This window comes from Hordeum vulgare, chromosome 6H (genome assembly GCF_904849725.1).
Source record: "Hordeum vulgare subsp. vulgare chromosome 6H, MorexV3_pseudomolecules_assembly, whole genome shotgun sequence".
NCBI classification, from domain to species: Eukaryota; Viridiplantae; Streptophyta; class Magnoliopsida; order Poales; family Poaceae; genus Hordeum; species Hordeum vulgare.
The window spans coordinates 553,400,121-553,472,209 of record NC_058523.1 but is presented as its reverse complement, the minus strand read 5'-3'; the positions used below and the strand labels follow the sequence as shown (position 1 = coordinate 553,472,209).

General features: G+C 45.6%; 2 protein-coding genes and 1 pseudogene across 2 annotated transcripts; all 3 read right to left on the bottom strand.

The window, feature by feature from the left end:
* Positions 1-38,314: 38,314 nt before the first annotated feature.
* LOC123403454 lies at positions 38,315-43,944 on the bottom strand (annotated as a pseudogene).
* An 8,672-nt stretch (positions 43,945-52,616) lies between these two features.
* Positions 52,617-56,504, bottom strand: LOC123406100 (polyamine oxidase 1-like). The gene is made up of 6 exons (XM_045099589.1): positions 56,414-56,504; positions 55,550-55,808; positions 55,325-55,471; positions 52,967-53,780; positions 52,802-52,883; positions 52,617-52,693 (listed from the first exon to the last, which is right to left on the bottom strand). Exons 1-6 carry the CDS (start codon positions 56,502-56,504, stop codon positions 52,617-52,619), a joined length of 1,470 nt encoding a protein of 489 aa, XP_044955524.1.
* An 11,358-nt stretch (positions 56,505-67,862) lies between these two features.
* On the bottom strand, positions 67,863-68,291 carry LOC123405869 (putative ripening-related protein 6). The gene has a single exon (XM_045099395.1). The coding sequence runs from the start codon at positions 68,289-68,291 to the stop codon at positions 67,863-67,865; it is 429 nt and encodes a 142-aa protein (XP_044955330.1).
* Between the last annotated feature and the right edge of the window lie 3,798 nt (positions 68,292-72,089).

Genomic DNA, 72,089 nt, shown 5'->3' with positions numbered 1-72,089 from the left:
TAGATTACTACACCCACTTGTCTTGATCTTTCCCTCGATCATCTTGATTTTATTGTTTGTTGTGCCACATTAATTATATTGAACTTGGATTGCAACACTCGATCCTTTTTTGGAGATACGAGATCCAATAACATGCGTGGTCTTAACGAGGCAAGGAAATGCTACGAGGGGAGAATCCCTATTTTGTCTGCAGGCTCTTTGATGTGCCACACGAGGGCGGCATGCACTTCACGTTTGTGATTACGTACCTTGCTTTGTCTCCAGGCTGCAACACGAGCCTACATAATACCCTCCAACCAACAGCCTTGAGAGAAAGCAAACCACGCTCGGAGGGCAACGGCAAGCTAATTAAGCTAGCTTATAAACTCAAGCAAGAAGAGGCTCTTATCGCTGAATCAAACATGGCGAGCACTAGCAAGGCGGTGGTAATCCTTGGCATCCTTGTTTTCCTGCAGGTGTCCGGCGCGGCCGGGCTGGCCATTGACGTCCCGGCTGTGATGTCGTTGAACGGGTTCCAGCAAGGAGAAGAGGGCGGGCCAGCGGCGTGCGACGGCCAGTACCATAGCGACTTCCTCTTCCTCGTGTCGTTGACCACGGCGTGGTATGAGAACGGCCTCAGGTGCGGGAAGATGATCAACATCAAGAGCTCAGTCGGGATATCCCAGCAGGCTATGGTCGTGGATGAGTGCGGCACCGGGAACGGCTGCCGCGACGATGAGATCAGCACGTCTGTCGTCGTGTGGGAGGCACTTCAGCTCGATACCAGCCTCGGCGAGGTGTCCGTAACTTGGTCGGATGTACTCTGAGATATGGTGCTGGTCTATTGTCGAGATCGATCATTCACGGCGAATCGAGCCATCTGGTTTCAACTTCAATAATTTGCATGCGTATATGCATGGTGTGTGTGGGTAGTCTACTTTATGTAAGCGCAAATCAGTGTGAAGCTCGTAATGGTACTATAAACTTCCTTATATAAGTATGTGTAAGACCATCTTATCTGTTATAATGTGCTTCCTTGCATAAGTCTGATCTGTATGTATTTTTTTTCTTCTTCAAATTACTCCAAATTTGATACTTTTCCTTTTTTTTTTCTATAAAGCTTCAATCACTAGTAGAAAACAGACTTTACGTTTGGATTATTAGTTCCGGTTTGCTTCTGAACCGGGACTAATGTGACCATTAGTCCCGGTTCGTGAGAAAAGCTTTTAGTCCCGGTTTATTAGTAATCTCTAGTCCTGATTGGTGTTACCAACCCGGACTAAACGGTGATAGCAGGGTTGCGTTAGACTGCGGCCCATGTGAAGGTCATTATTCCCGGTTGGTAATACAAAGCAGGACTAGAGATTTTCACCTCATTTGCTATTTTCATGCATTAAATATATTTTTTAGCTAAACGACCTTGATATTGAAAAACGCTACAAATGAACTCTGAAAAGGCTGAAAACATGGAATTGGTATCATCATTTCATCAACATGGAATGTGCTAAAAAGTTGGGATGGATACGACAAAAACAGGATACACTTCGTGTACAAATTGGACAATCCCTTTCGAAGTATCAGGGTTCCGGACGAATACTCATCTCTTACAAAGATAATTCATTTTTTTAATCTTATTTTAACTCCAGACTTTTTGTGCCCTCAATAGCATTATTCAAAGCCACCTAATAAATTCAACCTTTTCTCACCTCATTTGTTATTTTCCATACATTTAATGATTTTTAGCTAAATGACCCTGAAATTGAAAAGCACTACAAATGAACTCTGAAAGGCTGAAACTTGGCATGGTATCATCATTTCACCTACATGACATGTGCTAAAAATTTGGGAGGGTTACGGCAAAAACAGGATGCACTTCTTGTACAAACAGGACAATCCCTTTCGAAGTATCACGGTTCCGGACGAATACTCATCTCTTACAAAGGCATTTTATTTTTTAATCTTATTTTAACTCCCGAGTTTTTGTGCCCTCAATATGCATCATTCAAATCCACCTCATAAATTTTGAACCCTTTCTCACCTCATTTGCTATTTTTCATGCATTTAATGATTTTTTAGCTAAATGATCCTGAAATTGAAAAGCGCTACAACTGAACTCTAAAAAGGTTGAAACTTGGCATGATATCATCATTTCACCCATATGGCATGTGCTACAAATTTGAGAGGGTTACAGCAAAAACAGGATGCACTTTCTGTACAAACTGGACAATCCCTTTCGAAGTACTCCCTCCGTTTCGGTTTATAAGTCATTTTACAAAAACCAAATAATCCCAAAATATTAAGGCACGATGAATTAACTTTTACCTCGTTTCTTGTATTTTGACTTGAGTAATAGAATCAACCAATAAGAGACGTGTGGCGTGTATGCTTTTAATGATTTGAGACTAACTAGCACAACATGCAGTGGTCAATTCATTGCATGCAATGGTATTAATTAGCAAGTTAACCTTAATTTCTCTCGTTTTCCTCTCCGTTTTGGTTGCGGTGCACAACCTAAGATGACTTATAAACCGAGACGGAGGGAGTATCAAGGTTCCGGACGAATACTCATCTCTTACCAAGGCATTTCATTTTTTTAATAACCTAAAAATTATAAATTTAATATAATAATAATACACACTAATATTAAACATTAGAAAAAAGAATGACTAAAACATCAATTTTTAAAGTAAAATTATTCACAAACTAGTGATTCACACAAATTTGAAAAATTCAAATTTAAAATATGGAAATTTGAAAATTACTAGCACAAATTGAAATTTTGTAGTTTTTTTACCTAAACCAAAAAGATTCATTCAAAATCTATAAATAGTCTAATAGTTATTGCAAATTTAAAAACATAAACAAAAACAATAAAAAGTAAAAAATAGAAAATAGGAAATAATAAAAAATAGTTATTTCAAAATTAAAATTACTATCCTATTTATGAAAAACAAAAACAATAAAAAATAGAAAATAGGCCTTTAGTCCCAGCTGGAGTCACCAACCAGGACTAAAGGTCCCTTCCAGCTCGGAATTTGGGTCGCCGAAAATAGACCTTTAGTTCCGGTTGGTGGCTACAACCGGGACTAAAGGTCCGTGCCAGTGGGCCAGGCACCCCATATTTAGTTCCGGTTGGAGCCACCAACCGAGATTAAAGACCCTTTAGTGCCAGTTTGTAGCTCCAACCAGGACTAAAGGTCCCTAAATATAAAATCCCCGCCCGTTTCGACCCCAAATTTTCCCATTCGATCGATCTACCCGACGTCGACTCCCCCTGCCTCGTCGCCGCCAGACTACCGGAGTTGCCGCCGCCCCCGAAACCGTCCACGTCGTGGCCGCCCCCAACGTCGGCCGCCACAGCCTCCTCCACGAGCCCATCGTACACGCCAACGAGCCGCTGCTGCAACCCGGCCTCCTCCCACGGTAAGTTCCGCCGGCCTCCTTCCCCCTTTCTTTATTCGCCCACACCCTCGCGGAGCCTCAACGAGTCGGTGCCATGGCCGTCGGCCTTCCCGAGCGCGGCGACGCCATGTTCACCGGCCTCCTTTCCCCCTCCTCTGTTCATATATTAATTTAGACAAAAAATTCCTTTCGGATTAGAAAACTACAATGTGTTTAGCTATCTGCTCCTAATTGCTCATTCGTGATTCTCATGTTCCATGTTTAATTTTTAGGTGATTTTGTAATTATTAATTCATGAAGTTTGATAAATATGTTGCTATTATAGTCCTCTATCATTAGGTTTCTAGTGCTCATTTGTACAAAAAAGTGGAAAATAGATTAGATATACATTGTTACTTATTTGTCTAACTAATAAGATTACGTAAAAGAGTAAAAGACTAATTGTTACATTGTTACATTGTGTCATGTTTAATTCTTCACTCATTTCAAGTTCATTAAATAGTAGGAATTTAAATAGTTGTAGAATTGGTTCTCGACGACGACGATGTGTGGCCCACATCCTCGCCACTCACCCCCCCTCCAAGTCTGCCGCGTCAGCTCACTCCACCCCACCACCCGACACAGAGCGCAACACTTGTCCGCCACCGTGTCAGTTGACTCCATCCCACCCCGACATGGAGCCCAGCGCGAGTCTGCCACCCGTCAGCCGACTCCACCCCGCCACCCGAGACGAAGCCCATGGAGAGTACGCGGTCATTTCATTTTCTGATGAAGAACCAGAGTCCAAAGGGGAAGAGAGCGCTAGGGAAGAAACCCTCCCCTCGTGCCAAAAAGAAGTCGGCTTACGAGAAGAGCACGAAGGAAAGAGACGCCCAAGTGGCGGAGGAATTGAAGGCCCATTTTGGACCAACCCCCCCCCTCCCCCCCCCCCCCACCGAAGATAGTACCTCTAGAAACCGTACAGCTAAACCGCCTCCGCCAGAAAGAAAATCAGACTATGAGCGCTCTATTTGCAAGTCATATCAAAAAGGCCTAACGATCTATCCTAAAAAAGCAAGAAAACCATTCCCCAGCTAGGAGAACAGTCAATGCAATCGATCCAGTCGCTCAATGTGGGTACCAGGTTGTAATAGATCCCACTGTTGCTAAAGAGATGGTTGAAAATATGTCTATAGAGGCGGGTGTCACTTTTAAACAACTCCTAGCGACAAGGAAATGCTGACGGTGGGAGGGGAGAAACTAACATGGACATTTGACCCCGGGCAAACTCTCGTCGGGCCTGAGATTGTCAAGGATCCACCAACGCAAATGTACATATTGCATACATTTGAGAGAGAGAGAGAGAGAGAGAGAGAGAGAGGGAGAGAGAGAGAGAAGAGAGAGAGAGAGGGAGGGAGAGAGAGAGATGAATCGATGGTCGATAGAACTTGTGAGAATAGTGTCGTGGGTATAAGCCTGACAGTAGATGTGTAGGGTACGAAAAGGATGGGCAGAGTCCCAGCTACGGCGAGGTTGTATGAGTTCAGGCCCCTCTACGGTGGAGGTAATAGCCCTACGTCTCAGTGCTCTGTGAGCCTGTTGTCGAGTGGAATATGGAATACAATGATTTGCTAACCCCTGCACCAGCGGGGGAGGCTGGCTTATATAGAGTGCGCTGCCCCCCACAACGGTTCCGATACAGGGGTGGAGTAGTGGCGATTGAATGCGCGCGTTACAGGTAATTTACGTCCTAAATGCTAATAAATGCACCGGGAAACGTACGACCGTTTTCCTCCACGGGGGTTACGATGTTCCGAGTGGCATCCAATCGGTTAGTTGGATGTTCTCCGAATGCTAGTCTCCGACTGGACGGTCGAGGACCTGTTACCGACTGGACGATGGGGACTCCTTAATTCAGTCAGAACTGACTAAGGGCCTTGTCCCATATGAGGGGTAGTCCTTGGGTAGGACTTACAGGGCAGGCCTATGACCCTACCCTAGGACTATAACTCCATCATTAGTCCCCGAATGGATTGTGGTTGGAACGACGAAGCGATGCTTGAAGTTTGGATCCGACTGGAACGGATGTGACTTTGGCGTTGCTTGCCTCGATCCATTTTATCTTCTTTGGACAACGATCCGAGTGGAAATCTTTGTGGAACAAACTGTCGGAAACCGAGTGCTTCCAGGGTATCTCTTGACGTGACCAGTCAACTGACAGCGGCGGATTTTCCGGGACCCTCAAATTTCGGTTTCCGTGCGCTCAGCGGGGATGACGCCAACGTGCTCGAGTAGCACCTGACGCCTCGATTCTCGCGCCTTCAACTTCTCCACTGATATCGCCGCGGTCGGTCGGGGGATAAGGTTTCGGGGCCACCTGCGAGCGACCCAGTCGGAACCTTACTTAAATCCCAACGGCAAGGGTTTTTCGTTACGCCCGCCGGATCTTTTGCTTTTGCTTCGTCCTCCTCGCCGCCTCTAGCGTACCTAACCTCTCCACTCCTCCTTCCCCTCCGCGGATTCGCAGCTTCCGCCATGACCAAGGGTCAGACCAGCAAGATGGAGGCGAGGAAGAAGAAGAGGAAGGCGGCGGCTCCTGCTCAGCGGCGGCAACGGCCGTTGCCGGCGGGGTGGATCCAAGGCGAATTCCTCCTCTCCACGGTGACGGAGGGGGATCTGGTGCAGCTGGTGGAGGACGGGATGATCGTGCACAAGTCTTGGAGGCTGCCGGCGGAGAATGAGGTCGAGCCAGCACCCCGGGAGGGGGAGCACGTCCTGCTGCTCAGCCATGTCTATCGAGGTTTCTCTCTGCCCCCGCATCCTTTCTTCAAGGGCATTATGAACCACTTCGGGGCACAGCTTCACCATTTTCCCCCGAATGCTATTGCCCATCTCTCTACTTTCATAGTTATGTGTGAGTGCTTCATCGGCTGCCCTCCCCATTGGGGGTTGTTCAAACATATATTCTCTGCTAGATCTCAAACTATCAAACGACTCAGCCAGTCGGATGATAAAACGCATCTTCTCCAACTCTGCGGGGGCTTAGGTTTCCAAAAAAAGAGTCGGAGTAGTTATCCTGCTCTTCAGCTGAGTGAGTCGGTTAGGAACTGGCAGTCGACGTGGTTCTACTGCCAAGACGTTGCCTGCCCGAATGCCTCGACGGGGTTGCCTCCTTTTAGCTTAGATCGTCCCGCTCCACCTAAGCAGCTCGCGCTCACGAAGGCGGAGAAGATCGACATCCAGCCCCCGGTCGACGCACTCGTAGACGTCGTCAGGAGGGGAGTCACTGGCATGGATTTGCTGGAGACTTTCCTTGGTCGTCGCATACAACCAATGCAGGCTCGCGACCACGCCATGTGGCACTATGCGGGGCCCGAAGACTCCACTCGGACCAACGTCTTGAGCGTGACCGAGGAGAAGGTGGCGTCGTGGGTGCTCCAGATCACAGGCGCCTGTGAGAACCCCAGAGGGTCTCGGCGAGTGAGGGCTTTCAGTGTGGACAATCCTCCTCCGAACCAGGTGAGTACCATTTGTCGAGTGCACGTATCTGTTTTAGTTTTATCGCTTTCTTGAATCTCTGCCTGTCGTTCGATGTCGCCGACTGTATTTCACGCAGAAGTGGACCAACTGGTGTTCTCCTGTCTCGAACGGGAACCCGGACGAGGAGGAGGAAGAAGGCAGCCAGGAGGGCAGTGTGGAGAGCGGCGAGTATGTCTCCGACAGTGGGGAGACGGAAGAGGAGTCTGGTGAAGAAGAGGAGGATGACGAAGAGTAGGACTCGCCGCCTCCGCTGCCAGAGCACCGGACCAAGCGCCGACATGAACCTGCGATTCCCTCGGCCCCTCCGGCATCCTCGAGTGCTCCGCCTGCTGCTCCTATGGTTCCGAGTGCCTGGGGCACCAAGAGGGCCAGGGACGCTGCTGTCGAGCCCGTGGGTCAGCCTTCCAAGGTGGCCAAACCGAGTGGGTCTAAACCTCGGAAGGCTTTGCCGCGGATAAGGGATGTCGTTCCTGTCACCTCGACGTAAGTTCTCTGTTCCTCCAACTTCTTATGATATTTGGTTGAACTCCTGTTTGAAGGTCAAATGAATTTCACTCGACAGGGTTGCCACCTCTTCCACCTCTCCGGCGCGCCAGGAGGATGATCCCATGGACGCGGACAACGTCGTCTCGTCCCAGCCAGGTGCGTTGTAGTGACTCCGAGAGTGTTATACTATTGCGACGCGAATTCTATCTTAAGTCTTGCCTCTTTCTTTTTCTGAGATCTCGTGCCGTTCGGTCTATCAGGGGCGATTTGCATGGACGAGGGCGACCAGGGGAGACCTGAGCAAGCCGCGGAGCTTGTTCTTGAGGCAGCCCCGCCAGTCACTGCTCTCGTCGCAGACGTGCTGCCGACTGAGGCGATGCCGCCGACTGAAACGGCGCTGGTGGCTGATGAACCTACTGGAGCGGGTCTTGGGATGCCCCAGGAATTTCCAACGATGCCAGGCTCGTCGAATGTCGAGTTCAACATCCAGCGTCTCCCGGAGGAGCAACTGGGAGCGGCCAAGGGGGGCCATGGTGCAGGCGGAGCTGATGGCGGGAGAAGCCAAGAAGGCATACGACTCCATCGCATCCCTGTACCAGTGGAGTTTGGAGCTGCGGAAAGATATCCGAGTAAATGGGCTAGTAAGTATTTACTTTTCTCTTGTAACCCACTGGGTGTTCTCGGATATCGGATGATGTTTGCAATGGGTTCACTCTAAGTGAACCCAGTGGGTGTAGTCCCCGAGACTTGTGTCGAGTGCTTGCACCGGCAGTTGTCTTTATACATATTATCTTTGCCTTGGTCAGATCTGGAAATAATATGGTCGACTCTGATAATACTTAGGCGATTCTGGATCGCAGCTAAGTCCCCGAGTGTGACGTTAAGTGCACACTCGGAGAAAGTTAATACTTAGGCGATTTTGGATCACAGCTAAGTTTTTTTTTTGAGACCGGAGTCTGCGACCGCGGAAGAACTTTAAACCTGCAAAAAACTCAATCTGCTTTATATTATTTCGCCAATACTTGTTCTTTACATTGCTTCAGTCGACGGTCACGTGTAGAAGCGCTTCAGGAGATCTCCGTTCCATGCTCGCGGCTCGTCTGTCTCCCTGTCGACGTTGTAGAGTGTGTATGCTCCATTGTTCAGCACCTTGGAGATGATGAAGGGTCCTTCCCAGGCAGGAGCCAACTTGTGGGGTCTTTGCTGATCCACTCGGAGCACCAGGTCGCCTTCTTGGAACGTGCGACTCCTGAGGTGGCGTGCATGAAAGCGCCGCAGATCTTGTTGATAAATGGTTGAGCGAGTCAGTGCCATCTCGCGCTCCTCCTCTAGAAGGTCCACTCCATCTTGCCTTGCTTGTTCTGCTTCAGCTTCGGAGAAGAGTTTGACTCGTGGAGCATTGTGAAGCAAGTCACTCGGAAGGACCGGTTCTGCTCCATAAACGAGGAAGATGTTGGGGAACGTCGCATGGGAAACAAAAAATTTCCTACGCGCACGAAGACCTATCATGGTGATGTCCATCTACGAGAGGGGATGAGTGATCTACATACCCTTGTAGACCGTACAGCAGAAGCGTTAGACAAGGGGGAGGACTCTCCCCCCCAAACCGAGTTGGACTAGGTTTGGTGGGAGGGAGTCCTCCTCCCTTCCCACCTCCTCCCTCTTTTTTTCCCTTTTCCTTTGATTTCTTATCCTTGGCGCATAGGCCCCTTTGGGGCTGTCCCACCAGCCCACTAAGGGCTGGTGTGTCTCCCCAAAGCCTATGGACTTCCCCGGGGTGGGTTGCCCCCCCCCCCCCCGGTGAACTCCCGGAACCCATTCGTCATTCCCGGTAACTCCGAAAACCTTCCGGTAATCAAACGAGGTCATCCTATATATCAATCTTCGTTTCCGGACCATTCCGGAAACCCTCGTGACGTCCGTGATCTCATCCGGGACTCCGAACAACATTCGGTAACCAACCATATAACTCAAATACGCATAAAACAACGTCGAACCTTAAGTGTGCAGACCCTGCGGGTTCGAGAACTATGTAGACATGACCCGAGAGACTCCTCGGTCAATATCCAATAGCGGGACCTGGATGCCCATATTGGATCCTACATATTCTACGAAGATTTTATCGTTTGAACCTCAGTGCCAAGGATTCGTATAATCCCGTATGTCATTCCCTTTGTCCTTCGGTATGTTACTTGCCCGAGATTCGATCGTCAGTATGTTACTTGTCTTTACTCGTTCCGTAATACAAGATCCCGCAACTTACACTAAGTTACATTGCTTGCAAGGCTTGTGTGTGATGTTGCATTACCGAGTGGGCCCGGAGATACCTCTCCGTCACACGGAGTGACAAATCCCAGTCTTGGTCCATACTAACTCAACTAACCCCTTCGGAGATACCTGTAGAGCATCTTTATAGTCACCCAGTTACGTTGCGACGTTTGATACACACAAAGCATTCCTCTGGTGTCAGTAAGTTATATGATCTCATGGTCATAGGAATAAATACTTGACACGCAGAAAACAGTAGCAACAAAATGACACGATCAACATGCTACGTCTATTAGTTTGGGCCTAGTCCATCACCTGATTCTTCCAATGACGTGATCCAGTTATCAAACAATAACACCTTGTTCATAATCAGAAGACACTGACTATCATTGATCAACTGGCTAGCCAACTAGAGGCATGCTAGGGACGGTGTTTTGTCTATGTATCCACACATGTAAATGAGTCTTCATTCAATACAATTATAGCATGGATAATAAACTATTATCTTGATACAGGAATTATAATAATAACTATACATTTATTATTGCCTCTAGGGCATAATTCCAACAGAAGAACGGTGATCGCCCTGTAGATCTGTTCGGGGTTGTGCGGAGACCCCAAAGCACTGAAGGTAACTCGGTGACCCATGCGCCAGCGGCATGTCCTACCTCTCGCAGGAGTCGGGGCTTCAAACCTGTCAGAATAAGTCCATTCGTCCGCTCTGCTTGTCCATTGGATTGAGGATGTGCCACGGAAGCAAAATCCACTCGGATACCTTGGCTTGCACAGAAACCTTTGAATCTGTCCGAGTCGAAGTTTGTTCCATTGTCCGTGATTATGCTCTGAGGCACACCGAATCTGGAGATGATGTCCGTGACAAACTTGATGGTTGTTAGGGCGTCGAGCTTCTTGATGGGCTTGGCTTCAATCCATTTTGTGAACTTGTCGACTGCCACCAACAGATGTGTGTATCCTCCTTGGCCTGTCTTGAATGGACCGACTGTATCTAATCCCCATACTGCAAACGGCCACACAAGAGGGATTGTCTTCAACACAGATGTCGGCTTGTGGGACTTGTTGGAGTAGAACTGGCAGCCTTCACATCGGTCAACCATATCTTTAGCCATCTCGTTTGCCTGCAGCCAGAAGAAACCAGCCCTGAATGCCTTGGCGACGATTGCTCTCGAAGAGGCGTGATGACCGCAGGTCCCAGAGTGAATATCCTCCAGGATCAGCCGCCCCTTCTCTGGGGAGATGCATCGTTGAAGAACGCCTGAAACGTTTTCCTTGTACAATTGGCCATCAATGACAGTGAATGACTTCGACCTGCGGACTATCTGCCTGGCCTGGACTTCGTCTTCTGGTAGTTCCTGCCTCAGGATATATGCAATGATCGGCACAGTCCAATCGGGGATGACAGCAAGAATCTCCATGACCAGATCAACCACAGCAGGTACATCGACTTCAGTCGGATCTGTTGAACTCTTCGGTTGTACTGGTTCCTCTGTAAAAGGATCTTCTTTGACTGAGGGAAGGTGGAGGTGCTCGAGGCAGACGTCACTCGGGACTGGTCTCCGAGTGGATCCGAGTTTTGCCAACTCATCAACTGCTTGGTTCTTCAGTCTCGGAACATGATGAAGTTCTAGACCTTCAAACTTCTTCTCAAGCTTCCGCACTGCATTGCAGTATGTGGTCATGGTGGGGTTCCTGACGTCCCACTCTTTCATCACTTGATTGACCACCAAATCCGAATCGCCGTAGACCATCAGGCGACGGATGCCGAGTGAGATGGCCATGCGCAACCCGTAGACGAGAGCTTCATACTCTGCCTCGTTGTTGGAGGAATCGAAGTGTATCTGCAGCACGTACTTGAGTTTGTCGTCCTTTGGCGATATGATCACAACTCCAGTGCCGGAGCCATTCAACTTCTTGGACCCATCGAAGAACATTGTCCAATGGGCCGAGTAGATGTGGGTCGGTTGCTGTTGTTCTACCCATTCTGCTATGAAGTCAGCTAGAGCTTGAGACTTAATAGCTTTCTTGGCCTCGAACTTGATATCGCAGTACAGCATCTCCATCGCCCACTTCGCCACTCGGCCTGACGCGTCTCGATTGTGGAGAATTTCCGACAACGGAGCATCAGAAACGACACATACCGAGTGGTCTTGGAAATAATGGGCCACCTTCTTCGCAGTCGTGTAGATCTCGTAGATAAGTTTTTGATAGTGGGGATACCTCTGCTTGGAAGGAGTCAGGACTTCGGAGACGTAGTACACTGGCCGCTGAACTTTGTATGCTTTGCCTTCTTCTTCTCGTTCGACTGTAAGAACAGTACTGACGACTTGATTTGTAGCCGCGATATACAGAAGAAGGGGTTCTTTACTGAGCGGAGCAGTAAGAACCGGCTGGGTGGAAAGTAGGACTTTGAGGTCGTCGAATGCGACTTGGGCTTCGTCTGTCCACTCGAAAGTATCTGATTTCTTCAAGAGTCGGTACAGAGGAAGTGCTTTCTCGCCGAGTCGACTGATGAACCTGCTCTAAGCCGCTAGGCAACCTGTGAGCCGTTGAACATCGTGTATTCTGACCGGCCTCTCCATTCGGACGATGGTCCCGATCTTTTCGGGGTTGACATCGATCCCTCGTTCAGAAATGAAGAAACCGAGTAACTTTCCGCTGGGAACACCGAATGAACATTTGGCAGGATTGAGCTTGATATCGTACCTACGGAGGTTGGCGAATGTTTCTGCCAAGTCAGTCAGCAGGTCGGAACCTTTGCGTGACTTGACTACGATATCATCCATATACGCCTCCACATTCTGACCGATCTGGTCAAGGAGACATTTTTGGATCATGCGCATAAAGGTAGCTCCTGCATTCTTCAAACCAAATGGCATAGTGATGTAGCAGAAGCACCCGAATGGGGTGATGAAGGCTGTTTTTAACTCAACGGGACCATACAGATGGATCTGATGATAGCCCGAATAGGCATCGAGAAATGACAGACGCTCGCAACCCGCAGTCGAATCGACAATTTGATCTATGCGGGGGAGCGGAAAATGGTCTTTCGGGCAGACCTTATTGAGATGCTTGAAGTCGATGCACATTCGGAGCGACTTATCCTTCTTGGGCACCATGACAACATTGGCGAGCCACTCGGAGTGGTGAACCTCGCGAATGAAGTTGGTTGCCAGCAGCTTGGCCACCTCTTCCCCGATTGCCTTCCTCTTGTGCGCGGCGGACCGGCGCAGGCGCTCTTGGACGGGCCGAGCGGCGGGATCCACATGCAGTGGGTGCTCAGCCAACTCCCTGGGTACACCTGGCATGTCAGAGGGTTTCCATGCGAAGATGTCCCAGTTCTCACGGAGGAATTGGGTGAGCTCGGCTTCCTATTTAGGATCGAGGGTGGTGGAGATGTTCGTCGGGGCAGCAGTGGCGTCCGTCGGGTGGATGCTGACCTTCTTCATCTCTCCCGCCGACTGGAAAGAAGACTCTGAAGCTGGCTTCTTCGAGCGCATCAGGTCGGCGGGGTCGACTATTTTCTTGTACTCGTCGAGCTCGAGGACGGCCATCTGCTGATCGGCGATTCTTGATCCCTGCTGCAGACACTCTTCAGCTCGCTGTCGATTGCCCGTGATGGTGATCACGCCTTTCGGACCTGGCATCTTCAGCTTCAGGTATACGTAACATGGACGGGCCATGAAACGCGCATACACTGGGCGGCCCAGAATTGCGTGGTAAGCGCTCTGGAAGTCCACCACTTCGAACGTCATCTTTTCCTTGCGAAAGTTCTTGTCGGAGCTGAAAACGACGTCCAACGCGATGTGACCGAGTGACTTGGCCTTCCGTCCAGGGACGACTCCATGGAACTGCATGCTGCTCTCGCTGAGTTTGGACATCGGAATGCCCATCCCCTTGAGAGTGTCGGCGTACATGATGTTCAAGCCGCTGCCGCCGTCCATGAGGACTTTGCGCAGTCGGACTCCTTCCACCACCGGGTCGACGACCAGAGCCTGTCTCCCTGGGGTGGGTACGTGTGCTGGATGATCCGACTGGTCAAAGGTGATCGCACTCTGAGACCATTTGAGGAACTTGGGGTTGGTAGGAGTGGCCATGTTCACCTCTCTGTTCACCAGCTTCAGTCGACTCTTGCTCTCAACGTCAGCAAAAATCATGAGAGTTGCATGGACTTGGGGGAATGGATCCTCCTTATCCTCCTCATCCTGTTCGTTGTCCTTTTCACTCGGTTGCCCTTCGCCGAACCCCTGGATCAGGAGGCGACACTGTCGAGTGGTATGCTTTGGATATATGGGGTTGCCTTCTTCGTCCATCTTCATGTGAACCGGACAAGGCTAGTCCAGGATGGGATTATTGAACTGCTTCTTCTTGGGGGAAACTGCGCCTTTCCTTTGCCCTTGAACTTGGCATTGGGCACGGCTGCAGCTTCTACCTGCGGAGCGGACGGAGCTTTCTGCTTCTGTTTCCGAGTGTTACTCCCGTCTCCATCATCGACCGTCTTGTGCTTGCCGCTTCGGATGCGGTCCTCTTCTTCGCCATTTGCATAGTGAGCCGCTATCTCCATCATCTTGCTCATGGAGATGTCACCTGTTCGGCCGAACTTTAGGTACATATCTCTGTACCGCACGCCTGCCTTGAAGGTGCAGACTGCTTGATGTTCGGTGACGTTCTCCACCGTGTGGTAGAGGGTTGTCCAGTGCTGAATGAAGTCGCGCAGGGGCTCATTCTGCTTCTGGACGCAGTGCTGGAGCTCCACGAGGCCAGCAGGGCGCTTGCACGTCCCTTCGAAGGTCCTCATGAACACTCGGGCCAGATCTGCCCAGCTCTAGATGCTTGAGGGGGCCAACTGGTTCAGCCACGCTCGCGCCGAGCCGTCGAGCATCAGAGGAAGGTGCTTCATGGCGACATGGTCGTCTCCTCCTCCGATCTGGACTGCTACTCGGTAATCATCCAGCCACGTTTCTGGCTTGGACTCCCCTGTAAACTTGTTAATTCCCGTCACCAATCGGAAGTTGGGAGGGATGTCAGCCGAACGGATGGCTCGACTGAAACACTCGGGACCAGAAACCATGGTTCTGCTTCCACTTGGACGGTCAATATCGTGACCATCGCGGTGGGCTCGGCCCCTGTCGACCCTCCGCTGGGCGATATGCCCTCTTGCGTCGGGCCTTGGGTCGTAAGTGCCGCCGACTGAACGCCGATCATCATGATGTCGGGGCCCGTAGGGCCCACCCCGCAGAGGGGTGCGTGAACGGCGACGATCTTCGGGATTTATAGAACGACTGCCTCCTCTGTGTCGCTGATGAGAACCAGGGCTATGAACTGACCGATGTGTATTCACATGAACAGAACTATTGTAGATCCTGTTGTACGACTAGGAGACTGCCGAATTTTGCTGCTGCGCCGTGTGTAACAGGGCGCGGATTTGTTCGATTCCCCTGCCAGCCTCTGAGTCAGTCGGCTGAAGGGAATCGGCTATCTTGGCAGCCGCGGCCAAGTTGAGGAGAGGTGTGCGGAACAGCTCCACGTTGCTTCGTCGAGTGTGTCGACTGGCAGAACGGCGAGGCGGACGACGTGCGCCGGATGTTTCGCCGATCTCGTGCTCGTTCCGGCCAGCTTGACGGGGATCTTCATGGGAATTGGCCATGTGTACTTCTGCTGCAGGCCCGCGACCCGCGTACTCGGAAGGAAACTCAGTCGGAACCGAGCCCGAGCGATGGGACGGCGGGGCGACCACAACTGACTCTAGAACCGCCACTTGTGAAGACGCGTTCTGGCGCGCCTGGGCGTGTCGCACCCAACGCTGCAGCCGCGGACGGCGAGACCTCTTGTTGCGGCGCGTGACGGCGGTGTAGGTCGACACCGGAGCCGACTGCTGGAGAAGAAGAATGCCGCGGGCGCCAGCACGAAAGTGCGTAGCCCCGCGACGGGGAAGCGCCTCTACATCGAGAGGAGCATTCCGAAGCCACGCCGAATCGTCGACGATGAAGGAGAGAGCGCCGAAGAAGACCTGATGACCCATGCTCGAATCTCCACCGGACGACATGACGAAAGGAAGTAGTCGCAAACTCGGCGGAAGTCGCTTAGACGCCGGCCCCACGGTGGGCGCCAACTGTCTTGGGTATAAGCCTGACAGTAGATGTGTAGGGTACGAAAAGGATGGGCAGAGTCCCAGCTACGACGAGGTTGTATGAGTTCAGGCCCCTCTACGGTGGAGGTAATAGCCCTACGTCTCAGTGCTCTGGGAGCTTGTTGTCGAGTGGAATATGGAATACAATGATTTGCTAACCCCTGCACCAGCGGGGGAGGGTGGCTTATATGGAGTGCGCTGCCCCCCACAACGGTTCCGATATAGGGGTGGAGTAGTGGCGATTGAATGCGTGCGTTACAGGTAACGTACATCCTAAATGCTAATAAATGCACCGGGAAACGTATGATCGTTTCCCTCCAGGGGGGTTACGATGTTCCGAGTGGCATCCAGTCGGTTAGTTGGATGTTCTCCGAATGCTAGTCTCCGACTTGACGGTCGAGGACCTGTTACCGACTGGACGATGGGGACTCCTTAATTCAGTCGGAACTGACTAAGGGCCTTGTCCCTTATGAGGGGTAGTCCTTGGGTAGGATTTACAGGGCAGGCCTATGACCCTACCCTAGGACTATAACCCCATCAAATATTAATTCTACCTTTAGCTTCTCGTTGGGTTTGACACTCGTACTTATCGAAAAGGACTACAAACGATCCCTACACTTGTGGGTTATCAAGATACCCCAAAAAGGCCCTTCAAAGGATTACTATCCATAGTAACAAGAAACAATAAATTTCAACATGTACCAAAAATGTTTCCTTACCAAAGGTGCTTGACTCCGTCGCAACATCGTCAGGAAATAGTCTTGCTGACCGACAAGTACAGGGGACTAATCGTAGTCCTTTCGATAAGTAAGAGTGTCGAACCCAATGAGGAACGGAAGGAAATGATAAGCAGTTTTCAGCAAGGTATTATCTGCAAATGTTGTAAGTAACGATGATAGATAGTATTTTAGCAAGATAATTCATAACAAGTGACAAGTTATAATACTATCAAGTGTGCTCCAAGATAGCTCAATCATTTTGTAGCAAAGGACATGCCTTAAAGTACTCTTATATGAAGCAAACCGCTCCCGAGGACACATGGGAATTTCCGTATAATCATGTTCATCATGTTGAGTTGATTCACGTTTGTTACTTTGATAATTTGATATGTGGGTGGACCGGTGCTTAGGTGATGTTCTTACTTGAACAAGCATCCTACTTATGATTACCCCGTCTCTCAGCATCCGCAACTACGAAAGAACAATTAGGATAAATCTAACGATAGCATGAAATATGTGGATCCAAATCAACCCCTTATGAAATAACACATAAAGTAGGGTTTAAGCTTCTGTCACTCTGGCAACCTAGCATCTATTTATTACTCCACAATGCTTTTCCTTAGACCCATAACATCATGAAGTGTTGTGTAGTCGATGTTCAGACGACACCATTAAAAGAAGCAACAACATACATATCATCGAAATATCGAACGAATACCAATTTTACATGATTACTTATAACAAGACTTCTCCCATGTCCTCGTGAACAAAAGTAACTACTCAAAAATCATCACCATGTTCAAGATCACAGGTCTAATAGTTACGAATAAGAATCTGAAAATATTAGCTTCCACCAAGTAAACCAACTAGCGTCAACTACAAGATATAACCAAGACCACTAGTAACCCACATGTACCAATCTAAAGTTTTGAGGGAAAAATTGAATACAAGAGATGAACTAGGGTTTGAGATGAGATGGTGCTGGTGAAGATGTTGATCAAGATTGGTCCTCCCACGAAGGAGGAAGCGTTGGTGACGAAGATGGCTTCGATTTCCCCCTCCTAGAGGGATGTTTCCCCGACGGAATTGCTCTGCCGGAGAGCAAAAGGACCTTTGCCCAGGTTTCGGCCTCGAGAAAGTGGCGATTCGTGCCAAAATTATCTTCTTATTTTTTAGATCAAAACCCATCTTATAGCAGAAGAGGGAGGCCAAGGCACGTGGGAGGTGGTCCCAAGCCACTAGGGCACACCTAGGGGGTGGGTGCGTCCTGTTGTCTTGCCACCAATAGGTGCCCCCCTCTGTTATATTTTGCTCCATAAATTCACGTATATTCCGCAAAAAAATCTCGTAAAGTTTCAGGTCATTTGGAGTCTAGTGAATTTTCAGCCATTTCTTAGTTTTCGGGTCCAGAATTCTAGTTTCTCGCCATTTTCGTCTTTGTGATGTACCTTGTAAATTGAGAGAGAAAATACATAAGAATTGTATCATAAAATGAAATAATGACAAGGAACAATATAAATATCAATAGGAAATCGTGATGCAAAATGGATGTATCAACGACTTTTACTTTATTTAGTGCAAGAATGGCCTAGGTTCAGTCAACTTTAGCACACTAACAACTTCGAGTTGGTTTCATCCGTCACAATCCTAATCTGTTGCTATCATATTATCTCAAAAGAATGGCAAATAATCGAGTTCACTTTTCTTGTAACTTCTAGAGTTCAGGATTTTTTTTATCATGCACTTTTACATACTTATTATCATTTAGGTACAAACATATTAGCGCCATGCCATATGCAAATCAATTCACAAACCAATTGCAATTCCAACTCTCCAACATTTATAGTGAACTAAGAAGATTTTCAAGTGTTTTTACTTCGTCCATGTTCTAAAATATATAAGTGAAGCTATAGAGAAATTCTAAAAACATGTAGCCATGCATATACTCCAGTGTTTTTTCACGATGTTATCCATTGTAAGCAGTATTTATGGTGGCACAATGATGGTAGGTTATGTTGTGGTTTTGGTAAGATTTTGGGGGGCTTAGTTGTAGCAACAATCTTCCATTTGTTTATGGTCATTTGTATGTTTGTAGGTCTAGTTGTCGCCTTACATGGTTGTGGTTGTCTTTTTATGCCCGTGAGTTCAACTTTCTTTTAGCGGTCTAGGATTTTTGGCTGGTCAAAGATTTTTCGAAATCATTAATTGAAGAATATACTTTTAAAACATCATGGGCACCACTAGCGATCAGACTACTGATCCTAGCATCTTATCAGACCACTCCGTCACCGTTAGATGTGAGCATGTGTGAGTGGTGGATGAAGCAACGCTGCATGCTGCCCATCCCAGTTTGGACTTTCCAAAACTGAAACTAATTAATGTGGAGTTTCCAAAACAAATCCAATTGACGTATATTGTGGTTTGATTGCTTCCGAAAATCACTCTTGGATGCTGAACTTTTGGAAACTGATTTTGTATTTGAAGGAAACAAATTAATTACCTTAGCGCACTAGGCTTTCAAGGTTCTGTAGTATGCTTCGTCACGAACGGCATTTTGCTTCCAATGTATCCTCCATTGCTTCTGAAGCAACAAAAATTTACATCGATGTAAAGCATTGTGACTGAAGTTTGCTTCCATTTGATAGATATGTGTGTCGGTGGTCTCTATTACATGCTTCAACTTTTAGTGTGTTATGCTTCCTATTATCAATAAATGTGCTTCTGTTCCGAAACAACACATGTATTACACTTCCCTTAAAGAACATGTATTACGATTCAACCTTGAATACGTTATGTCTCCTAATACCTAAATATATGCTTCCTTCTATCCATACAGATGTTAGGTACATTACTCGATGGTATCTGATGGATGCATGCATTGGCCATCCCGCAAAGTAGTAGCTTCAAGTGTTGTCTTGATCATGCGCATCTAGATGTGTTAGAGGAGCACATTGATCACCTTGAAAAGAAATATCTTCATGAATAGCTTGCACCCACGACAAAATGCTCAATGATGGGACACCATGACCGCTTTGACGAGGCCGCCGGCGCTGCTGTTCACCACGATGGGATGGATATGGTGGGCTAGGCACCAGGCAGACTGGGAGCTTCTTCTTCCATAGCTGCTACCTTGGGCTCTAAAACATATGCAAAATTCAAATTTAGAATCACTTGTGATATTTCATGGAAACATCAATGAGAAACAATGAAGGGTTGAGAGTACGGATGATGGAGGTGCACTACTCCCGCCGTCGAGTGAATTGGAGAAGCATATACCTGAATTTTCAACAACTGAGGAAAACAAACTGAACTGGAGAAGCATATACCTGAATTTTCAACAACTGAGGAAAACAAACTGAACTGGAGAAGCATATACATGAATTTTACCAAGCATTGTTCTATGAGGCAAATAAATAATGGTCTGAAAAAGCACATGTACCATGTTTACGAAGCATGTACACGAGTATATTGAAAGCATCAATTTTAAGCATCATAACATTACAAAGTACAATGCATAAACACTAGGGATCGACTCTCTAATGCATGGCGTACTTGCGGTGTTGCCTGGGTCGCATCGGTGGAAAGAAAGATGGGGTAGGGAGGAGCAGGGGAGCGGATCTGGGCGGTGAGGTAAGCCCACTACTCGACGACGAAGGAAGAAAGATGTTGCTGGTGTGCAGCAAAATCGGAGAGATCAGGTGGCCGGTGTGGTTGACGGTGAGCTCGGTGGAGTTTCCTGCGAGGCGAGAGGAGAAGGGGGCTGGAATGTGAGGTGGCTGGGATAATCGACGGCGAGGTGAGATGGTGCAGGAGGTGAGCGCGCGGCGAGGTCGAAGCGGATGGGCCGGCGATTGGCGGCGAGGTCGGGGTAGGCAGTGCGGTTGGCGACGAGATCGGGAAGGTTTCCTGCTACGCGAGTAATTAGGGAGAGGATTACGCTCGGATGGTGCAGTGGTTAGCTCCTTGTGGACATGATTTTTTTTTCATATCAAGCAAAATTGGGACGGTGGGATTTAAAGGGAATCAATGAGAGTCGACAGGTCTGACTGTTGGCTTGTAGCAGACTACAGATATAAAGTGTTTGCCAAACATCATTCCTATCCTTTCAGGTTACGACAAGTGACGAATTTCATGTGTGTCATTTGTCACAACCTAGGATTTTTTTATTTTTTCGTAGATTCGTATATTTAAAATGTTTTATCTCATAAATCGTTCGTTGTTTAAATCTCGAACAGTTTTTATCGTTCGGTTTCTTACGTAGAGATCTTCAAAGCTAGATCCTATATTGATTGGTTTTGACGAAAAAAAAATTCACGAAAAAAACTGCACCTCTTGCATAGGAAAAATGTGTTTTTTCATGTTTTTTCCTTTTCGGAAGGTACCTCGTGCCTCTCGAGAAGGTAAAATCGTTCCTCTCGGTAAAGAAAAACCATGAAAAAAATAAAAACATGTTTTTTCTTTTTTCGAGAGGCACGGTTGTGCCCCAGCGCAGGCAAAACCGTGCCTCTCGTGAAAAAAAAAAGAAAAAACGCGTTTTTTCTCCTTACGAAGGCAAAATCGTGACTCTAACAAAAAAACCCAGAAAAAACATTATTTTTTCTGTTTTCGACAAACACGATCGTACTTCTCACGAAAGCAAAACCGTGGCTTAAAGAAACAAAAAACACGTTTTTTTTCCGTCTCCTGCTAGAAGACAAGGCACAAGCGAATCCCAATCCCAAACCCTAACCTCGATCATCGATCTTCGATCTGCCTCGCCCACCCCGGCTAACCATGGCGCTACGCAGCCTGGCCGCGAAGACTCGGGTCCCCGCCGCCGCCAGGCTCCTGTTGGCCCCTCGCGTTTCGCCGTCGTCCGGCTCTCGGGCCCTCCCTTTCTCCTCCTCTAGTAAGGTATGCTCCTTCTCCCCTGCACCTCCGCTCTCGCTCAGGTAAATCAATCACTCGCTGTGTGCTCGGTCACGTATGCGTGCAAATTGACGAAATAGACCGATAATATTTTTGATTTCCTCGGCTCCGGATCTAGACGGACCCTTGGCCGTGACCAAAATTAAAGCTTCGCCCTTGTCATATTCAAGTCTTGCTGCCTTGTTGTTACTTGCTTGGCTGAGCAATTTACAAATTCTATTACGTTACGTAGATCCCAAAGGCACGCCCTTGCTGTGGGGCCGCTTACTTGCATTGCTAGCTAATGAATTTTGAATATAAATTTAATCCTTTTTAATGATTTTGCACTATGAAATCATTTAATTGGGTTTATCGTCGACTGCACTTCTGCTTCGGTACACCAACCCTAAACACAAGGACGGCCCAGATTAATCGATATCTCTTCATAATAGAGGGCAGGATGGTCATATTCACGTATACGCTGTATTTTTTTCATACGCACACATCCTCCCTATTTTTTGAACACGCTTTCTTTATTTTTTAATTTTTCATACGCACACATCCTCTCTATTTTTTGAACACGCTTTCTTTATTTTTTAAACCATCAAAAAATAACGTGAGAAGCAAAATTCAAACCATGAACCTCACGTGCTACAATTGTTTTTTATTCTAATAAACAACTCCAGGAATGCAGTATTTTCTGTTTCGTTTTCTTTTTCTCTTTATTTTTTCCTTTTCCTTTTTTTTGATTTCCTTTTCCTTTCTAAATGTGTTAGCTTTTTAAACCTCACATCATTTGTTTTTTTAAATGATATTTTTTCTAATCTCATTGTTTATTTATGAAAAGAGTTTACGCGTGTATTAATAAAATGTTTATCATACATTCTAAAAAAATCACCGTATATTAAGAAAATGTATAATGTATTTTTTAAGTCTTCATGCATAGTTAAATTCAGCATAGCGTTTGTCACAAAAGTGTTAAATGTGTATTTAAATATTGTTCAACGTATATGGAAATAAAATGTTCAATGTGTTTTTTAATATTGCTCTGCATGTATTACAAAAATGTTCAATGTGTTTTAGATACTGTTTAATGTATATTACTGGAATTTTATTGTATATTAAGAAATATTCTTTCTATATAAAAAAATTAGAATATTTAAGAATTTCAAAACTGTGTACACTTTTTTCAATTTACAAAAAATGTTCATGTTTAAAAGGTTTTTTCAATTTCATACTTTGTTCACGATTTTCAAAGATTATTCGCATTCTTTCTTAAAATGTGTACAGTTTTTTCAGCAAATGTCAAAGCATTTGGAAAAAACATATCCTTCGATGTACTTAGTATTTTGATTATATTGATTCAACTTGTCCACAAACTGTTGTTAGCTCAGCTGGTGATAAGCTGTGGAACCTATCGGGAGGTCTGTAGTTCGACTCCCCTTAGGGCTTGTTTGGTTCCCCCGTCTATCAGCCTATTTGCAAGAAGAAAGGGATGCTGTGAACTGTAGGTGTCTTGTAATCTCCCATTGCAGTTGATACTTGCTACATGCTTCTTACCTTCTTTGCACTTGTTCATCTGCATTAGTGGTCTTGCCCTTTTGAAACGCAATGCTTTCATGGTTGCCATGCTTTCACTGTTACAAATTGTGCATAGATGCACATGCAAGTTGTTTGGTGACTATCCTTGTTGGAAGTATTTTAAAGGGATGTGGCTGTTATAGATAATTCTAACCTGACAACATTTTGTATTGTCACGGAAACTTCCCATTTTCCCTCTGCACGAGATTGACGGGATGTTATAGACCATTTAAAATTGAAAACCATTTGTATTGACATGAAAATGTTCATCATTTTTACCTTGCATGAGGTTGGCGCTCACAATTTGTAAACTACCGGCATGACTTTCTCATATTTTAGTTATTCATGGATTTGCACGAGAGACACGTAGGTATTTGTTCTGACTTAAAAGCGTTAATCAGAGGATTGACTACTTGGTTTTGGGATGATCGCAAAGTTTTGTAAGCTCTGAAATTAGGGTACTAGCAGTCAGGAATGCTCGGCAAACATGTTTACTCATCATCTGTAGTGATTTCAAGAGCTTATAGTGCTACAAACTCTCTTGTCTCCTGATATTTTGGTTCCCCTGTATCCTTACAGGACATGTAAGGGTAACAAGGCTAACTGGCTAAGTCTTGCACCGAATATTACCTTCTCAGCTTATTTTACTTTGTTGTTAAATTGTAGAGCGCTAGAGACCGGTACCTGCTTCAGCGAGAACGTTATGACAGTGTGACAAGAGAGTTAAAAAGCTTCAGGTATAAGTTTCAACAACTTCCATTTTAGTATTACAGCTCAAAAGATTGAATATGATGTAATGCCTCAATTCCTTTTATTCTTTTTGGCAGCCGTGGGGTTGTGTGTGTGGACTGAAAGGCTAGCTAAGCTGCTTAATGTGGTTTACGTGCTGAGTATGCCTTTTATCGCTGGCCCTTTGGTCTTAAAAGGGATTGCCATTCGGAGAATGTGAGGGTAGCAGCCATCCACTGCTTCGTTTATTACTGCTGTTGCATGTGAACTCGTAGTTTAGCACTCTCTTTGTGGTAACTGCCTGCTTGCAAGAGCAGATAATCATATGGGAGAAATGTCTTGTTGCATCTGTGTCTTGACCCGTATTGCGTCGCGGATAAGCTGGTGATTATGGCTTTATGTATATTTGTGCAAGCGTACTTGTTTGCTGTAATGGTTTGTTGCACTTGGTTGCCGTTAACTTATGTTTGTCTCTCTGGGTCTACCGTTTCTTGGTGGTGTTGGGTTACTCTAGGTGCCCTTTGTTCAAGGGCCTGATTTATGTACACTGGACTGCTATGTGCAGCGCCAACTTTGCTGTGTGCAGAGCTAAGCTATTAGCGAAATCATATGGCTTAAGTTTACAAGCAAACTACTACCTCTGTTTCTAAATCTTAAGACATTTTGTCAGTTTAAATTGAACTGCCAAAACGTCTTATATTTAGGAACAGAGTGTGTACCAAAGTACGGAGTATACCATTTCCTTTTCATTACATTTCCTTGGAAGTGGCATATGACTTCTTTTTTCTTGAATTTGTTAGAAATTTACAGTTTTATCTTCACAATGTCGTATAGTGTTTCCTTGCGAAATCATGCTTTGTTACTCGAGTGAGTCTATTGATTTCCCGGACCACCGGCTTGCTGTCACATGCAGTAACGGGCTTCGTCATGCCTATGTCCTGAGCCAAAGTGGTCAGTGTCCTTCCCTCCTCTGCAGACCGCCTCCGTCGAGTGCATTTGCAATACTGCCACCTGCAATATTGAGTTTGAAGAAGAGTGAAATGCTCCCGTGTTTTTGTAATTGCATTTTGGAAAGTGCAAGTTAGGATCATTGTGGCTGATAAGATGTCATATCTACAATTCTACATTGAGTTTGTGTTGTGGCGCCGTACAACGTTTCAACTATTTCAATCTGCATCCGCTTGCAGTAGGTCAGCTAGTGTCGGCATTTTTTAGATGGGGTTCAATTGTCAGCTTGCGAGCTTGTAATTTGCAGTAGGAAGAATCAATCAATCGCGCAGCGCCACTCTGTGCAAGGCAGGCATCATATGACTGAATGAATGCATAAAAGTTTTTCTGTTTGGTTGCTAGGGTAGATCACCAAATTCTGAAGCATCCACTAGGTGCAAAAGCTATACGCACCAACTCTGACGTTATGACTATTTCGAACCATTATATTTGGACTTGTACATAAAATTGAGTGATTGATATGTACGTCCACATCATCAAGCGCATACATGTTCAGGTCCTGCGTGCCTTTAGACCAACACTAACAGACTCCGCAAAAACTCGTCCCTTCAAAAGTAAAGTTTCCTCTAAACTAGATTTGTGGTATGACGGCGCATCGGACGATTCTTTAGACCTACTCTAACAGACTGCAAAAACTCGTCCTTTAAAAAGTAAAGTTCCCTCTAAACCAGATTTTTGGTATGACGGCGCATCGGACAAAAATCGTCAACTGTCAAATGTGAAGCCCACTCGGCGGTAGGTAAATTTACAGCAAGGTCCCTGTGAAATAATATAAGACCTCTTACAAGAAAAATATATAACTCCCTCTGTATCATAATATTTGTTGTTGGGAAGAACCAACAACAAATATTATGGTAGAGAGGAAGTAGATTGCAACTGGGTCTTGCTTGTGCCCGAGGCGGGGCGGATCCTTGCTCATGCCCGAAACTGAGCTCTTGATGCTGCTGTTTGATGCTCCCCCCTCCCCAGCAAAGCACATAAACGGCTACCTAAGGGCGTGAAGCTGGAGCGCTAAGCGAGAGCGGCAGTGCCAGGGATGGAGCCAGCATGCAAGCATAAAGGGGGCAAGTTTGTTTATGGAGGGGGCAAAGTTCATATAAAGTAAAAAAAATTAACCACAATAACCACTATCATAATAGAAAAATCAATTTGTCCTCCTCCATGCGCGCGTCCGGTGCTCTGTTACGGCGGGATGGCCCAAGCTCGAGGAGGATAGGGAACTGTCAAAGATCGATAGAGGAAAAACTACATAAATAGTCAAGACGGGTTGAAACATACAACTTTTTCCCACAAAAAAGAATTACGCCATGGACTGATATACGATAGTTGTTCGGGATTTTTTTTGTTGTCTCAATATTGCATATTAACAGTTATTTTATGGGATAGACATATTTACGGTATTGCTAGAGTTGCTCTTAGCAGGAGCAGGAGCTGGCGGCAACGAGTCCAGCCTCCTGGTCTTGTTCTCCACGTCCAGGAACCACCACCGGCAATCACGCCGGGATAGGCAGTGGCTATCCCCGTCAGGAATGAACTTCTCCTGAGATCCGTCCTGCTATAAACAAGTGTGGAACAGCAAATTCAGTAGGTAGCATAGCAGACAAAATTCAAAATTCCGCAACAACACAAATTGATTCCATTCATATTTCTGCACAGAAATATGCACAACCGAGTAAAGATCACATCCAATTCAAATATTCAAGGTTGACAAGATCATAATCTAATGTAATATATTGAGATGTTCGCAAAATGGCGTTCAAATCATGGTTCCCAACTACTTACAAAGAACAAGAGCTGATCCATTTATCCCGTCCAAATGACAAATGAAGCTGAACAGTCAGAAAATACATTCCTAAATGATCCTCCTTAGTTGGAGTACCACCGTGGTCTTCAGCATGAGAAGAAGCTGCCAAACAGAGCATGAGCATGCTCTTAGGCTTGGGAAGATCCATCCACCTAAAAGGAAAAAAAATGTGATTATTAAGTACTTCCAATGTTCAAACATATTTTAACTAACAACAAACAAAGGAATAACTGTGATATATAGAAAACATAAAAAAAGATGAACATGCTGTTGGCCCAGACCGTGTCGTCGAGTACTTTCCGACGACACGCGACGACCGACGACGAACGACGATGACGAACGAAGCTCGCTGACGAACTCAACGAGATACTTTACGCTGAGATGCGTTGTATGTAGCTAGCCTAATTCCTTCAAGGCACGTCCTACACCAAGCTAGCTAGCTCGATCTTGTTGATCGATTCTTGCCGCCGGCCGGGACTACACCAACGCACACATATGAATCGCTAGACGAGATTGATAGCCACAGGTACGTATCGTACCTGGTGTTTTGCTTTATTGCTTTGGTCTTGATCTGAGATTACAGGGGACTAGATGCATGTATAAATAGTAGCTGTCCTATCTAGCAGCTAGCCGACTCGGCAAAGAATCCAAGTCCGTGCCGGACTGGTTTTTGCCTAATCGTGATTATTCCTAACAATCACCCCCTAAGCACGATGTCCTCACTTTACAGCTTGGACGCCGATCCTTCCCCGCAAATCCGTGAACTTCTGTCGTCCCAAAGATTTGGTCAGGATATCTGCAAGCTGATCATCGGTGCAAACGTAGTTGACTTTAATCTTGCCTTCTTCCACGCACTGCCGTATGTAGTGATACCTCGTATCAATGTGTTTGCTCCTGTCATGATGCACTGGATTCTTACATAGAGCAATCGCAGACTTGTTGTCAACATAGAGCACCATTCTTTTCGGTTCCTTGTGTGTGAGGTCACCGAGTAGCCTTTCTAAAAACACACCTTGATACGCCGCGGTTGCAGCTGCAATATACTCCGCTTCACAGGATGATAATGCGACCACCTTCTGTTTTTGTGATAGCCAACTCACTATGCTCCCGCCCAAGAAATATGCCACTCCCGAGGTACTTTTACGGTCATCCACATCTCCTGCCAGGTCACTATCACTATAGCCAAGTAGCTCCACCAACTCCTTCTTCTTCCCTCTCAAATAGACACAACCGAAGTTTGTTGTCCCTTTGATGTATCTGAGTATATGTTTCACAGCTGCCCAATGTTCCTTCGTGGGTGCTTCCATGAAGCGACTCACTATGCCAACGGAATAGGCCAAGTCTGGTCGTGTATTCACAAGATACCTTAGGCTTCCGACCACACTCCTATACTCCGTTGCATCAACCACGGGTGCTTTGCTTCTCTTGCTAAGTTTAAGACGAGGCTCCATCGGAACAAAAGTTGGTTTGCAGTCCTCCATGCCACAACTTTCAAGAATCTTCTTTGCATATGCCTCCTGGCATAGTGTGATCCCCTCAGGCTTTTGTTGTACCTCAATCCCGAGATAGTAACTCAAGAGCCCTAGATCACTCATCTTGAATAGCTCCTTCATTTGTAGCTTGAATCTAGCAATCTCCTCCTCATCTGCTCCGGTTATCAAAAGATCGTCGACATAGATGCTCACTAAGAGACGATCGTTGCCTTTGCCTCGCTTATACATAGCATGCTCGAGTGGACTTTTCTCAAAACCAAGAGAAACCAGTGTACGGTCAAGCTTGTTGTTCCATGCCCGAGGAGCTTGACATAGCCCGTACAATGCCTTGTGTAGTTTCAACACCTTGTGTTCCTCTCCTTCTTTGATGTACCCCGGTGGTTGCTTGACATAAACTTCTTCTTCCAACTCCCCGTTCAAAAACGCGGATTTTTCATCCATGTGATGTAGCCTCCAAGATTCTTGAGCCGCAAGAGCTATAACTAGCCTCACCGATTCCATCCTTGTAACTGGAGCAAACACTTCTTCGAAATCCACACCTTGCTCTTGCACGTATCCCTTAGCTACGAGCCTTGCTTTGTATTTCACAAGATTTCCATCGGCATCCTTTTTGACCTTGTACACCCACTTGAGCCCTATAATTTTATGGCCGCTGGGAGGATCCACGAGCTCCCATGTTTTGTTGTCTCGGATCGACCCCAACTCCTCATCCATAGCACGACGCCAACACTCCTCCGTGTTTGCTTCTTCAAACTTTGTCGGTTCCTCGACACTAAGCAAACATTGTCGTCCTCTTCTCTTAATTTTCACCGGATTTATGGTTTGAAATGTTTCATTCGGATATAAATCCACCACTGATCGCAGACGTACTGGTGTTGGCGGACGTTCCCTCGTCTCCTCTTTCGTCGAAGACAAAGAATTTTCTGCTGAAGTTGCCACACTTCTGATTTCTGGCGATTGGAGCACCCCTGGGCTGGCTACACATCCACGAGGTGAAGCAGGTGAAACTGGTGCACGTACAAGAGAACCATCAGCCCCATGTACGTGGCTTGGTGGACTCTGGGTCATACCACCATCACGTGAACCTCCAGGAGAGGTGCCACGGCCTGGGCTACCAGCGCTACGGGGAACGCTGTCAGGCGTGCTGCAGGCTGCAGCTTGTATGGCTCCCTTGCCTCGGTGGCTGCATGTAGACCCAGCAGCGCTAGAGGACGTGCTGATCGCGGGCTCAAGCGACACGGCCGACCTAGCTGGCGTGTTTTCAGTAGCACCTGCGTTCGGAGGATCGCTCTGTCCCGACGACCTCTTCAGTTGATCGTCAGCTTCTGCATGTTCAGGTTCGTCGTAAACGACATTAAAAATGTCATCTGATGACGGGTATACTTGCTCGGTGGAGTTCCAGTTCCATGACCTCGCTTCTTCAAAGACCACATCACGTGTCACAACCACCTTGTTGTTCGAGGGGTTGCACGCACGGTACGCCTTTGTGCCTGCTTCATAGCCAACCAATATCATTGGAGTACTCCGATCCGCCAATTTGCTAGTATGCCCCGCCACTGTCTTCACATGCGCCACGCACCCGAAAGTACGAAGATGATCAACCGCGGGCTTGTGTCCGTACCATGCTTCGTACGGCGTCATTCCAACCACACTCTTGGTTGGAGCCCGGTTCAGCAAATAAACGACCGTATTGACCGCCTCACCCCAATACTTCCCTGGCATGCCTTTACTCTTTAACATGCTCCGTGCCATCGCCACCACAGTTTGGTTCCTCCGCTCCACAACACCATTTTGCTGTGGTGAATATGGAGCCATAAGATACCGCTTGATCCCGTGTGTTTCGCAGAATCTTGTGAATTCACGAGACTTGAACTCACCCCCCCGATCGGTACGGAGGGCCTTCATCTTGGCTTCGGATTCCACTTCGGCCGCCATCTTTACTATCCTGAAGGCTTCCAAAGCTTGATCCTTCGTCTTCAACAACACAATCCACATGTATCTACTGAAGTCGTCGACGATGAGCAGGAAATATCTATTTCCGGCAGGGGTGGCCGGTGTAATCGGCCCGCACAAATCTCCGTGGACCAACTCAAGAACTTTACTCGCTCTAAAGTTTCCCTCTCTTGGGAACGGGGCCCTCCTTTGTTTCCCAATAAGACAACCGTCGCACACTTGGTCGACATGTTCGATGCACGGTAGACCACGTACCATCTCTTTTTGTCCAAGTTGTCGAAGAGCCTGGAAATTTAGATGTCCGTAGCGTGCGTGCCACTTCCATGCCGAGTCATCCATGCTCGACAAGAGACATACTGGATCCACACGAGACAAGTTGAGGATGTAAAGTCTGTTCGGTGACCTCTGCACCTTCATAATTAGCATCCTCTGACGATCATACCCCCATAGATAGCCATCTTCGAGCACAATCTTGCAACCACGCTCCTCGAGCTGGCCAAGACTTATGATGCTACTCTTTAGCTTGGGAATATAGTAAACATCCGTGAGTACCTTGTGGCCGCCATTCTTCACCTCAAACAGGACAGTACCTCGCCCTGCGATGTCAACGGTCCGTCCATCGCCGAACCGAACCATGCCTCCCACCGAAAGTCTGAGCTCAGAAAACTGGTCCTTGTCGCCGGACATGTGGTTGCTAGCTCCCGTGTCGAGGTACCACACGTGCCTCGCCGAGTTCATCCTCTTCTTGTCATGAAGAAAGACTGCCTCCTCTATGAGCGTAACAACCTCCGTAGCTGGCGCCTTAGGAGTTGGACTATCCTCGTCCATTAGCTCGCATACTTCGACCATGAGCATCATGTCGCCATCATCGCCTTCCTTGGCCATGAAAGCTTTCTCCTTCGGTGGTTTCTTGCACTCCGACTTGAAGTGCCCCATTATGCCACAATTGTGACACTTGATCTTGCGCTTGTCGAACTTCTTTTTCTTCTTCGAAGCGCCGTCACTGGCGTTCTTCTGAATTTGTTCGTTTGGCGCACGATCTTGGCGAGTGTTTTTGCTTGAGACCTCACCTCCTTTCCTTGAGTCCAACGCTTGCCACTGAGCCCGCGTGAGCATGACATGCTCATCATTCTTCCCGTCCCCGAGACTATACCGCATACGCTCGTCGTGAGCCTTGTAGCGTCCGACGAGATCATCAATGGAGAGTGTCGCGAGATCGACGCACTGCTCGATCGCCGTGACAATTTGCAGGTACCGGGGAGGAGCCGCGCGCAAGAACCGACGGACAACCGAGGCCTCCGTGAGGTTTTCTCCAAGTGCGCGGATCCGATTGACGAGAGTAGCAACGCGTGAAGCGAACGCGTCCACGGACTCATTGTCGCCCATGACCAAAGTCTCATAGTTCCTTAAGAGAGTTTGGAGATTGGCTTGCTTGACGCGGTCGCGTCCCTCGAACATGAGCTTCAAGGTATCCCACACCTCCTTCGCCGTTTCTTTGGCGATCAGGTGTTGGAGGACATCCATCGACATCACCGAGTAAATCGCCGATGCCGCCTGCCGATCCTTCCAGTGCTCGGCTCCCCCCTTCTTGAAAGCGTCGCCTCCTGGATCGACTGCGTCCCACAACACGTTGGCGCGGAGACCACACTCCATCAGTGCCTTCCAGACCCCAAAGTTCTCGCGGTCAAATCGTGGGTACGACGAACTCGCTGGAGCAGCAAATACTTCAGCCGCACCGGAGTACGCCGCCAGCTGCTTATCCTTGTCGTCCTTCGACATGATCTTCCGTTACTAGAAGATCAACCTTGCTCTGATACCAAATGTTGGCCCAGACCGTGTCGTCGAGTACTTTCCGACGACACGCGACGACCGACGACGAACGACGATGACGAACGAAGCTCGCTGACGAACTCGACGAGATACTTTACGCTGAGATGCGTTGTATGTAGCTATCCTAATTCCTTCAAGGCACGTCCTACACCAAGCTAGCTAGCTCGATCTTGTTGATCGATTCTTGCCGCCGGCCGAGACTACACCAACGCACACATATGAATCGCTAGACGAGATTGATAGCCACAGGTACGTATCGTACCTGGTGTTTTGCTTTATTGCTTTGGTCTTGATCTGAGATTACAGGGGACTAGATGCATGTATAAATAGTAGCTGTCCTATCTAGCAGCTAGCCGACTCGGCAAAGAATCCAAGTCCGTGCCGGACTGGTTTTTGCTTAATCGTGATTATTCCTAACACATGCGCATTCTACATTACATAGATGAATAAGTGTGGTGAAATAAGGTCCTTTCCAACAAATAGAACTAGATACATACTACGCATTATTAGAAAACATTATTGGCATGAAAGACTTCTAACTTTCTCTAAAATGGTTCCAGACCACAAGGAATTGATAACTACACAATAGCTTCATCATAGAACTATAACTTAGATCTGAAGACCATGTAGTGCGTAAGAATTAAACAAGTTAGATCTCTGAATCTTGTACATCCTCCGTAAATAAAAAGTATAAGTGTTTAGATCACTACTTTAGTGATCTAAACTCTCTTATTTTTCTTTATGGAGTACTGCAATAGGATAATGCACACAACCATGCTTCTAACACTATGAGTCTATGACCAGAGTGCTTCTAGCTCTGTTATAGTTCATCCAGACTTGACACGTCAATGGGAGGATCTGGACTGGGAGTGAGACATGCGGGTGAGGCGGCTGGCCGACATGGGAAGAAGATCTGGATGGCGAGGGAGGACCATCCAATGGCGGAGAGAGGCGGCACTCGAGTGGCTTGAAAGCACAAATACCCCCTTGGTGGTTTTATTATTAATGACAACATACATTATATCTTGAACTCACAGTTTTATCAAGTATATTTCAAGAAAAGTTTAATGATTGGATTGGCTAGGAGATGATGAGGAACCCCTTGGATGCAAAAGTTCATACTGGCAAAAGCTTCGAGACACCACACACAGTTGGTCGGGAAAAGATCAAGATAGAGCCAATAGAACATCGGTCGGCATAGACATTACTGTCAAACGTCGGTCGGGAAAGATTCGATGAAAACACCAACTGCAAGTCGGTCGGGAAAGATCCCTGCCAGTGCCATGAGAGGGTTGGTCGGCAATGCTCTTTATACGCATCAAACAATCGGCCGGAAAGATATATATGTTGGTCAGCAAAAGGCTTTTCCATGTGGATTTTTCCCAACAGACGCCTTTGGTCGGTAATACTCTTTCCCGACCAACTGTATGTCGGCAGAGGCGGTTTTTTTGACCAACCTTTTTGTCAGGATTGTGGTGTTGTGGTGTAGTGAAAGGTCCGGGGTATATAACTTCCGCGCCTTCGTGTCCCGGTGCCAGCCACCGCGTGGGAGACAGGTCGAAACACATGCGCGCGTCGCCAGGCTGTCAGATTTCACCAGGCAGCTCTCCGCAGGTGAATGCTCCCCTACGACGTCATCTATCCCATCTAGTCCAACACCACCCCGGACGCCCTCTCCCTCCGCACGCAGGTGAGCTCCCCTCTCCCCCCTGGCGCCATCCCCTACCCCCTCTCCTCCCCGCAGCCGCGTCCATCCGTCGTCGTCTCCATGGACGTACGGTAGGTGCACCCGCCACCTCACGTCCTCCGCTGCTACTGTTATTGCTTCTGGGCCACCGCGGCTTTGGTGCTTGCTCTGCTGCTGCTGCTTGCACGCCGTCGGCCCCGCCTCACCGACCAGGGCCTCGCCGTCGTAGGCCCGTTCCTCGCCTCAGCTGGCCTCGCTTTGTAGTCCAGTCCCGCCTCGCCATCTAGCGCTAGGGTTCGAGCGCTGTTGCCGGCCTGCCACTTGCCGTTGCCGGCTCCGTCCCTCGCCGCAACCCCTCTACCTCTGCCTCTTTGCCCCCACCATCACACCCGGAAGCCGCTCGCGCCCCTCTGAACCAACTGTCGTCGGCACCTCCCTTCCATCCTAAAACTGCAGTTTTACGGCCACCATTATCCAATGCTATATTGTCAATGCTACTGTCTATCCGTCTATTGTAAATCCTTTGATGGATCGATGTAAAACTAGAAAAGCATTCCTTTGTCAGTGCTACTTTTTCTTGCATGGATGGATGGATAGCTCGAGGCATGGATTTATTATTAATTTTGTTAGATGGATGGACATATTTGTTTTTTTACAATCATAAATCACTTTCACCCTCGAGGAGTCCCCCACGATCGCTGGTGAAGTGTCCCCAACGACCGCTAGAGGGGAGTCCCCGACGATCGCGGGAGGAGTCCCCGAGGATCGCCGGAGAGGAGTTTCCGACGATCGCCAGTGAAGAATCCCCGACGATCGTCGGAGGAATCCGAGACGATCGTCAGTGACGAGTCACCGACGATCAGCGCAGGAGTCCTCGACGATCGCCCTTGAAGAGTCCCCGACGATCACCGAAGGTGTTGATGTGGCATGGTAGCATCCTTAGGAAAGTCCTCCTCGCCCTGATGATTGGTTACTTGATCATGATGATCTTGCTAAAAAATTAATCATCCTTGCCATCCCTCGCCCCTCGGATCGAACCTCGCCGGCGCCTGAGTGCAGCTCCCCCACCCTCTAACCCTCCTCGCCATCCACCCCTTACCCCCTCCGCCACCCGAGCCTCTCATGCCTAGCTCGACATAATTTAGTTTTTAAGCTCCCAACATGATTTAGTTTCAACTGCTTACACATGGCAACTTTAAGGACTATTTTACTCCAATTCATGGTGAAGTTGACTACTATGATCCAGTTTTTGCTTAGTGAATACATTCTAATTTAAATACTAAATTGTTTTATCTTTCTTCTGGATTAGTTAAGCTATGGACGACAGCGGCAGATACCATGAAGATGAGATCTTCGCTATCATATGCTCCTCCCCAAACCAAGAGAATGAACGACATGACGGTTCAGAATTTCTGAACGACTCCGGTGAGGTACTTGAGCAAGAACGAAGAGACGAAGAAAATGATGACGAAGAAAATGTTAGACAATTAACAAAGTCCGACGAGGTATATATATATATTAAGCCTCTGGTGTGTTGGAAATATGCCCTAGAAGCAATAATAAATTTATTATTATTATATTTCCTTGTTCACGATAATCGTTTATTATCCATGTTATAATTGTATTGATTGTAAAACTCAAATACATGTGTGGGTACATAGACACAACACTGTCCCTAGTGAGCATCTAGTTGACAGTCTCATTGATCAAAGATGGTTAAGGTTTCCTAGCCATAGACGGATAACATCGTTAGGAGAATGATGTGATGGACAAGACCAAACTATAAACTTAGCTTGTGATCGTGAAATTTCGTTGCTATTGTTTTCTACATGTAAAGTGTACATTCCTATGACCATGAGATCATGTTACTCACTGACATCGGAGGAATACCTTGTGTGTATCAAACGTCGCAACGTTACCGGGTGACTATAAAGGTGTTCTACAGGTATCTCCGAAGGTGTCCATTGAGTGAGCATGGATCAAGACTGGGATTTGTCACTCCGTGTGACAGAGATGTATCTCGGGGCCACTCGGTAATACAACATCACAAACAAGCCTTGCAAGCAATGTAACTAAAGAGTTAGCCACGAGATCTTGTATTATGGAATGAGTAAAGAGACTTGCTGGTAATGAGATTGAAATAGGTATTGGGATACATATGATCGAATCTCGGGCAAGTAACATACCTAAGGACAAAGGGAATGATATACGGGATTAACTGAATCCTTGACATAGAGGTTCAACCGATAAGATTGTCGTAGAATATGTAGGATCCAATATGGGCATCCAGGTCCAGCCATTGGATATTGATCGGAGAGTGTCGCAGGTCATGTCTACATATAGTTCTCGAACCCGCATGGTCTGCACACTTAAGGTTCGGTGACGTTTTGGTATAGTTGAGTTATAGGAGCTGGTGACCGAAGGTTGTTCGGAGTCCTGGATGAGATCCGGGATGTCACGAGGAGCTCCGGAATGGTCTGAAGGTAAAGATTGATATATAGGAAGTCCCGTTTTGGCTTTCGGAAAGTTTTCGGGCATTATCGGTAAAGTACCGGGAATGACGAATGGGTTCCGGGGTATTACCGGGAGGGACCATCCACCCGGGAGAGAACCTAATAGACCTAAAGTTGGCTCACCAGCCCTTAGTGGGCTGGTTAGGCCAGCCCACTAAGCCCAGTTCGGCCAAGGCAATAAATAAAAGGAAAAGGAAAAAAAAGGAAGGAGGTGGACAAGTGGGGAAGGAGTCCTCCACCAATTTGTATTGGAGGAGGACTCTCCCCCTTGGCTCGGCCGAACCTCTCCTCTTGGAGGAGGAGGCAAGGCAGCCCTCCCTCTTGTTCCTCCTATATATACTAGAGGTTTTAGAGGTGAGGGCTAACCCTAATTTCCACGTGCTCCCTCTACTTCTCTCTAGATCTGTTTCTCCTCTAGTTTTCAGCGGTGCTTAGGCGAAGCCCTGCTGGAATAGTTCCACCACCACCACCACCACGCCGTCGTGCTGGAGAACTCATCTACCTCTTCGCCCCCTCTTGCTGGATCAAGAAGGCAGAGATCGTCATCGAGCTGTACGTGTGCTTAACGCGGAGGTGTCGTCCGTTTGACACTAGATCGGGATAGATCATGATGGGATCGCGGGACGGCTCGTGATGAGATCGCAGGACGGGCTGCGATTTGGATCGCGAAGATGTTACACTACATCAACCACGTTATATACGCTTTCGCTTAGAGATCTACAAGGATATGTAGATTCACTCTCCCCTCTCATAGATGATCATCACCATGGATAGGTATTGCGTGTGCGTAGAAATTTTTTTGTTTCTCATACTACGTTCCCTAACATGGTGATCATTAGATGTATTAATTATATACATATGTATCTATATACTACGTTCTCAGTATTACTATATATATATATATATATAGTAATACTATTCATCATCCAGGGTGCAGAATAAGTTATTCTTCATCCCGGGTAATCTTAATATTGTTTTATAAATAAATAAATTCCGAATACAAATAGTTACATTCATATTTATCCACTATGTAAAATTTGGCATAAGAAAACAAAAATATAGGTCATAAAATAAGAAAAATTGCATTTTATGTATAGTTTTTACTATGGTTTTACATTCATAATTTTACGTAGCAAAAATATTTTTTACGATGATTATGAATTTTCTTGCGATCTATTTTTATGTATAAAATAATATAAAATTTACGGAACGTAAAATTACGATGCATTGATGTTAAAATAGAGGGGGTAAAAAATAACTATTTTTCACCCAGGATGACGAATAGCGTGACCAAAAAGTCTTTCTGCTTTTAGCCCTTCGGATCGAGCCAATCTTCTAGAAAGGTATGAGGTCACACCAAAAAGTTGGACGATGAAATAAAGTTAAACATTGATGAAGTCGCAGAAGATAGGGAACCGATTGCTCCTAAAGAGAATGCCCATAAATTTATAAATCAATGCAGAGTTATTGTTAGGAACCTATCGGCGTTAACCGTTACAAATACAGTCTCATTCGGGTACAAATATATATACATTTTCCCTGCATTTCACTTGTCCTACACTTATATTAACATGACTCTTTGTATTTTCCTTTTTCTCAGGCTCCCGTTGGGAGGGTTTACTTCACCGGTGAGCACACCAGCGAAAAGTGCAATGGTTATGTCCATGGAGCGTGTCTTGCAGGTAAATTCAGAAGTTCTTCTCATGCTTTGCATTGTTAAGTACATTTTATTTTTCCTTTTCGGTTTCTATGAATTCCTAAGATATTCACATCTGATGGGTGTTACATACGTATTGACTCTGCTGATATTTTGATCCACTGTGCCAAGAAAAAAATGTGCACCTACAATGTCAAGGGAAAGCATGATTAATCCAATTGTAACTGTCTTTTTTTTGCAGATCCGAAAGGTAACTATATCTAGCTAAACAGTTCTTTGATGCAGAGGCCGGGGGCTCGTTTCCTTTTTATATAAAAAAAAAAGCTAAACAGTTATTTCCTACTACTAGCGGTTCGAATCCATTCCCTGTTAATGGTATGACATTTTCTTTTCTGTTGCAGGTTAAATACAAGGTTGAAGCCCCAGCACACAAAAAACCGTACAAGGTTGAAGCACTAGAAGTTGCATGTTAACGGGTTGTTTGGTTCGTAGGCACACGTCATGTTAGACAAGTTTGATCAAGTTAGGAAATTATCTGACTGTCATTTGGACAAAGACACTATTTGTAGTTTCCTAACTTTTATAAGAAACGCAAACATGGAAGAGTTCACTAATATCACAAATATTATAGGAAACTTTATTGAGTAAGCACTCTGCTACAAATATTATAGGAAACTTTATTGAGTAAGCACTCTGCTAATACAAGACATTATTCGATAGCAGGAGCAATACCAAACCATACAACCTACTTATTTCTATCAGGGTGCGCGGGTATTCAAGGGTAGACTTCAATTATGGATCGAAATCCTAGCATTGGAGTGATATTATAATCCTTGAATCCGGCTTCAATGAAAATCTTCCTCCACTCCTTCTCGTCTCGCTCGCCCCCATCAACACGCATCATTTGGACATCGAATAGAACTTGCGTCTCCCTAAGAAGAAGATCATCCTGTGACATCCCGGAGTCTATCACGACATCAATGATTATCACCTTCCCTTTGGAACCTCTACTTGTTATTGCTTCTTTGCACCGTCGTAGTACCTTGACAGCATCTTCATCTTGCCACAAGCACAAAACCCACTGGAAAATGGAAGAACACGTCCCATTCAACGTATATGTAATAACTGAAGGGAAAAAAAAACAAGATACAGTGTCCTGTGTGTACCTTGAGTAGAACAACGTCTGCTGGTGGCACATACTCAAACAAATCACCAGCAACAAACTCGACATTACCGATGGCAGGTGCCCCATCGATCGCGTGTGGGAGGTCCAACACGGTGCATCTGATGTGTGGGAATGCCTTAGTGACGGCTTCCGCCGTGGCACCATGAGCACCGCCGGCGTCAACAAGAGAGCTAACGCCCTCAAAGATGTTGCAGTGATCTTTGATGACGGTCTCCATAAGGAGGCGACTATCGGAGACCATGCCAGCGTTGAACATGCTACGCGTGCCCTTCTTCATTGTCATCTCATCCCGTTTGCACCCATGCGCCACTTCGAAGAGTGTCAGAGCCGACGCCCTCTCGTCCGTGAACCACTCACCTATACTACAGAGGGCGGTCAAGGACAGCGGGTCCACGAGCACGCGCATGATGGGGGACTGACTCCCTCTTTGTTTCATAAGTTCTAGAACTTTTTTAAGTCTCAACTTATAAGTCATAAGCCCTTATCTGTTTGTTTACAGAGACTTATAAATCCCGAGTCCCTACCTGTTTGTTTACAGAGACTTATAAGTCCATGTTGCACCTAATAAAATACACTTGTTCACATAACCCTTGTTCATACAAATGAAATGCAGAATAGTGACAACCGAAATAATAATTGTTCATAACACTTGTTCATACAAACGAATTAACACTTGTTCATAAGAACCAAAATAAGACAAAGTACATAACAACCGAGATAACATAAATTACATAAGCGAAGAACACTTCTTCATATCATTGTTGTTTCAAGGACCACAACCCATCAGCGACCCAAGCTCTGAATTGATTCATAGCAGCACTGTCCATCTCATTTGTTGAATCATTTGTTGTAGTCGTTGGCATAGACAATGGTACATAATTTTCATCTTGATCACACAAGTCGAAATCTATATCGGCGAGTTGACTTTGTCTAATAAAATTGTGCAGTGCAGTGCAAGCCACAATTATTTTGCTTTGTTTCTGCTGTGGATAACTAGGCAAGTGAAACAAAATCCTCCACTTGTTCTTCAGGACTCCAAAACACCTCTCGATGACATTTCTAAGTGAAGAATGGGTGAAATTGAAGTGTTCCTTTTTTCCTCTAGGCATTGTGCCATCACGGTACTCCTGGAAATGATAGGTTAAACCCTTGTATGGTGAAAGATAACCCGGTCTATTTGGGTACCCTGAGTCCACAAGATAGAACTTATTAGGTGGAGGTTTTGGAAACTTGTCACCAAATCTGGATCGGGCATCATTGAAGACCCTCATGTCATGCACTGATCCTGGCCAACCAGCTAGGACAAATGTGAATCTCATATCAAAGTCACACACACACATCACATTCTGACTCTTCTCCTTATGTCTATTCCTATGCTGGGCAGCAGTGGCAACTGGTACCACAACTTGTATGTGTGTACCATCTATTGCACCAATGCAATTATTCATAAACGGTGCATACTTTCTAGATCTTAATTTTAAATGCACAGTCCTGAATTGACGATCTATTGGTCTGATGATGTCTTTTGCAAGCTTGATCAGACATGCCAAAACCTTATCAAACTTCCTTACAATTGTCTCCAATGACCTAACAAATCTGTTTTCTGCTTGTCTTACAGATTGAGAGGAACCTACTATCCATAGAAATAGGCCTAGAGACTCAACTGATGACATTCTTTTAGTGGACTTCAAAACCATAGGAATCAACAAGCACACTATGCAATTTCTTAAACATTGGTCTGTGCATTCTAAACATGTTGTAACAGGCCGTTTCGTTGCGTAGTGTTGTCATAACCCAATCATGCCCAGACTCTATTGGTACTCTTCTAGGTCCTTTGTTACAGTAAGAGTCCAAGTGGTACATACCAATCATGCAGACCATTTGCATCATTCTTCTCTTTCTTTTTTGGTGCATGAACAACATCAGTGCTTCATCATCACTGCTGCTCCCATCATCACTGCTTATTCCATCAACACTGATGTCATCATCTTGAAACATGCAAACATTAGTACAACTTCTTCATCATGCACCACCTCTTGAACTTGAAAACATTAGTACGTGCAAATTAAACACTTGAACATGCAATGGTCATTTAACAAGGTCACACAACACAGGTCCATTACATAGTTCTATTAAAAAGGGCAATCAAGATAACTAGTACACTAGTACAACTTCTTCATCATGCACCACCTCTTCAACCAAGTCAGCCTAGCCTCATTAGTTGAAATGTTCTCAAATATGACTCTGTTTGCCTCATCTGCAAAAAGTTGAGTCGCCATGAAGTACTCAACACTTGTTTCTTCTGCACCAGATTGAACTGCCAACAATTGACAATGAGTAATGGATTCCTTAGTGTTGTTTGATTTCTTCTCTCTTGCCTTGTCCTTTGCTTCCTGCCTTTTGTTTGCATATTTAGTGATCATGTCAGAAGTGTTATCACTGTTAATAGTATTGATGAGCCCTGTCATTAGTTTCACCATTGGGCTCTTGTGTTTCTTTCCTGGGCTTGAAGCTGACTGTTCACCGCCGCTGCTCCCCCTCTTCTTGCTGGTGGTGCTCATTGGACTCTACTCATTTCCATCATCGGCAACATCATATTCTTCTTCATCATCTTCATCTAAGGGCACATAAGATGATGATCCATCAACTGCCACACCTTGAAATAGCTCTATTAGCATATCCAAATACTCAGGATTGCCACCCTTGAATTTTCTGACATCTGGTCTCTCCTGCATCATTAGTTAGATAATTAGTACAAGGCTGAATAATGTAAACAAGTGTGAGAAATTCTGATGTAATTTGAAAAATAATGTATGTACCTTAATTATTTTTTTCCACCACTCATTTGATGCGGTGATAGCTCCATCTCCAGTTCGGCCATAACCAGTTTGCTGCCCCAACCACACCCAAGCAGTATAGTAGCTCTTGAGTCTAGCAATGCAATTTTTGAATTGCTTGGTACTATGCAGGAGGGCCGCACGCTGATAATTTTTTTTCTTCATGTTATTGTATGCTCTACTTGTCCAAACACCATTCACACAGTGCCCATCCCTAGCTTCCTCATAGGCGATGTTACAAAATATAGTAATATGCGCGTCTGTCCAATCGGCCTTTGCAATGGTTTTCTAAACAAAAATAACAAGTACACAATTCAAACAAAAATAACAAGTAGACATTTCAAACAAAAAATAACAAGTTCACACAATTAGCTAGCACAAAAAGAAGATGAATTTTAACGCTGATACAAAAAAAGAACTATATACACAATTTTAAATTTTACCTCTCCAAAACCATTGTTGTCATCTTCATCTTCAAAGCCTTCATTCTCGTCGACATCTTCTGAAGACGCAGCAGTTGACGACACACGTTGCTTCCCCGCAGTTTTTCCTCTACTGCCGATAGATGAGGACGCATTGGCTCGACTTACGCCGCGCCCGGTGACCTGCGACACGGTCCTCCCATGGCCTATGATGCCTCCCTCAATGGCAGCTGCGGCCGGGGCGACGAATGGACGCAGGTGAGAGCCGGCTCGACCTCCGATGTTCAGAGACCGGCTGCGACCTCCTCCGCCCTAGGGCATGGGCCTACCACGACCAGGTCCGATCGGAGGAAGGCCATGACCGGCCGACTGGTCGAAGAGGAGTTGCTGGTACGAGCCCAATTCCGGGAAGTCGTGGACGTTGCTGTTGAGATCCAAGAAACGCCCGAAACCCATTCCCCTCCCGAGATTTCCACCGGTGGATGAGAACTGAGAGAAAAAAGGCATCTGCTCCTCCTCCTCATCAGCCATGGTACGGTCACCTGGGACGCGGGGATCGTCATCAGCCATGGCGCGGTAACCTGCAGTCAATATGGATCATCATCAGCCAAATTGTCAACAGGAAACTGGTCATCAGCCATGGCGCGGTACTGCCGGGTTGAACCAGCAACATGAACCAGCAGGACCAGAAAACTCCATGGGACCAGACACCCTCCAGCGCAGAAAACATGAACCAGCAGGACCAGACGAACTGAGGGAGACGAGGCGGCGGCCAGGCGGCGACGAGGCGGCGACGGGGCGGGGCAGCGACTGGGCGGCGACGGGGCGGGCGGCCGGCGGCCGGGCGGCGACGGGGCGGGCAGGGACGGGGCGGGCGGCCGGCGGCGATTGGGGCGGTGCGAGCGACGAGGGACAGGGCGGCGGCCACTGGATCGGGAGACTTCCGCGGGCCTAACTAGAATAAGTTCCAATAAGCTTCTATTAGAGAGTCTTATTTGATAAGTCCCAAATAATCATAATAAGTCCCAATAAGTCCCTTGTGTGTTTGGTTTAGGTGGGACTTAGCACTTTTCTAAGTCCCAAAAACCAATAAGTCTCTGAAAACAAACACCCTGTGAGTGCACGAGCTGTCCCCGACGAGGAGGCGCGAGAGGGGGGGGTGAGCTTATAGTGCACGTCGATGGCATCATCATGGTGAGTGCCCTGGTCGACTGAGAAGACACCAAGGATGGTGAGGGCGCGCATGAGCCGACGGAGGTGGGAAACCTTTGTCGGCTGGACCCTGGCCTCGGTGGCGATATCGGACAAGGTGGCGGCACCTCCGCGACGGTGGATGGCGTCGGGGATGCGTAGGTCCACGGCAGCCCTCACCACCGCGGACTTGACGTATGCCATGGCGTTATGGTAGAGCTCAAGCTGAGCTTCGAGTAACCCCTCCGTGCTGATGATCACATCGTTTCCAGTTTCTTTTTGGACATGCACCAGCGCCACCATATGTTTTCTTCTCAACTGGTCACTAGGGAGGAGAGGAGGTAGGCCACCTGAATTTTTCATCATGGAAAAAGATGGCAAAACTCATAACTATGAATTATAATAATGTACGAGAAAACTTGAGGGAAATGACAGAAAAGTTATAAGAAACTAAAACAAAGTTTAAGGCCGTTCATCAGCATGCCTAGCATCGGCGAGCGCCACATGCTTGGAATTCTTCGGCAGCCTAAGCGCGTCGTTGTCGTCGTCGTGGCCAAGCTTGCGCAGACGGGGGATGCAACAAGGGGTGAGAGCGTTGAGGACCAAGGGGGCGCCATGATGTGTTGTGTGTGGCAGCAGCGCTGCTATGGTCATGGGTTTTTTTATAGACTCTGTAGAATTCGGTCTTACACCTTCCATCTTACTCCTACTGTCCTAGTTACTAGTACTACAATGCCTTGTTTTATAGGAGTGTATTCTAGCTAGGAAAATGATTGCGCAACCACCATGATCTACCTACCTGATGAATGTACGTATGTATCTTTATCTTTCTAAGATTAAGGACGGACGTGGATATACAGCCAGCCAGCCAGCCGAGACGAAAGCAATCACGTCGGAGACGAAAGCATGCACACCGCCGATCGACGCGCGACAAGCTGGCTAAAGTCGTACGTGCTTGTTTCTCTAAGCGGTTGGATCTGGTGTTTCCATCCATGGCGACGCATCTTTTGCTGGAGCCTACGTACCCCTCCATTGTTCCATGACGTTCAAAGCAGTGCACTCATACACTCAGCCCGCAGGCAGATTCAGCACAACGACCATCGCGGGCCACGAGGGGTGGAGCGTGGCAAGAGAAAGTAGACACAAGAAAGAAAATAAGTGATAGTACTATAGTTTATCTAAAAAACGTAGTGTGTTGAGGGAAAGAGGAGGCATTAGTTTTTGGATTTTTTTCATGATTTTGACCCTGGGACGAAAGTATTTCACGGAATGAACTCTGACTGAAACTATTTCACGATCTGACCTTTTTTAAAACGTCAGAGCCCGTGGAGTTGCAGACGCACATAGAAACGTCAGTCTACCGTGGCGTTGCTGCCCTACAGTGATACGCCTGTCTACCGTGGCGTTTATTATTCTGCAACGCCAGTCTACCGTGGCGTTGCAGACCCACTGTGAAACGCCAACAGTGCTGGCGTTGCTGCCCTACAGTGACACACCTGTCTACCGTGGCGTTTTTTCTTTCTTGCAACGCCAGTCTAATGTGGCGTTGCAGGCCGATTGTGAAACGCCAACAGTGCTGGCGTTGCAGACCCACTATGGAACGCAGCGACGACATCCAGCCAGCCCACGGCATGCTGCCAGCAACATGTGTACTGCTGAAACGCCATGGACCATGGCGTTTCACTCGTGGCCTGCAACGCCACATAAGTCTGGCGTTTGAGTGGGTCTGCAACGCCACACTAGACTAGCGTTTCTATGTGCGTCTGCAACGCCACATTAGACTGGCGTTTCTATGTGCGTCTGCAACGCCATGGGCTCTGGCGTTTCAAAAAAGGTCAGATCGTGAAATAGTTTCAGTCAGAGTTTATTCCGTGAAATACTTTCATTCCAGGGGTCAAAATCGTGAAAAAGCCCTTAGTTTTTCTACTGCCTGTTGCCCTTATGTCTATGCATGGAGTCCAAAAACAAGTGTGGTCTGAACAATGCAGCACGTGTCGGAGGGTGAGGACCTTTCCTTCCAATCCTAACCTACACCTTGGGCGCTCCGAAGCCTGTCACCAAACTGACCTACACCCTGCACCAATGCGGTCTTAAGACCCCCGCGTCCTCTCATTACGGCACCGTAAGGAGAAACCTGCACAACGATGAAAAAGAGCCAGGACTAAGAGCAGCAGCACCATCGGCCCGTGGGAGGGCTCAACCTACACCGTCAACGACGGTAGCCGACCGAACGCAATAGCATGAGCATGCCAAGCCCGTGGACCACAGACCCGGCCTGGCCGCAGCCAGGCCGAGCTACACCGTCGTCTTCCCCTGCCCCGGAAAGGGGAAAGAGCGCGGGGGAAAGGAGGGTCTGGCGTCGCCAGCACCACCCGAGCCAGCGCCGGGGGCGCCCGAAGGCGACGGCGGGGGGAGACGGGGGAGGAGGGCACCCGCGGGATAGGAGCACGAGCGTCGCCCCGACCACCTCCCGGGGAGGCGGCGCGAGGGCGGATCCGAAAGAAGGGAGGAGGGCGACAGGGGCGGGGGCGGGGGCGCCTGACCGGCGGCCGGCGGCTGGAGATGGCGGGATGGGTGAGGGCGGAACCCTAGAGTCGCCTGTCGCGGGAGCTTGCAGCATTGGTGTTGAGCCCGAGGCGTTCCCACGCACCGGCTGACGCTCCCACCTTGTCGTCACGGCAGTCATGGGACTCGTCCACGATGTCTGCCACGGCGCTGCGCCGGGTCTGGTGATGCCGAACAAAATACCGCAGAGCCCCCCCCCCCCCCCCCCCCCCCCCCCGCGGGGCATGACGCCGGCTCCTTCGTCGAACACGGTAAGCGTCATCACGTTGAGAAAAGTAAAGAAGATTGGCACCACCTTGCCCCGGTTGGCCATGGTAATTGGGCGACCTCCCGCTAGCTAGCTTGAACTCTGTCTACCTTTCGTTCGTAGCAAAAAAAAAAAAAAAGAAAAAAAAAGGAGTTTTGTATGTTCGTGCTCCTGCAGTCTAGAGACAAACTGCCGAGGTAAGGGAACTGGTTACTCGCGGTATAGGGAACTGGTACAGATTTTCAATCCATGCGAAAAGAACAAGTCAAATTCATCGTTTCTGGCTCCACAGTCCACACACAACGGAGTGTACGTATTTCATAAAACTACCAAACTACATGCGTTCGTTGAGCAGCGTTCTAAATCAGCCGAGATAGTTAAATTATTTATTCCGAAATTTGGCCATCTCGGCCCGGCCCAATATATGTCCTTTCGGCCAAATATTTTGGCCCGATCTAAATTTGTTGGTCTAGCCGAACTTCCGGAGCCTTCTCATCATCGTTTGCATAAGCCCAAACATTATGTTTGTACTCCTCAAGGTTATGTTGGACTGTTAAACTTTGTTTCGCTTTGATTTCAAAATTTGGTCAAATTTCATTTCAAAATTAAAATTTAAGTTTTGCTATTTCATCCGCCGAAACTTTTGAAATAATCAAATTTTGGTCATCTCATCTTTCCTACTTCTATAGGTTTGAGTTTTTTTTTTGGAAAAAGAGGTTAAACCTCCGGCCTCTGCATCAATCGATGCATGCAGCCATCTTTATTAATTATTCCATAAAGGTCTAACAAGAGTATACATCAATCCACCCAAAGCCACCACTCACACTTACAAACTCGATAATGTGGAGTGCTCTCACTCCACATATCTAAGACCGGTGTTGTCGCCAATCCATTCACATAACGTATCAGGAGCAACAGCCGGTGCAACACACCTAAAACGCACACCTCACGCACACGTTTTACAAGCCGACATCATCATCGAACCACTGACCCATCTTCAGGAAAGAGATCCGCATCATCCATGCCAGCCAAACATCCGTCGACGCCACCACGGCGCCCAAAGGCGCCACCGCCCTTCACTCATCCGTCCAGATGTGAAGACTCCGGGAGATCTGTCGTGCGTAGCACCTGCCAACCAGGCATGACTCAGCGTAGCACCTGTCGGCCAGGCATGACTTGACAGCTCCACCAAAATTCCGTGCAAGACGAAGCCGCTCCACCTCCTGCCTCAGTCTGCCAGCGCTGCTCTACAAACGATGCTCCCAAGAGAGAACTGGCACCGCAATACCGCCATCGTCCGATCTGGAAGACCAGATCCTAGGGTTTCCCCCGAAGCAGTGCCCAACACCAGCAACCTTTCAGGACCCACACAGTGCCCACCACCACTCAGCCCTCTAGGCGACGCCTTCAGGAAGGTCACGACGTCAAGGACGCCGCCGCCCACCGGAGTTAGGTTTTCACCCGAGAGGCAAGGAAGGGGAGCAGAGGAGCATATGTATACCGACGTCTTCAAAAAGAATAACCGTGCCCTCGAACGTCGTCGTCGGCGCGGCCATCCTGGGCCAACCAAGGGGTTTCCCCCAATCCGAATCTCCTCCACCAGCTTCACCCGCAGGTGGCCCCCGGGAACCACGCCGGCAGCGCCAAGAATCCGCAGGAGAGAGGCCCACATCAAGGTCGGAGGACAACGGCCAGATCTGGCGCCGCCGGCCGCCATAGTAGCCACGTGACGGCTGACTAGGCAGCGGCCCACGAAGGGGAGCAGCACACCTCCACAACGACGCTTCCAAGAAAGATAGCGGCACCCGCGGGCGTCCCCGTCGCGGCTCCGATGAGGAACAGAACAAGGATTTCTCCCGGAGTTGCGCTGAACATCCACCGCCACCGACCCGCTGAGCATGGCCGCCACGCACCACCACGACCCCCAGGCAGGGTCACGGGTCACCGCACCGCGCGCCCTGGCCACCGCAGTCGCGCCTAGCCGACGCTCTCTGCCACCGCAGCCGCGCCCGGCCGCCGCTCCCTACCACCATGGTCGCGCGCCCCGCACAAGATCCGGCCATGGCAGCCCCGGATCCGCCGTCAGGCGCCGCCGGTGGGCGAGATCTCGTCGGATCCCGCAACCGCCAGAGCCCGAGGGCCGACGCGAGGGGCCCCGCCGCCGCCATCCCCGGGGCGCGCGCGACTTCACCGGCGTCCCCTCCGGCAGCGGCGAAGCGGGGAGGGGGCGGAGAGGGGGCCGATGGCGGCGCGGGAGGGTTGGCCGGTGACGACTCGGGGAGGGGGCGGAGATGGGGGCCGGTGGCGGCGCGAGACGACGGCCCCGAGTTGGTTTCTAAAGGTTTGAGTTGGTGGTGAGTTAATTCACTTTTCTCTACACATGTGAGATGTTTTGCCAAAAGGAGCAGAATTATATAGGGTCAGCAGAGAGTAGAACTCGGCACCTTATCTTGAGGGTTCTGGCGTCGTACCATCTAACCCGTATACTAGGGGTATGCCAAAGGATTGAACAACATTTATTAAATTAGCCCTCAATTATTTCCTCACGAGTCTTCCGTTTGCCATCTTTCTTCGCCTTCGCCGTCGCCGTCCTCTAGCCGTTTCTCCCTTCAATCATCGTCCTCCGGCATTTCAAAATGTGAACAATGATCGCGCGTCAAATTTTCCGATGCCTCTTCCATGCCTGCTTCAATTGCTCCAGCACCGCGCTGCCGCCGAGCCCTTTCCCTGCCTTTTCCATGTTTTCCTCAATGCTGAAAGTTGAAAGTAGGTGGTGTGTTTTTCCTTTTCTATTGGGAGGATTGTTGTAGAGTGGAATAGGTAAGAGGATTAAAACTGGAGTGAAACCCAACATATTTATAACGTTATACAGCCCAAATCAGGATGAAGCGTAATATCATCTTTAGCAGACTCCGTATAAATCGACCCTTAAAAACGCATATAAGGGACACTGTAAACCGTTTTTCCTTTTTTTGCCCGGACAAAACAGTCCATCTCCGACCACGGCGTGCCTCGCCCTAGCGCCCCGGCGCCGCCCGCCTCGCCCCCGCCTCGTCTCGACACCGCCCATTCCGGGTCACCGCGCGCTCCCTGGCACGCCCGCCCATCCCCGATTTGAGCTCGGCACTGCCCGCCGCCGCGCGCGCGTTCCTCTTCGTGGCCGTGTGAGCTCCCTCACCCTTGCCTCGCTCTTTTCCGATGCCGCCCCGCCCTGATTCGGGCTGCCAGAGGCCTGCTCCACCCTGTCCGTGGACGGCCTCGCCTCGGCAGTGAAGGTCGAACCGACCGCAATTCGGACCGGTGGCGGCAAATTTCGGCGTCCAGCGGCTTCTTCTGACGTGTGGCGACGGATTCCGGTGAGTTCAGTTCCGCGGCGGTGCGTTGCTCCGTCGAGGTTAACCGGTTTACGGGTTGAACTATATATTGCCTTCGAAACGGTATATATAAGGTTTTCGCGGATGGATTTACCATGACCCCTATAAAGTTTAAGGGTCGAACAAGTTTTACAGGGTCTGCTAGGCGTCGTTTCTTCGACCCAAACTATAAACACCTTGTTTTTCTACAGGTTTGTCCAGTTTACAGGGTCTGCTATGTTAGAGTTAACCTTGTTGTGTAGGCTTTCGTCATATTTATTTATTAGTGTCATGCATGTTATCACGTCCAACACTAGTTTGGCTGCCGGCATATAATCACGAAGAGAAGGGATCGTGTGCGTATATGCAAGTCAGCAGTGTGTGTCGTTGGGCTTGTTAGTAGTTTGCATGGATATATTAGCTGCATGCATCAAGCTCCGTGGAATCCGAGCGGCCGAGTTGCGTAGTAGAAAGAGGTGGAGAAAGAAGCGGGCACATTCAGTTGTGGCATGCGCCGGCTGCGTGAGCTCTTAACCATGTTCTGCACAAAACTTGGAAGTGAATCAAGCTGTGCGTGCTAGTGCGGGTAGTGGAGCGTTATTAGCGGACCAGGCTGTTAGGCTTGATCGTGTGTGTGCGAGCTGTGTTATAAAGCTCTGTAATCATTTTATGTATTTTGACAAAGAGAGAACAAGAGAAAAGCACAAGTGCGTGTGCACCAGACTCTGTGTGTTCTTCTCCCGTTGGTGTTGTGTATTGTGTGAGTCTTCTTCTTCCTTCAACCTCCAGCTCACGTGTGTGTGTTCCTTCCTCCTTTGGGTTGTGCCAACATGCTAGAGATGCTCTAAGCAGTTTGAGTGGTATCAACCATCGAATTGTTTCTTAGGTTTGTGAGCACAAATTTGTTTATTTTGGATCTCGTACAACCCAGACACAATTTGCTAGTTAGATGGACAAAAGGAAGACAAACCCACCCTGGTGTCAATCAATGTAAGTTTGTTTGTGACAGTATAAGCCAGTGAATGTAAGACTATATCAGTTTGCTACTCCTCGATGAGCAATATATATCAGCGTTTGCCGGGCGACGGCGCACGCCACCTGCAAACCTTGGTAGCGTTCGCCATGGCAATTGAGCGTGTGTATTAGCTTTCTCTCAGTGTTGAGTCATGTATGCTTGTGCTGCAGCCTGGAGATAAAACTGCCAGCTAAGGGAACTGGTCACTCGTGGCATAGGGAAGTCATATACAGCCCAAATCATGGGCAGATATTAGGGGGTTTGGCCATTTGCCTCCCCTCTCTTCTTCCTCGTCCGCCCAACGCCCATGCCCTCCATTAGCTCGGCCACCATCCCGACCCCTTATTGCCGTCAACACTATTGCAAACCTCCTCTCCACCCATCTTGCTGCTCTGGATGCCGTCGCAGCCTCGGATGCCGTCGTAATACGCTCGACTATTCTTAGACCGCAAGTTGCCATGTATGTGTTCGACAAATTGTCCGACCAGCCTTTTGTGATTCTTCTTTAGAAAAATGATGGATTCGGATGGTTCGTGGGATCAGGAGTATGGAAACACGTAGCTTCATGAGTTAATGCAAAAAAGAATTCTTTAAGTCATCTGAGTCACATGGAGATGTCCAGGTGTTGATGACGAAGAGCATCTAGGATGAAATGCACAGGGAGGCGGAGCATGTTCTGAACTTTAAGGTTCAATCGATGTGAGAAGAGTTTTGAAGCAGGATAGGTCGCTAGATCCACTACAGCATGAAACTGCATTTTCTACGGATATGTGTTGGAAAAAGTCGGTTTTGCCAACCGACCGGTTGTTGGTAAACTCTTATAAAACTATTGGTTGGTATATTACTCACATGCAAGGAAAAAAATAGCGTCCTATTTGAAATAGTGCAGCCTTAAAAAAAAGCTATGAATGAAATAGCGTGCTAATAGCGCGCTATTTTGTAAAATAGCGTGTCACAAAACATTGTTCAGATTTCAACATATAGCAACACAAATGACAGATTTCAGCAGCTACAACCGAGGACGCGGCAAGAGGAGAGGAGGCTGCGAGCGGAGGAGGTGACAAGAGGCGGTCGACCGTGGCTGGAGGAGACGGCCGAAGCACCGGTGACCGTCGTTGCTGCCGTCGCTCGGTAGGTTTGGTTAGGGATTTATGGTTCGCTCGGTAGGTCTGGCCGTTGCTATAGGTTTGGTCGCCGCTGGTTAGGGTTACTGGACCGGAAAGCCTAAAAGAATAGTGGGCTGATGAAAAATTCGTTTGAAAAAAATAGCGCAGCGTCGAAAAAATAGCGCCGATACGCGTTATAGCGCGAAATTACCGTATTTAGCGTGAATAGCGCCGTAGCGAGTGAAATATGCATAGCGTAGCGTTTAGTTTTCAAATACGCTATTAGCGCGCTATAGCGGCGTCTTAGCGTGCTATTTTTTTCCTTGCTCACATGTAATGACCAAATATCAGTCGGAAATGCTGAAATGTATAATCACACTGTTGTCACACACTTGGTCGGCAAATGTTCCTTACTGACCGTTGGTCAGCATTTGGGCTGCCGAAAATATTCGCATATGGCCCTGCAAAAACTTACCGTGAAGCCCATCTGAATTTTACATGTCGCGCGCGCCGCACAGCCCAACTCCTAATACATCACCCGCGTGAAAAAAACACCACCCCGCTATCTCTCTGCCTTCTAAGGTCTTATACAATGCAAGGTGCTTAGGAGACGTGCTTACATAAATAAATTGGTTTTTCTAAAGCACTGATGCCTATTTATATAGGATAGACGCTTAATTAAGCGCTCCTCATATAGAGATAAGCACCGATGTTTGTGTTTCTTATAAAAATTAGAAAACTATAAATAGTGTATTTGTCCAAATGACGGTCAGATATTTTTGTAACTTGGTCAAACTTGTCTAACATGAGGTGTGCCTACGAACCAAGCAACCCGTTAACATGCAACTTCTAGTGCTTCAACCTTGTATTTTTTCTTTTGGCTGGGGCTTCAACTTGTAGTTAACCTGCAACAGAAAAGAAAATGCCATAGCATTATCAGGGAATGGATTCGAATCGCTACTAGGAAAGAACTGTTTAGCTAGATATAGCTACCTTTCGGATCAGCAAAAAAAAGACAGATACCTTTGGATTAATCAAGTTTTCCCTTGACATTGTAGGTGCACATTTTTTTTCTCGGCACAGTTGATCAGAATATTAGCAGAGTCAATACCTATGTAACACCCGTCAGATGTGAATATCTTAGGAATTCCTAGAAACCGAAAAGGAAAAACAAAACATACTTAACAATGCAAAGCATGAGAAGAACTTCTGACTTTACCTGCAAGATACGCTCCATGGACATAACCGTTGTACTTTTCGCTCGTGTGCTCACCGGTGAAATAAACCCTCCCAACGGGAGCCTGAGTAAAAGCAAAATGCAAAGAGTCAAGTTAATATAAGTGTAGGACGAGTGAAATGCAGGGAAATTGTATTATATTTTTACCCGGATAAGATCATATTCGTAACGGTTAACGCCGATAGGCCAGTTGGAGAAGGTGCCTCTGAAGAACCTGTTGGACCACCACCTCGGCACGAGGATCTCGGTGGCATCTGGCACGTCTTTCCCGGGGAACATTTTCCTCAGCACCTCCATCGCCTCCGTCAAGGTCTGCTTGTCTGATTGTTGCTCGATCCTCCTCGACTCGTCGTCGGTAACCGTCACGAGCAGCACGTCCGACCCCGGGTACTCCTTCTGGAACTGCTGCCATACTGGGTAGTACCCTCTCCTATCACTGGCGTATAGGAAGAACTGCTTGCCAGGCCCCTCTGGCCAGAACCTCCTAGGGAACTTGAGGAAGATCTTGGTGTACACGGCCATGTTGAACTGGTAGATGGACATCATCTTCCACCAAGGCAACTCTGGATTGAACCGTATGAGGTCGGTCTGCAGAACACCGAGGCTAGCCGAGACGATGACATAGTCGGCCTGGTACACCTCCTTGTTGTCCTCAGTATTCACCATGACGCTGTTTGGTAAGTAGGTGATCTCCCGCACCACTGTGTTTAGTTTGAGCCTCGGGTCGACGATGGCGCCTGACTTGTGGTCTGTCTCAAGGTACTGCTCAGCGATGTGGTAGACGACGGACTCGTAACCCCGATGGTCGGCCACAAAGTAGACGTCGTTGCCGAAGTTGTTGAACGTTGCGAGTGGCTGCGTGTTCAGTAGGCTCGTGTCACGTGGTGGCTCAGCGAACTCGAAGTCGTGGTGGTAGTAATCGATCACCATGTCCAGTGGCCCCACAGGACCAGAAGGCATACTTCGGTGCGTACAAGAGACACAAGTTGCAAAAAATAAAATCATGGTTAAATAAAAGATAAATAGTTTGACAACGATAGATTAATAATTCCTTCAGCATACAGAGAAGGCAAATAATTCCATACAAAAGTGGTTGCCGAAGGACCGTATATTTGGGGGCCAAAAATAGAAGCGGTGACTGGGGTGATTCATACATGGGCGAAAAATATATTACTGCTAGTAATTATTTTATAATTAATTCGTATATGGCTCTTGGAGACTGCACTGGTTAGTGGTTACCATTATTTGCTAAAACATATGGATTACTGTGGTCATTTGATGGAATGCACTTGCTGGACTCAAATTTGGCATAAGGAAAAGAAAGTTATAACCTATACAGGGAGGGGTAAGAGCCAAGAGGAAAAGGTGAGCATGAGCAATCAGCTGACATTTAATAAGGCATAAGTAAGGCATTGAATCCCACGCTGCTATTAGAAGTAATGTTGTCTAATAGATTAATTAGTTTTTACTAGCAAAAGGGCCCATGCGTTACAACGGGAGAAAGAAATACCACATGGCACACGTTCTTAATTTATAAAAATGTCTATAATTTGAGAACTTATAGTTAGGATACAAATAAAGATGGTCTTATCCCACAAATATGCAGTTCAAAATTTCACAGGTCTTCTATTTCAACACAGCTTGCATGTAGATTTAATACGTACAAAGAATCAGTCAAGTGACCTTCAGTTTCATCTCTAATCCTGATTTTGTTGACGTGTTCAGTCCCAACCCGGATGAGTACCGGTATGAAAGAAAGACGAATAATGACTTATTTATTAAGATTGCACCCTAGATAGTATTTTTATTAAACATTTAACAGATAAAATAATATCATATTTAAATTCTACATATTTTTCTAATCAAATTCCATGTATAATATGTTAAATTTGGAGTTACGGTTTAAAAGATATGAGTATTTAAAAAAATATTTAATATATACTACGAGTTTAATGTCATAAACAGTAAGGACTTTTTTATAAAATCAACTCGATGTGTTTTTCGACGGAAGCGATAGCCTCTTTATTATTAGGTAAAGATAGCTAAGCTAATTAGTCTAGCTGTAAGATATATTGGTCGTATACGTGGGTAACAAAGTAGCTTTACGTGTGTGTAGGAGATTAGGAGTCCAGGTTATGGCTGTTGTTTAGCCGTGTCTGTGTATGCTTTTGGAGTCCAAAAGCAAGTCCATGTAGGTTTAGGATTTTTTGTTGGGTTGGTTGGTTTCTGCATATTTATATGCACGACCGGCTGCGTGAGATTGTGAGTTGAGATAAGAAGAGAAAATAATAAGATGGAAAAATTATGACATGACAAGGGTCCTTGACTACATGATTTTATGTGCACGTGTTTATCGTGATTTGATGTGATCGATCATGTGACGGAGTTCCAACAGCTGCCCCCTTCTCCATTTTTTTCAAAGTATTTGTCCCGGTGTATTACCAAATGTCAACGTTGCAAGTTCAGACTAGTTAAAACTTAAAAGAACATGAACTGTATACGTACTGGTAGTTGAGGCGTTGCATGACCATGACAGACATGTCCAGTTGGCCATTGTGGTGCAAGGCACTGGAGAGCTTTCTGCCGCTCTCGGCCACTTCATCCACCCTCTCGATTATCTTCTCGACGAGTTTCTCGTCATAGAGACCGCCACTGCATTCATCCAGAAATAATCAATCAGTTATGGAATATGTGGTACGTATTGGAATGCATTCGGGCGCAAGCACATACTCTTGCTTGTAGGTGTTGCCGGCGAGGTGGCTGAAGTCAGAGCGGAAGGTCCTGAGGTTGAGCCCTCCGGTGCCATTTGCCATGGTCCAGATTGGGTTCATCTCGTCGCCGTTCACCCCTTCCACCCAGTTGGCCCCCATCTCCACGTTCACCCCAGCGAACTTGGCATTGTGGATGCGCCCGCCCATGCGGTCCGTCGCCTCCAGGATCACCAGGTCGGTAATCCCGGCCTCCGACAGCCTCTTCCCAGCCGAGATCCCTAAAGGGCATATATATGAAGGCTAATAATGTATCTGTTGTAAGCACAAGAACTTGCATCTGTACGTGACCTCAAAAGAGCTCACTCACTATGATTTCTCTTTTTCTTTCTCTCAGATAACAATTCTTTTACCGTGCTACGGCGGGCTTAGGTGGTCTCAACGCATTCTGATAGCATAAAATATAAACATTGCAGGTCAACAACAATTTAGTAAAACAGTGTATAATTTTTTGGTTTTCTTGTTGCATCTTCAATTTTTTTGGTAAAATAGTTAATACGTTCCATACAACTTATTTGAAAAATATCTCATTTCAGAATTTAGAACCGTATAGTGAAGCAGAATATCTGAAAGGAATTATATACATTTTAGTACAAATGTTTACGATGCGTTCTTTGAGATAGATAGGGGGTGGGGGGGGGGGGGAGAAAAGAATAATTTGTAGTATCCAGTACAAAAATAATAATTAATGGGTAAATACAATGTCCATAGCTGTGTGTGTATATATACCTATATATGATAAAAGAAACAAATATACTGTGATGGGAGCCAAGTTACCACTTTGTCCAATGCATGTGTGTAGTAGTGTATAGCTATAGGGTCTTACCGGACATGCCAGCACCCACGATGATGACTCTGGGACCGCCGGCGTTGCTGAGGAAAGCAACATGTGCTAGTACGAGAAGAACCAAACCCATGGATGTATGTTTCAAGCACAATGACTTGCATCCACTGACGAAACCGGCTCCGTGCAGCTTCATCTCTAGCATCCTTCTCTCTCTTTTGCCTTCTGTTCTTTACAAAGCTTAGATACTTGCTAGATTGTTAGTACCTTGTGTTGAACTATAGTGGTCCCTCGGGCATTGTGTTGTATATAAAGAGACACGGTGCAAGACCCGGCCGGACAGGGGTCTTTTAATTTGGTTTCTAGCATTGGTATAATAGTGTATCCACATGTTGTTCTCGTATCAATTCTTCATGTCTAGCCTGTGATGTATTCCTTCGATTTCAATTACATTGCGCATAAGTTTTTTTGTTTTGTGTTCAGATTGCATAGTGTGAGCTCAACGCACAGCGAGCCATTGCATCTAGTCTCTTTTTTTCCAGTTGACCTCGGCTTTGTCATTCCTTACTCTTTCTTGACTTAGGCATGGTCTTGCTTTTCGAAGCCGTGTTAGTTCTAGGTAGTTAAGTTATTGTTGGCTAACGCGTGATGCGTTGGAAGCAACGTGGTTGGAAGCAACGTGGGATGTTAGAAGCCCACTTAGTCAAGATAGCAAAGAATAATGTGTTCGATGATGATTAGTATAATAAACTACTCCCCCCTTGGTGAGTAAACACATATGGCTGAACCAATGGTGCAACTTTGGGCCCTGATCTTTTTTTTAACTCACTAGAAAGTAGACCCAACACATGCGCAAGCAACATCATGAAGCATGATTCTTTTATATGTAACTGAAATAACATGTTTCATATTTCATACAGACTATTTTCTAGACAATTAAGCTAAAATAACTCATAAAGATATATATTTCCTAACTATTTTCAGCTAATATAGAATGCATGTCTCAAAGTCAAAACATGTGCATCGAAAATAGTAACATGGATTTTTTGAATTAAATACTTGTCTTTTTTTCAATGACAATAGTGCAATGTCAAATATCCATAAAAATTTGCAAAAATCCTAACCTATAGAGTGAAAAGTATCTGACTATTGATATCAATGAAGTAATGTTGTACATGTTAAAATATCTATTTGTGATTATGTGCTTTCAAGTTAATTAATACAATTTAATTATTTCATAAAATATGTATGAACAAACGAAATAGAGTACATGTATTATAAACCATTCCTCAAAAAATTGATAAATTAGAAATGCAATGAAAGAGACCTCTTTTATGGACTAATATTTGGCAAACTTTTCATTATCCGGCTAGTGTAAATAAATGAATCAAAATGCAACATGTTTTGAATTTCCCCTTGGTACATTGTGTTAATTTTACTTCATATGAGATAGACCAAGTGGATATTTTTTTTCTAGCATGCAGTGGTATGAGTACTAAAACTATCAATGAGATTTCAAGCACTCTAAGGAGGATCGAAGCGGCTCAGAGGCATCTCATAAATATTTCTCTTTTGAAATAGGCTTCAGCCCTACTATATTAATATAGCAACCACCCAATACACCAATGAGTTCCATGCAGAGGCAAATAGCATAATCATGCCCAAAAGAAGAAAAAAACAAGAGAAAAAATTTGAGCAACACCGGATCAACGAAAGTTGTATTATCGCGCAACTGTTTGTGCACACCGGAGAATTCCATGACACTCCAATTCCATCGGATTGCATCATATATACCAAGCAACAACTTCAAGAAGTACTGCGACGACGACGATGTTGCTGCCCAGACGACTCCTAGGATTTCCCCGGTACACAGAGGGGGTGGGGAGAGGTACCCCCCCGATGCCCTTCAAGAAGGATGGCGGCGCCCACAAGCGACACTGCATTGGTGCCAGCCAGTCCCGACAGATATTTCTCCCGACCAATCACACCCATAGCTCAGGACCAACCATCGGATCCACCATGCCTACTGCCCAACAACATGCGCCGCCAGTGCCATGAGGACTCCACCGTGGTCTCACCACGGCCAACGCTGCGAGGCTGGCCGGACCGAAATGAATCCACCATAGACAGGGATGGGCAGTACTGCAGCCACGTGAGAGGGGACAACCTCCACCGGCTCGGGCGGTAGCAAACAGGATGCAATGCAGGAGCACGCGAGGCCAACCGCCCAGTCGGGCCTAGATCAGGCCCGCTAAGCTCCCACCGTCGTGCTGCAGCAGACGTAGGACAATAGCCGCCGCTCCCATCGCCAGTAGCTCTCATGTTGTTGCCGCTTTTGTTATGCAGCAATTTCTAAGTAAAGGGCCATCACAAAACGACCGATGAGGTTAAAGTTAGCTGACCTAGGGTGGCAATTTCTAGTGGCCAACATTCTCTAGTTATCTCATCTTTCAGAATGCATTTGTTTGACACACATCTAATATTGGGGTTCAGTGTGGTGCTCTATAGTGAACTGGGAGATTACCGTGTCGGGAACTTAATTACATATTCAAACTAATCTTTCAAGATTTAATTAGATGTATCTCATTTAGTTTATGATTTCTCCCGAGCCTTATTTTTGTTCTACTATTTAATTTGTAGGACAATTTGGAAAATGCTCTTCTTTTCAAAAACAACACTGAATCTGCTAAACATGTGGATCTTGTCTCCAGTGCAGACTTGTTAGCTAAACATCGTCAGTAAGTTGAACAAGCCATCAGGTAAATGCGGGCTTATTGATTATTCTAGTTGAAATCAGCTCTCCATCGCATGCATGATGTCTAATTAAGGAGTTTGGGATGTTAAATGTAAAATCATATCATGTTGTTTATTCATTCATTTTTTGAAGGCAATTTTGTGAAAGGTTGGAGAAAGTTGCGGAAAGTATGCGTCAGAATTCACTGAGGTTTGCGTGTGCTACTCTCGTGCTTTGTTCCCTTGATAGTTTTTTGCATTTTTTCTGTTTTTTTTCTTCTTTTGGGCATGATTGTGATGTTTGCCCCAGCATGGAACTCATTGGTATATCAGATGGTTGCTATATTAATATAGCGGGTCGCAAGCCTATTTCCAAGAAACAAAATATTTACATGATGCCTGTGATCCTCTTCGATCCTCCTTAGAGTGCTTGAAATGTCATTGATGGTTTTAGTCCTCACACCACTCCATGCTACAAAAAATATCCACTTGGTCTATCTCATATGAAGTAAAATTAACACAATGTACCAAGGGGAAATTCAAAACATGTTGCATTTTGATTCATTTATTTACACTAGCCGGATAGTGAAAAAAATGCCAAATACTAGTCCGTAAAAGAGGTTTATTTCATTGCATTTGTAATTTATCAACTTTTTTGAAGAATGGTTTATAATGCATGTACTCTATTTTTGTTTGTTCATACATATTTTATGAAAAAATGAAGTTCTATTAATTAACTTGAAAGGACATAATCACAAATAGATATTTTAACGTGTACAACATTACTTTATAGATATCAATTGTCAGATATTTTTCACTCTATAGGTTAAGGTATTGGCAAACTTGTACGGATATTTGACATTGCAATATTGTCACTGAAAAAAGTCAACTATTTATTTCAAAAATTCTATGTTACTATTTTCAATGTACATGTTTTGACTTCGATACATGCATTCCATATTAGCTAAAAAAATTACAAATTATATTCATTTATAAGTTATTTTAGCTTAAATGTCTGAACAAGAGTTCGTATGAAATATGAAACATGTTATTCCGTTAAATATAAAACAATCGTGCTTCACTATGTTGCCTGCACATTTGCGCGGTCTACTTTGCTAGTTAGTTAAAAGGAAGATAAGGGCCTAAGGTTGGATCACTGGTTAAGCCCTATGTGTTTAGTCTGCAAGGGGTGAGTAGTTTATCATACTAATCATCATTGAACACATTATTCTTTGCTCTCTTGAAAGCGGGCTTCTAAAATCCCACGTTTCTTCCAAGGCAACCCATGTTATCCAAGAATAACTTAACTACCTAGAACTAACACGGCTTAGAAAAGCAAAGACTAAGCCTAAGTCAAGAAAGAGGAAGGAATGACAAACCCGAGGTCAACTGAAGAGAAGAGACTAGATGCAATGGCTCGCTGCTCTTCCAGCTCACAATGTGCAATCTCAACACAAAACAAAAAACTTATGCACAATGTAATTGAACTGGAAGGAATACATCACAAGCTACACAGGAAGAGTTAATACGAGAACAAAATGTGCATACACTATTATATATTTCACTAAAAAAACTACACAGGAAGAGTTAATACGAGAAAAATGTGCATACACTATTAATTATATCTTGCACTGTGTCTCTTTATATACGACACAATGCCCGAGGGACCACTATCGTTCAACACAAGGTACTAACAATCTAGCAAGTATCTAAGCTGTGTAAAGAACAGAGGGAGAGAGAGAAGTATGCTAGAGATGAAGTCGTATTTTTTTTTTTTGCATTGTTCTGACCTTCTCAGCAATTTTTGTCATAAACTGAACTCAATCTGAAAGTATTTCACGATCTGACCCTTTTAGAAACGCCACAACCTGTGGCGTTGCTGCTGCACGTGAAAACACCAGTCTAGCTTGCGTTTCAGCTCCACATTGAAACGCCGATCTAGCTTGTGTCTTTGATCCACACAAAAACGCCACGCTCACTGGTGTTGCTGCCCTTGTAGCAAACGCGATACATCATGTTGATGCTTCTCCCGGGCAGGGAGGCATCGTGTGCTCGTGCATGCATGTCATGGGTAGGATTGTTTGGTTCGTGCATGGTCATGCATGCACGAGCACACGACGCCTCCCTATCCGGGAGAAGCAACGTCATGCTATATGGCGTTTGTTGCAAGGGCAGCAACGCCGGTGAGCGTGATGTTTCTGTCTGGATCAGAGACGCGAACTAGATCAGCGTTTGAATGTGGAGCAGAAACGTCAAGCTAGACTGACGTTTCTATGTGCAGCAGCAACGTCACGGGATGTGCCGTTTTTAAAAAGGTCAGATCATGAAATACTTTCAAATCAAGTTTAGTTTGTGATAAATATTAGCAAAAGGGTCAGAACAGTGACTTTATCTAGGGAGCACATACATCCATGGGTTTGGTTCTTCTCGTACTAGCACATGTTGCTTTCCTCGGCACCGCTGCCGGTCCGGTTAGACCGTATAGCTACACACTACCACACACAAAGTGGTAACTTGTCTCCCATCTCAGTGTATTTTTTTCTTCATATATAGGTATATATACACACACAGCTATGGACATTCTATTTAGCCATTAATTGTTGTGTTTGTACGTGATAGTACAAATCGTACACATTTGTTCTAAGCTGTATATAATTCCTTTCAGATTTTCTGCTTCACTATACGGTTCTAAATTCTGAAATGAGATTTTTTTTCAAATATGCTGTATCGAACGTATTAACTATTTTGCCAAAAAAATTGAAGGTGCAAGAAGAAAACCAAAAATTTATACACTGCAGTACTAAATTGTTGTTCACCTTCAATTAATGTTTATATTGTATGTTATCTGAATTGGATCAGACCACCTAAGCCCGCTGTAGCACGGTAAAAGAACTGTTATATACTCCCTCCTTTCCAAAATATAAGACCTTTTAGAGATTCCATTAGAAGACTACATACGGAGCAAAATGTGTAAATATATACTTTAAAATATGTCTATGTACATCCGTATGTAGTTAATATTACAAACTCTAGAATGTCTTATATTTAGGAACGGAGGAAGTATATGAGAGAGAGAAAAAGAGAAATCATAGTAAGTGAGCTGTTTTGAGGTCACGTATATGTAATGTACAGATGCTAGTTCTTGTGCTTACTACATATACATTATTAACCTTCATATATCTGCCGTTTAGGCCTCCTTTGGTTTCAGGGGAGTGGGGAGGTTTTGGAAGGGAGGGATTTCAGGGGATTGGATGAATCCCTTCCTTCCACCTAATCCTCTCAAATCCCGTCAATCTTCTCAAATCCTCTCACATCCTTTCTATTTGATACACAGGGATTCATGCACAGGAGTACACTATAATTAAAAATGTAATTTTTACAACTTTAAAAGATTACGGAAGAAATGTACTTAGAACAAAGGTTTGTTCATAAAGGAAGAAACGTGAGAAATAGTATCAACAGCAAAGAAGATGCTACACGAATCACCATATAGAAGTGGATTCCAAAATCACGAATGGTCCACGAGAACACATCAGAGGATAAAATCTACTGATTTATCATTCCAGGCATGCAGTGCATATATAGAAACTCAAAACATAGATACTGGATACTTGGATAGTTTTCAGAATGACCAAGCAAATGTTCACACCACCCATTTTAACATAGGAGTCACATGATTGACAGCTAGGCCTTGCAGGCACCGGACTGTCCGGAGGATGGTCATTCGTTCATTACATGCTTGTTCTCGTTGGCCTTGAACCTCCGGTCCTTCGGCTTCTGCTCTTCCATTTTTCTGCCATCAGGAAAGCAAAGGGAGTTCGTCACCTTAATCCAATAATGACATACTTCGGAATCGCATAGATACATGAGTGTGAAGATTACGCTTTGTTCAATGTGTATGAGAATAAATATGCACAATGTATGACTATATTCACATGTTTATATAGCAGCTGTGCTGAATTATGTCAAGAAACTAAAGATAAAATCTGGTGTGGATATAAACACTACTAAACTTTTGCTCTTACTTGCTTTTATAACATCTAGTCTAGATAAACATGACGTAACCATACAACTAGCCGTTTTATTTTTACACATGCCATTGGCCAAAGCCAGACAAATAAATGGAAACCTCAATTGCCGACCAAACGTATAATAGAAAAATAATGAATGACAAATAAATGCAATCATGATGTTATGACTGAGGGTGCCCTTCCTATTCCGAAATGGAGCGGCAATCCCAAGTGTTGAAGTTGTAGGTACATGTGAACCAACAATGGCTCCTAAACAGTTCTAAATGTAAATGGAACAATGACACATATAATCTGAGAGTGAAGAACAAATGTTGCCATAAATTAAACTAGATCCATATAGACTAGATTAAAAATATAACTACTCTACCAAATAGATTCAGGAACTAGAAGGCAAAATGTATTGCTGGGGTGCAGGAACTAGAAGGCAAAACTGATGAAACTAGAGATGAACTAAAATCCCAAATTCACACTCCCTGTTGTCATACTCCCTCGGTCCAAAAACACTTGTCTCCATATCAGAAATCTATACTTATACTAATTAGGGACTCTCTGAAAATTCCCACGTTAATTAGAATTTATGAGGCGTTAATCTGGTGGGACCGAATTATTACGGTGCAGATCTACTCCTATATGAGAAAAAAAAAACAATTGAAGCATAGCGAAAAAATAAAACAAGGTTGATGTTCCACCGTTGTACCATCACAAGGTTTACATCTAACCTATGTGCCGCCATCTAACCTCTCTCAATTTTCCATGCTTCCGTTCAACTCTGAGACAGCCAGCGATCAAATCAATTTTAAGGTTTACATCTATCCCACCTATTTCTACCTATGCTCTTCTCGATTTATCCTCCTTCCTTTAACTACGAGGCAGCAGTGACAAAATCGATCTGTGCTACATGCTTTACTCATATACTTTTGTGCTTCCAAGTAGAATCCATCAATCAGCTAAAGCTAGCTAGCTAGCCCAAGTAGGTACCGATCAACACAATTACGTATTGTTATCTTATTTACCTCGGTCAAGACCACCGGCGAGCGAGGAGGTTCCATAGGGTAGTCTGCATACGGTTGGGGGGAAGAACATGCCCAGTTCCGCAAACTGCGTCTATGTCAAATTTGGCCGGATGGAGATGTTTGATGCATATCCGGTAAAATTCGTCAATCAGCTAGCTAGCTATTCCACCAAGGTGTCGATCAACAGGGTTACTATCTCTACATGCTATTTTTCAGGCTAAAAGCACCTGCCATTAATGAAACGATATAGTGCAGCTCGCGTAAGGGAGGTTCGGCAGCTTACATCGGGTTTGTGCCAATGTCCAATACCAACTACGGCAATGTGTCATCACTATATACTACGTCATCCGTGCTAATGACGATGGATCCATTCAGGGGTGCAGTATGAATAGTTAACTGGTGTTAAGGTCCATGCATGACTAGATGACTAGCTAACTATATGCTTAACAAAAGGAAGAAGATTTGGTTCCACCATCCACGTGAGGTAAGACTATCCCCAACTCGAAATAATGTTTTTTTGTGCCATACCTATGATATTTTTAAATAAACTGCATTCAAGTTGTCGTATCTTACCTACTAATAAAGCAAATAGTGCTTCTTCCATACGTCGTCCAAATTACCCTTAAAGTTGACTAAAATACCCACCAATGCCACCTATAAATCATAAAATAAAAAAAGTTTCAAACAGGAAAATCTCCGAACTGGGCCGGCCCATGTAGGCACCTCCTATAATACGCTCTGGGCGTTGGAAAAAAGATGCAGCACACCTGTTTGGGGCGGCCCATGTGTGGGCGCCTGTTTTTTTAATTTAGTTTTTTTTATTTTTCTATTCAGTTCCATTTTTTTTTTACTTTAAATAATTTAGAACTTCAAACAACTTTTCTCAATTTTAAGAAACTGAGAATTTCGAAATAAAATATTAAAAAAACATAATTTTTTTGAGAATTCAAAAACTACTCAGGAGTTTTCAAAAATGTTTGCATATAAAAAAATGTTTAAACTTTGAGAAAATGTTCATAAAATAAAAAGTCAACGATTTTAAACAAAAGTCCGTGTAAAAATCTTAAAAACAGTTCATGCCTCTATTTTTAGTCTCATTTTTTATTTTCATTTTTCTGTTCCATTTTTTAGTTTAAATAATTTACAACTTTGAAAAACTTTTGCAATTTATAAAACTGGGAATTTTGAAATAAAATTTTGAAGAAAATATAAAATGTTTGTGAATTCAAAAAATGCTCAGGATTTTTGTAAAAATATTTGCATATACAGAAAAATGTTCATAATTTTGAGAACAATGTTGGTGAAAACAATAAAAGTGCATAATTTTGAAAAAAAGTTTGTGTGTTATTTTTTGAGTGCAATTGAACAAAATGTTTGCTAATTCAAAAAATGTTCATGCATTTCAAGAAATATCCTAAAATTTTAAAGACATAATATGATCAGCACCATTGGAGATTATAATTGTTTTTCTTCCGTTGCAACGCACGGGCCCTTTTGCTAGTACTTTTCTATACATGAACTTTTCCATTTGGATCGCTTGGTCTGGGCCTAAGAATTTTCTACGTTTAATGTTAGTTTCCAAAAATAACCAGTGGTTTTAATAATAGGGATGACCCCTTAGGACATACATCTTGAGAGCATTGTTTTAGTATATTCTAAGACTATATTTTTTCTTTCAGGGACCATTGATACAAGTTGTAGACATAATCAATGCCAAATATTTGAGATGCACCATTATTAAATATCTTAGTTAGTTGTCGAGATTATGATTTTGCTTGCAGAAATCAAGATCAAGGTTGGAACATATATTTCTTAACACATGAAGTAATATTTTTGCTCTGGTAGTACAAAAGTAAATAATGTCGGCTAATATTAATGGCATATAGAGATGTTTTGTCACACGATTTTCTCTTTCTCTTTTTGTACTAATTTAGCGTGTTGGGGTTGCTTAATACTCGAAATCCTGGTGCATATCTATGTGGCATGTGTACTCTACCAAGATTGCTTCTGAAGTGCAGCTACGGTTTATTTTACATGCAAGTATCATATTGACCTACTTATACGTTTTTATGCATGATATCAAATGCATATAGAATTAAGTTTTAATCTTAATTAGTTATTATATATAGCACATATTCTATTTTATAATGTTGCTGATGTAAGCTCTTCAAAAAAACCAAAAATGATTTATATTAGTTGTTATACATGCTTCATGTCTATCCTTTCTAGATGATATTTGAACTGTGTGATGTACGTGCTAACAATCTCTCTGATTGCTCTATTATAATTTTCTGGAAGCAAACAAATATTGTATTCTTTCTCATGACCCTTTAGTCAATTCATATTTTGTGTATGTACTTTCGACCAACATCTCATTGGATTGAGAAAGGGTTTTCTTTTCCTTTTAGTTGTTATTTTTGACAGTGATTTCCACTTATTCTCATAGATGGAAATAAACAAAAAAAAATGTAATTCATAGCCTGATTTATTTTTGTATTCAAAGTTAATTTTTTAAATATTAGAATTGTCATGATTATAATTGTGTCCGTGCGAATGCACGGGTCTACGGCTAGTATCTATAGTATTGCTTGTGCAGAAATACTGTTATAAGAGACAAGAAGCGCATGTCCGAACTACAGGTGCATGTCCGAACTACAGGTTTCAGAAGATGGCGTGATGGCATAATGACCAAGCAAAACATTGAGACAAGTAGATAACATACTTGTATGCCGGCGTAGGATATTGCGTTGGAAAGTACATGTTTACCAGTTGCACCAAATTGGCCCCTGAAAGGAAAAGACCGCTGAGCCAGGGAGTCTCTCCGCTTTCTTCCAAGAACTCCTCTCAGGCAGTGTTAACAATATCAGATAGATCTGCAACTATCAGCTACGGGAACATCTGATTCGCAGGGCAGATAACATCTCTTTGACCATTGCAGATCGTGGTAGCCTTCAGCATAAATTCAGCAGTTTTGAAAACCAGAACTTCCAACCGGGGTATGCAATTTTCCAACCAACAAATTTCAAATTGAACAAACTTAGAACTATCAACCCAACAGTTCCCAACTTCCAAATGAAAAATACCAGAATCAAACCCAAAAAACATCTGGCATTAAGGAGGGGAGCATCAACTTTCATCGAGCAACTTCAAATTTTCAACAGTAAGAAACGAGTTGACTAGCGACCTGACATCTCACTTTACGGGCCGGCCGAATGCGGGGTCTGCTATAGTTGCTCTTACAAACTTTCACTGAGCGTCACTTACCGAAAAGTATATTTCTCGAAATATAGCGCATTTATTTAGCACGAGGATAATCTCTGTACTGTCGATGACTCGATGCACACCCCGCTGTATACCGGAGAATATCTCCGCACACAATGCACACAATACACCATGCATTGGTCGGTGCAGTAGACTAGCGACCTGACATCTCACTTTACATTGACATTCATGCTTATAGACTGACACTGGTCGACACTTACAAAGTAGATTATGTGTACTACATATGTATTCTTCACACATCATGTACGTATGCAAGTACTTTATTTATTACTCCCAACGATTCACAATAAGTTTCGTAATTTTAAATTAAGGTCTAACCTTAGTTCAAAAATTCTGAGACTTATTTCGAATCAGATGGGGGTATTATTTTAGGTTGATATATATTTACTCAATCACTATGATAGATTTGTACCGACTGATACGCATGATGTTTCATTGGACAGACCACGTGATGGGCGCGACGCCGGCATCGGTGTGGAGCCCCAGGGCAATCCACACGGCAGCTGATGTCCCCAGCTCGTCGTCGCCGCAGTCATCGCACAAGTCCACAACCATGGCCCTCACGCTGCGCCCGGTTTGCGTGCTCGCGATGTTCATAAACCTGTGGCACAGGGCCCCGCCCGCGTACAGCTCCGTAGGCAGCGTCAGCAGGAAATCCCCGTCGCTGTGGTATATGCCGTCGCACGCCGCTGGCCCGCCGCCCTCTTCTCCTTCTTCGTACCCGTTCAGGGTCATCGTTCCCGATTGGACGCCGGTGAGGGGCGTCAGCTGATCAGCGTGGTGCCGGGCCACGGCGCACGATACTGCCTGCAGGAACACAAGAACACCAAAGATTGCCACGACCTTGGTGTTGTTCCCCATGGTGATTATTGAGCAAGTTCCTAGCTTGCGTTTCTATGCTAGCTTAGCTTGCCGCCCTGTGTGCTCTAAAGGGAGTTCATATAGGGGTCGTGCTGCAGCCTGGAGACAAAACAGCCGAGCTAAGGCAGCAGGTCACTCGTGGCATAGGAAACTGGGTACATATTTTCGCGCCATGTGAGGAGGACAAGTTCAAATTCATTGTTTCACCCTCCAAGAGTGGGACCTGCCCACAGACAAGACAGAAGGCATACTTCTAATGACCATCTGGTTCAGCACTAAAAAAATAGAGATCTTTTACAGTGGATCAAAACAATAGGAGCCGTCCATTCTCAATCATTCAATGGCTAGTGGGGACAGGGCCTATAGCCCCAGCCCTAAGAGGCTTTAGTCCCGGTTCACCAACCGAGACTAAAGGGGCGGGACTAAAGGCCTAACCTTTAGTCCCGGCCGTGTTCCAAGCCGGGACCAAAGGTGCTTCACGTGGACGCCTCGGAGCGTCCTCAGGGACAGGCCCTTTAGTCCCGGGTCTTAACACGGACCGGGACTAAAGAGTTTCTGCAGATTTTGTTTATTTTTTGGTTTTAGGGTTTTAGGGTTTAGGTGTTCGGAAGATTAAAGTGATGCCTCGTTTGGTGTTCGGGAATTAGTTTTCATATAATTCTAAATAGAAATAATTATGCATATATATATAAGATTAACTTATCTTACAAGCGAGCATATATATACAATTATATGGAGATCTGAATTATCGGGACTAGAGCCCGTCTATTCGATTACATGGACCAACATCAGTAATGACCCCTAGCTATACTAAATCGTCCTTTGTCATCTATAGCTTCCGTCCTCAGAAAGGTCGCAAGCTCCTCTGCAACAGCGATCGCGCGTAGCTCTGGTAGGGACTTCTCCCTCATGGCCGTGTACTATATAAGAAGAATATAAGAAGAGGAGATGGATATGAATATCAATCATGATAACAAAGAATGACGGGTAAAAATAGAGGTGTGAATGTTCATTGCTTACGTCGTATCTGTGATCCTTGTGCTCAGAGGTAAACGTGTGAATGGTCTCGCAAACATAGTATCCGCATAGATGCGTCCCCCGTGGCTGCTGGTCGTACTTTACGAGAATAGAATATATATAATCAAAATAATAATCTAGCATCATAAATGTATTGAAAATAGAAGTATATCATACTACTACTTACCTGAGACGCTATAAAGGTCAGCTTCTCAGACTCGATACCGGGAGTCACGCACTTGAACCGCTTCCAAACCCTGCCCGACAAGGAAAATGATTTGCTAAGTTTTTCATTAATTGATATATCAGAAAATCATTGGAAGAGACCGATAGAGCGCAAGAATGATTGAAATTACCCTTGGAGCATGTCCTGCAGGCTTTGGAACTATTCCAAGGGTCTCGATAATGGGTCGAAGGCATCAACTCTTCCCTTATCAATTTGAATGTTCAACAGAATTCAATGGAAGCTGCATATATATACATACATATATACATACATACATATATATATATATATATATATATATATATATATATGTGTGTGTGTGTGTGTGTGTGTGTGTGTGTGTGTGTCAGTAACTTATCAATTACACTTATAAGTGAATGGACACAACAGAGTAAAGACCCTCACCTGAAGTTGTATGGAAACAATATGTGGTCATAGAAATTTTGATCTGTTAGAAACCTTAGAAGGTTTTCCTCCGTCTCCTTGGGTTTATCAGTTAGCGTCGCTATATGTATTTTATCTAGGTCAATAAACCCAATATTTAGGATGTTCCTATTTTTACAATCTAGAATCTTCATTCTGCATAATAGAGTACAAGTTATATGTAGACAATGAATTGAAATAACTAAACAAGTTATATGTAGACAATGAATTGAAAAACTTACAGACAATAGCAACTCATAAGCGATTTGTCGAGGGCGTCGACATTGTACATCTGGAAGAGTTCATCAAAGTTGATATGGATTTCTTCGGGGCGGCCGTAGTACTCCCGTGGGACACTCACCACGATCATCGTTCTCCCATTCTTTGATTCACTTAAGTACTATGTATTCAAGTAACGCATATTTGTTGGGAGATCATCTTTGCTGACCAAAGGCGCTCCCATGACAAGCTGTGGCTTAGGGGCTACCACAGCCTTGGGTAACCTGTCGTCTTGGGAAGCCAGAACGTCTTCAACCGGGATACCCCATTCATCCGCCCACTTCTTTGCTAATTACAAATCTTGCCCCTGCACCAGAGGGGGGACATTCTCGAGTAACACCCTGAGGGGTGGGATCGACTGTTTGGCCTGTTGTCCAAGCTGAGGAACGTCTGATCTTTTTTTGCTTGTAGTTGAACTTGATTTGCTCCCACTTGCACTTGCACGTGATCTGCTCTTTTTCACTTCCTTCTGCAATGTGCGTGTATAGTCATCAGGCTTATGGTGTAAGTCATACTGTAATGGAAGGTTCGTGAAGTATTTTGCAAATGCTATTTGCTTCTCGGTGTATTTCCGGCGGGGCTCGGGTTCCTTCTTTTTCATCTGCGCATCATGATGTTCCTTTGCTATCCTGGCGTTTTCCTCGACGGTACGATCATAAGGTCTGATAGGAAGATTAGCATGAGGTACCTTTGGGAGGGGCGACAGTTTGCGCTTTGGGGAGCTCCGTCGCTTAGAAATCATCGGCGGAGCGTTCTTGCTGGCACGCTTCCGCTTAGTATCCGGAGCGGGCGGTGGCGGAGACGGATGACCCAAGTCCGGCGGCGGTGATCGAGATGGACTCGTGTTGTGCTAACCGTCGTCATGTGGAGGGCTTGGAGGTGATGGAGGTGTAGGTGACCTGCGACGACTCAGAGGCGGTGTTGTCCTTGGGGCCGAACCTCGAAGCTTGATATAGTTCTTGTCCCATAGGATGACTCCATCCAGTACTTCTCCGAGTGTCCTCTCATCTTCGGATCCAGCTATGTCGAGCTCCATATCATGAAACCCCGCCATGATTTCATCCACCCCGACTTTAGTAAAGATAGCTGGAATCTCACGACCATGCCAGCGTGCATCAGGGCCAGAAGGTAAAGCTTGTCCGACGGCCATTATGCGGTATTACTCTGCCGTTGCAAGTAAATTTGCATGTGTCGCCTCTAATTATTCAAGTAAACGGTCTTTTTGTGTGGCTGTACCGCTCATGGAGCGACGGGGCGGTCCATATCTCCCAAGCTAAGCGGGTTATTCTTATGAGGATGTTTATTCACCTAGCATTGCACGAGAGAAGCTGATAATTGGGATGCCCAGTCCTGTAATAAAAAAACAGAAATATAATAAAACTAACTTCCCCTTGAAAGTTGATTGTTTGGAGGTCACATGTGAATTCCGCTAGCCATGGCTTGTGTTTGTATGGTTGAGGGGAAGTAAACTTTACCTTTTCGCTTGGGAACCACCAATAATGTGTTTAGCATAAAAGATATTAAAATTGTTTGTCGTGACATTGATAGGAAAAGCACACCACTCAAAACTTATTCACCTCCGTTTTAGAAACTCTGAGCTCTGGCACCTCTGCAAATCTCTGCATTCCTCTCCGAAGGGCATTTTCATTTACTTTTGTTGTTGAGAAATCACCTTCTCATGAAAGCACCAAATTTGATAGCGCTATTATCATTCTTATGCATTGAGTATATTTAATATTAAATATGAACATGATTAGATCTATTCTATCCTGAATTACAATGTTTAGTCGTTGCTTGAACTTCAGCGGTGCTCTACATTTATGTTTTGTCGTCTTAGAAAGAGCTAACAAGAT

Excerpts from the sequence above, each read along its gene's own strand:
- LOC123406100 (XM_045099589.1), bottom strand. The coding sequence starts at position 56,504 with ATGGGTTTGGTTCTTCTCGTACTAGCACATGTTGCTTTCCTCAGCAAC. Across the intron at positions 55,809-56,413 it reads CGTGGGTGCTGGCATGTCCG|GGATCTCGGCTGGGAAGAGG; the intron begins GTAAGACCCTAT and ends TATGCCCTTTAG. Across the intron at positions 55,472-55,549 it reads GGCAACACCTACAAGCAAGA|TGGCGGTCTCTATGACGAGA; the intron begins GTATGTGCTTGC and ends GGATGAATGCAG.
- LOC123405869 (XM_045099395.1), bottom strand. The coding sequence starts at position 68,291 with ATGGGGAACAACACCAAGGTCGTGGCAATCTTTGGTGTTCTTGTGTTC.